We start from the raw sequence: 72089 nt of genomic DNA, 5'->3' as shown, positions 1-72089 counted from the left end.
TAAACCGCCACGGTCATTCTGACCCACAACTGACAAACCTCCAAAAATCCGACATCCACAGCAGGCCGCCACATCAGCGGCCAGTGGTAAACTGGAGATGACCAAACCTCCACCGCCCCGCCAACAGAAACACGCCCATGTCATTCTGACCCACAAATCCACGTGGCGGTCTTTCAACCGCGGTATTCCATTGGCGGTACACACCGCCGCGCTCAAAATACACACACAGCTCCAAAACACAGCCACATTGGACAATTTGAAAAACACACGCCTGATACACATACACACACCACTCCCACACACCCAACCCAATATAAAACACACACCCACATCACCCACAAACCCCTACGACCAAAGATCAGAGACGAAGGAGAGAGAGACACATCACAGAATAGAGAGCTACATCACACAGAGGCACACTACACCATCACACACACCACATAGAAGCACAAAGCACCACACACCAACACACTCATCACCACATACACCACCACACACCTCATCCACACCACCCCATGGCACCCCAATGGCACCCACGCTTTTCGGACCAAGAACTCCGGGTCATGGTGGAGGAAATTATAAGAGTTGAAACCCAGCTATTCGGCTCACAGGTGCAGCACACCACTATAGCCAGGAAGGCGGAGCTATGGCAGCGGATCGTGGACAGGGTCAACGCGGTGGGACAGCATCCCAGAAATCGGGACGACATCTGCAAACGCTGGAACGACCTACGGGGAAAGGTGCGCTCGATGGTCTCGCGACACAACATCGCAGTGCAGAAGACTGGCGGGGGACCCCCACCCACTCCACCCGAATTCACAGCATGGGAGCAAGAGGTACTAAACATCCTGCATCCTGATGGCCTCGCTGGAGTACACGGAGGAATGGACTCTGGTAAGTACAATCTCAACTACTTCACCCCCCCCCAGCATGCTAACCCCCACCACCACCCTCACCCCCAACCCCCCATCACACATCCTCCCTGAGAATGTCTCTCCAGCACAACCCACCCAACAAACAATGGACACCCATCACCTAAGCATGACCACTGCACATACCCCCCCCCCAAAACACCCTCACAACACCTCCCCCAAGGGAATGGCAGCACTGGGGGACAAGGGCACCCATAAATCGCACGCAATGGCACACACAGAAACAATAACCATACTCTCTTACCCCATGCAGGACCCGAACGCCAACACACCGGTCAGGAGGGTCCAGAAATGTCCATCCCACCCCTGGAAGAGGCCCCCAGTGATGACAGCAGCTCTGTCGACCTGGAACCTGATGACCAGCCCGGACCATCGGGGACCTCTGGACAGTGGGTTCCCCACACACAGACACAGGCCACACAAGACCCAACCCCCTCTGGGACCAACAGCACAGCTCCCACCCAGCGGGCCCATGCCTCTGTCTCTAGGACAGGTCAATCAGCAGTGTGTCTGCCACTACAGGGCACCCAGGCTAACCCACCACCCCAACAACAACAGGGACCGGGGGGCTGTGGTAGTGGGCACACCGTCCAGGGGACAGAGGCCCAGGGAAACAGGGGAACTCGGAGGGCTGCTGTGCGACAGGGGGGGGAGGAGAGGTCCAGGGAACCCACTCTCCAAGAGGCCCTCACCACCATCATGGCAGCCTACCACCACTCCCAAGAGACGATGGCGACGGTACTGGCCAGGTTCCAGGAGATCCAGGCACAGCAGGAGGAACGCTACATGGGGTTCAGCAATCAACTCACCAACATCTCTACCGCTATGGGGAGCATAGTCCAGGCCCTGAACCGTATAGAAGACACGTTGCGGGACCATGTGGCACCACACAGGGCCCCTGTCACTAGCCCGGACCAGGAACAGCCTACCACCTCCGCCGGCGCTAGTGGTCAGGAGGCCCCACCACAACGACAGGCCACCGGAACCCCACCTCCCGCTGAAGAACAACCACCCCGCAAGAGGAGCCTGAGATCAAAAAAATAGACAGAGTTGGATGTCAAGACCCCCGCCAGCATGAGACACCCCCTGAAGTCATCCCACTGTCCCACATTGCCACCCTGTCCAACCTTGAACTGCCCCTGCTCCATCCTTCCACAGGCATATGGACAATGCACCTGTGAGACTGAGAACTGGACTCTGCCATGGACATTACTCCACCCCACCCATCACCGTGTTAATATCATGTACCATTATCTAGCACTACAAATAAATCACTCATTGCACTGACATCTATCATGAGTCAGCCTGTATTATTTACAAATGTATAACACATTACAGATCAATTATGTTCGGTTAACTTTGTGTTGAAAACATACCGAGGTTAATAAGCATTAGTCCATGGGCTAACCAACCAGAAGTCACGCAGTGGGTCATACAGCACTGAAAAGGGAAGGGAAAATCAAACATCAGTCTAAAAGAACTGGGGGGAAATAGACAAAGTTGAGATGCAGGAGTCTTCAAGTTAATGTAAAATGGCGTGGGTGATTCTTACCTATGTGCTACTGAAAATACTGTTGGATAACTCTGTCCCTGTTGTCTGTGTCATCCTCTGAGTCTTCCTCCTCTTCACTCTCCGCAGGCTCCACAGCTGCTTCAACACCACCATCTGGACCATCCTCCTGCAGGAAAGGCACCTGACGTCGCAATGCAAGATTGTGAAGCAAACAGCAGGCCACGATGATCTGGCACACCTTCTTTGGTGAGTACATCAGGGATCCCCCTGTCATATGCAGGCACCTAAACCTGGCCTTCAGGAGGCCAAAGGTCCTTTCTATGATCCTCCTAGTCCGCCCATGGGCCTCATTGTACCGTTCCTCAGCCCTGGTCCGGGGATTCCTCACTGGGGTCAATAGCCAAGGCAGGTTGGGGTAACCAGAGTCACCTATTAGCCACACACGTTGTCCCTGTAGCTGTTCCATCACATAAGGGATGCTTCTATTACGCATCACATACGCGTCATGCACTGAACCAGGGAACATGGCATTTACATGGGAGATGTACTGGTCAGCCAAACAGACCACCTGGACGTTCATAGAATGATAACTTTTCCTGTTTCTGTACACCTGCTCATCGTCTTTTGGGGGTACTAAGGCCACATGGGTCCCATCAATGGCACCAATTATGTTGGGGATATGTCCAAGGGCATAAAAATCACCCTTCACAGTGGCCAAATCAACCTCCTCAGGGAATAGAATGTAACTCCGCATGTGTTTCGTCAGGGCAGACAACACTCTAGACAAAACTTTTGAAAACATGGGCTGAGACATTCCAGATGACATGGCCACTGTCGTCTGGAATGAGCCACTTGCAAGAAAATGGAGGACTGACAGAACCTGCACCAGAGGGGGAATTCCTGTGGGTTGGCGGATGGGGGACATCAGGGCTGGCTCCAGCTGGGCACACAGTTCATGGATAGTGGCACGGTCAAGTCGGTATCGTAGTATGATGTGGCGTTCTTCCATTGTCGACAGGTCCACCAGCGGTCGGTACACGCGAGGATTCATCCTTCTCCTCGCAAGTCCCAGCGGACGGTTCCTAGGAAGGACAACATGGAGCACAGAGTCAAGCAACTCACAGGTACGTTCACCACAGCTTGCATAGCACACGGTTATCTATGTATTGAGAGCGTGTATGTGTGGCAAGGCAAGGCCTAGGCCTGTGTGACGCAGTACAAATTATGCCATGTGGGCCCTTGAACTGGCGGCTGCCTGACCTGTGAAGTGGGACAATGGGATGTGAGGTCAATGCGCTGGCGGGGCGCGCCGTGGCGGTAGGCGGTCGAAGACCGCTATACGAAGCCGCATTGGTTAACATTGTAGCCTATGGGTTTCAGGAGCCAATGACGAGGTGCGCCGGCGGTCGCGGTACGCACCGCCGCGGTACGCACCGCCGCGGGCATGACCGCCATTTTCTATCTGCTTAATCACTCGAGACCTGATCATCCACAGGAGAGGACCTATACTGCAAGTGCTGCTGTGACCTCGGTCTGGAAGTGACAATGGCTGCTGCGACTGGGGAAAGGGCCCCTGCCTTCACGTCTGAAGAGTTGGAGAAGCTCGTGGATGGGGTCCTCCCCAGTATGCGTTACTCTACGGTCCTCCAGACCAACAGGTAAGTACACCCTGTGCACATGGAATGGGCGATGCCTGTGTGGAGTGGGGTGGATGTAAGTTGGTGGGGTGGGGGGCGAATGAGGAGTGCAACGCACAACAGATGAGAGCATGTGCCATTTGGCAAAGTTGGTGAGGGGGGGCCAATCACATCTAACATGCAGTTCATTGATGAATGTTTCCTTCCCACCCTGTACATGTCAAATAGGTCAGCGCCCATCAGAAAGTCGACATTTGGCGTGCCATCGCCAAGGAAGTCCGGACCCTGTGGTCCACAACAGACGGGGCACCCACTGCCGCAAGAGGTGGGAGGACATCCGCCGCGGAACCAGGAAGACCGCCGAGTCACTGCTGGGGATGGCCTCCCAACCTAGGAGGGGTGCCAGTCGTACCATGACCCCCCTGATGTCCCGGATCCTGGCTGTGACCTACCCTGATTTGGATGGGCGCTTGAGGACATCCCAGCAGACACAAGGGGGTGAGTATCAGCACATTCTCCTATCTTTCTGCGCAGTGGAGGCGTCTGGGTGGGGGAGGAGGGCTGTGGGTGACATTAGGCCAGGGCGCTTTCTGTAGGCTAGTCCCCTCCCTTAGGCATGGCCCTGTGCTCCCGGCCCCCACCTCTGTAGGGTGACAAGTACAGCTATTGATGGTCCAGCATCACACATGTGCGCGTTTGTCGTCTCTAGACCTGTTGTCCTAGTCAGGAGTACTGAGTAGTGTACCCCGAATGCGCGGCGTAGTGCATGAGGCTCCTCTGTCTGTCCTCTCTGCCAACGGTGTTGACATTGCATGCACTCAACCTGGTCATCGTTTTTCTCCCCCCACCCTTCTTCTTCATCTTCTTGTGCATGTGTGCATTAGCATCATCAGGCGGAGGAGATTTGGCATCGGAGCACGAGGGAGCTGCCAGTCACAAGGCCCCGGTGGCCCCAGGAACAGACACCGATGGCTCCAGTGATCCGGAGGGCGAGGGGAGCACCACAACGGGGACCGGTGGTGAGACCAGCGACACAGACACGTCCTCGGATGGGTGCTCCCTAGCAGTGGCGGCAACATCCGTGACCCCCGCCTCTACAGGTACAGCCGCCACCCAGCGCACCAGCCCCGCCCTCCCAGCAGCCCCTCAGCCTACGCTCCGTGCCCGCTCGCCCAGGAAGGCGGGCGTCTCCTTCGCCCCAGGCACCTCAGCCCCTGCCCCTGTCACCCCTGCTGCCCTCAGTGCGGAGCTCAGTGACCTCCTGAGGACGTTCATTGTTGGGCAGACTACCCTTTTGAATGCCATCCAGGGGGTAGAAAGGGAGGTGCATCGGAGCAATGCCTACCTGGAGGGCATTCATTCGGGTCAGGCTGCCCATCAACGATCGTTCAATGCTCTGGCCTCAGCACTGACGGCAGCCATTGTCCCTGTTTCCAGCCTCCCTCTTCTGACTGCCTCCACCCTGTCTCTGTCTCCTGTTCCTCAGCCTATCCCATCCACACCATCTGACCAGCCTGCACACACCTCAACACCCAAGGGCAGCTCATCCAGACACAAGCACCACAGATCACACAAACACTCACCCAAGCAACACCCAGATGCAGACATGCCAACAGTCACTACCACCTCTGTGTCCCCCTCCTCCTCGTCTCCCTCCTCCCTCCCTGTGACGTCTACACTCACACCTGCATGCACACCAACATCAGCCAGTGCTTCCATCACCACCACACCCTCCAGTACAGTCCGCACGCGTGCAGTCACAACCCCCACTGCCATTTACACGTCCCCTGTGTCCTCTCCCACTGTGTCTGTCACCCCCTCTTCCAAGACACACAAACGCAGGCAGCCACCCACCCAACAGCCATCCACCTTACGACAGCCTACAGCACCAGCACCTTCACCCAATGACAGCACACCTGACTCTCCTACAACCACATCCTCTTCCTCCACTCCCATCACCACTTCTCCTACCCTTTACCTTGGTCCTAAAAAACTTTTCCTCGCTTATCTTGACCTCTTTCCCTCCGAAACATGACGTTAGTTGGGAGGGGCTGGCGGTATGGAAGAAGTTGGTTTTGCACGCCAAAAATTATTTTTGGCAGGTTAGAGTAAAAAAAACACTCTAACCTGCCTAGAGTCATTTTCTGACGCAAAACCATCCATACCACATGACTCCTGTCTTAGAAAAGACAGGAGACATGCCCACCATCCCATTGGCCAGCACAGGGAACCAGGGTCCCCTGGGGATGGCCATTGCACCCAGTGCCATGTAGGGGGCCTATTTCAGGGCCCCAATGGCACTTTAAAAAATAAAATAAGATACTTACCTGTATTTACCTGTACTTACCTGGAATGGGGTCCCCCATCCTCCGCTGTCCCTCTAGTGTGGGTGGGGTGTCCCTGGGGCCTGGGGAGGGCACTTGTGGGCTTATTCCCTGGTGTTCCACAATGGAAATAGGTACACAGGTCCCCTAACGCCTGCCCAGACCCAAGCATTAAAAAATGGTGCAAAGCAAGCTTTTCTCCATTTTTTGACCCCTCTTCTCCCGTGCATGGGAGGATAAATAAGGCGCTAGGGCCTTGGAGTCATTTTTTGCCCAGGAACGCTTACCTTGCATCTCATTGACGCAGGGGAGTTTTCCACAGGCAAAAAATTACTTTAACTCCAATTTATTGGCGCTAGACATGTCTAGAGCCAAAATATAAATATGGAGTTAAGTTTGCGTCAGATTTGCGTAAAACAAATTATGCAAATCAGGTGCAAACATAGTATAAATGTGCCCCTTAATTTCGTCTCTGTCTCTAACCCCTGTGAAACCCAAACCCACCCATCCCAAAAAGGATCCTTGAGGTGCCTGCTCTATATCAACTCGATGCCCCTTCCTGAGGAGGTTACCCCTTGGCACTGTGTTCAGGAGGCAAGTTCTGGGCCAACAACCCACGAGTTGATGCAGTGCATCATGTTTGTTTCCAACTATTATTTAATTGTTAATAACGATTTTAAGAGAGGTATCTAATTTTTTTAATAATTGTTTTTTTCTTTTCCCAAAGTTTGTCCTGACATTATTATTTCTTTACTGGTCATTGATTAGTAACAATGTTAATTATGAAAATGTGAGATACATAAACTTACTTACATTTATGACAGGAAATACAAGCTTTTTAAAATAACGATATTTGTACAGGGCATACATTAGTGATCAACATTTGTAATGGGCATGGTAGTTTTGGTTCAGGCAATCATCATGATAATGAACACTTACACCAAAATTAAACAGTTTTATTTTTTCTTTACATGTTAATACAGCTGAGTTTATTTTAAATTGATCAGTGATAAAAATAAATACACATAAATTACACATTTAAGAAATTTAGAGTGAATTAAAATGTAATGATGATGTACAGAAAATGCACTAGACAATGGGAAATGTGACATCAATAAATATATTATATTTTTCACATTTTGAATAGACATTGATTTTACATTTACTGTACACAAATGTTTTGGCTTGTCTAGTGCACTTTCTACATTTTTTTAATTCATATTATTACATTAATGTATGAGCATATGTGTGCTAGTTTTAGAAAAATGATTATCACACCTGTATGGACACATTTTGTATTTGGTTGTGATGTCACTTTTTGTGTAGGTTTTAATTAGCATGAAGGCAGCTTGCTACAAATTTGTAAATGGAATTATATATACAGGTGTGTTTCTTTAAATTTATAGTACAACCACATTTCAAACATATGCATGCACATTGGTAAAATACTGCATGTAAGTGGGAATTAAAATATGCATGAGTCCAGAGCTAATGTAAACAGACGATTCAAAAGATAAACAGGAAAAAAAAAAAAACTTATTTTCGATTATGGCGATGACGGGGTTGATTTGCTTCATGGTCAAGTAGCTGAAGCAAAGGAGGGACTTTGATGATGGGATTCATGATGAAAAGGGAAGTGACAAAAAGTGACAAAAGGTAAGTTATGAGCTTTTATCCCTTCCAATTCGCTAACTCTGGTATGGATGTTTAACAACCAAAGTTACATTGGCAGGAAGGCACATCATAATTGGCCTGGTGGTAACACTGGCTGCACTACAGTTGCTTTTGCCTATGGCACCATCAACGCGGGATAAAAATCTGACAGAGGCGGTAGTACTCCGACGGACTTTCATTCATTACCCTGCCAGCATTGAAATAGAGCTGCCAGATTGCCTAGTAGGCGGACGGATAATTCTACTGAAAAGCGATTGCATACCAAATCTGCCAAGATCAAAATCAGGGCCTTAGACCACAATATACATGTTGGTAGATGTGTCAGGACTGTCAAAAATCAATATTCTATCTGCCCGCTATTAGAACTGTTTAAACGTCTTAATTTATATGTGGGCTTTATATTGGACAAATCTCTGTCAATCCCTGCTGTTTCCATTGCATGCAGACTCCTCCATTGAGGGAGTAAAAGGTTAAAAATGACTGACTGAGGCATTACATGTCACAACTCTGCACGCCCAAATGGGATGTTGCTTGCCATCAGCATAACCATTGCTGTTAAACCTTCACATCTGACCTGGCAGATTCAAACCTATAAAATGAGGGAAAATTAGCTGACCTACCTTTCCTACTTGACTTTTTGCCATGAATTTAATTTTTCATGGTATCGTTTACCTGCTGCTCGATATGAATGATAAGCCACCACATTGCTGCCATAATAGGAGGTATGTTTTTTATTCTTATTTGCATGTAATTTACCCGTTCAAACTGTCACACAGGGCTTGATTTATGAAAAGTTAGCACCTCCTTTACATCATTTTTTGATGCAAAAGCGGCACAAACTTACAAAATATAACTATATTTTGTAAGTATAGCTATATTTTGTAAGTTTGCACCACTTTTGCATCGAAAAATGATGCGTAGGCCGTGCTAACTTTTCAGAAATCAGGGCCAAAGTCTGTTAATTTTTCATTATCTTGCCATAGCAACATTTTTATTCACTTACTAAACGTTACAAGTGATACATAAGTAAATGTGTTCTGCACTATTTTGATGTTAAGACTTTTTTTATACTTCCTTATTGTATTATTTATCAAACATTTGTCAATATCTGTTGTAAATCTGGTGTAAGCCTCCATTATCATAACAAATATACAATGCATATTTTACCTTTAAATGAGTATTGTTAGGCCAGTAACCATTCACTGGTCTTCACTCGAAAATCTTAACTACTTCTCTCCTGTTTTGCTGTACTTTATTTAGGTTGCCTTTAGAACTCTGTGTACTTTAACACTGCGATCCTTTGATAAAGTGCTTGTGCCCACTACTTAAAGCATAGTAACATTGGCCAACACCTCGGTGGTACATTTGCTTATAAGTCCCTATTAAAGTGGAACTTGCTGTACATAGCGCCTATTCAATGCTTCTAGGGGGGCTACAGCAATCATTGTGTCACCCACTTAAGTAGCCCTTAACAACATGTCTCAGAGTTGCCATTGCAGCCTGTGTGCAGTTCTGAAATGCCAATTTGATCTGGCTAATAAAATATTTTGCCAGGCATATACCAATTTTATCAATACATGTAAGTCACGCTCCTAAGGTGCACACTGAACAGCCAATAGGGCAGGGTGCAGTGTATGTAAAATGTTTGACGTGCACTGTTAAGTTTTACAGGTCTTGGTAGTAAAATAAACATAATTTCCTTTTCACTAGCATGAAGAATATCTTACCCCTAGGAGACCTTTTAAGTGATAACTTTTGAGTGGGAACAGGTAGAGTGTTCAAAATTTGTTTCAAAAGAATTGTAATATAAAATTTAATGATGAAGTCAAATTTCGAGTCACAATTCTGAAAACTTCAAAAGTTAAACAAATAGCTCAGATTGGATTTAATTAATTGTGTTGTCAAATACTTTAATATATTTAAAAAAAAGTGGTGTGGGATATTTCTTGTGCTGTGTTCCAGATTCTGTTGAGTTCCAATCTACAAATCTGAATTAGCACAATAATATTATGCCTCACCTAAACCATTTAGTGACTTTTGTGGTTCACCCTGACAAGCATTGTGGTTGTAGCTTGAGTAGGGTTGCAATTCCTTCAACAAATAACTAAATTTCTCCTAAACTTTTGTAACCTTGAATTGTTGAAACATTAAGGGTCTGAATATGAGTTTGGCAGTCCCATGACCGCCAAGTTGGTGGTCTGACCACCAACAGTCTGGTGGAGCGGACTGCCCCATTATGAGTTTGGCAGTCATACAAACAGAAGACCGCCAGCGGTCCGCTGGCACCCTAGGTAGCACAGACCGCTACAGTCACAAGGAAACACAAACAGGCTGGCAGAGACAGTGTTTCTGCTGGACCCATTGTGAGGTTTCATACCACCAATGTAACCCTGGCGGTCCAACCACCATGTACAAGCTGGCGGAAACAGACAGTATAAAGAGAAACACTCACCTGCAGGCACCTTTACATGTCGGGCCGCAATAGAGCCATTCACAAACATCATGCCTCTGCTGCTACTCTTTGAGAGCCAACAAAATTAGCATTGACGCCGACACCATCAACCATAAGTACATACACCTACCTGAATCATTATCCTTTAAAAACAGCTTGTAGCGCCGGAAAACATTTCACGGGGCAGTATGCCACAGACAGCAGGCACATGTCTCATACAAAACAAACTCACTGACATACATACATCAACACAGACACGCACTACACACACAATATGCACACTCTGGCCAGCACACTCACACTGCACAGCAACACTCGCAAATACACAAAGCCATTCAGCTCAGGAACAGGGACACTGTAGGCTAAACAACATTGTCACATAGCAACAACAACACACCTACAGCACATATACAAATACAGCTCACAGACTCACGTTTCACACTGGCCAGGACCTGCCCACACATAGAGCACACATACGGTTGACCATGACACCCTAATTCAAAGGCTCCTCAAAGCTGTCATATAAGGGACTGCTCTCAACTGGATTACAGCCTACCTTCAAACAAGAACTAATATTATCTATTCTCCCCCCTTCTCGTCCAAACCCTACCTCACAAAGGCAGGGGTCCACCAAGGATCAATCATCTCACCTTTGCCTTTCAACATATACATGATATCATTACCAGAACTGATCAATGATTTCCAACTCACATGCTACAACTATGCAGATGACACTACTTAAATTTGAATGCCCCAAAGACATTGAAACTCACAAATCTTCAGTTGCCTCAGAGCCATTGATCAGTGGAAGACTTGGAGCCATCTCAAACTAAATGCTTTCAAAACAGAAAGACTCACAAGTGGTGTCTGGAAAAATCATGACCCACTGTGAAACCGGCCTGGCGATCTTGGACCACCTCCTCAATTATCAAAGGAAGTTAAAAACCTTGGAATTACCATGGACTCCAAGTTAACAACGAATGCTCAAGTGAACAAATTAACATGAACAAGCTTCATCACCTTGAAGAATCTGCAACACATCTTCCCCGACCTCGGATTTCCCCACAAGGTGCAGGCCACTATCTCTCTTGTACTATCCAAACTGGATTATGCTAATGGCCTCCACCATGGATCATCTCTATCTATCATGGAAAAACAACAATGTATCCAGAACTCCGCTGACAGGCTACTATTACATGTAAAGCCACAAACCCACATCTCCCCTGCCTTGAGAGCACTACAGTGGTTACCTGTAGCCAGAAGATCCACCTTCAAGCTGCTTTGTATTACCCACAAGGCCATACACGGAACAGGACTTTTTATCAGAAACAAAATAACCAAACACATTCAACAAAGAAACCTCCACTCAAGATTGACACCCCGCCTTAGAACACCACCATACAAGAAAAAGACTATAGGTGGTACGTGCTTCTCCGTTCAAACAGTCAAACTATGGAATTCATTACCCCCAAATATAAGATCCATAGATAACTATCTTGTCTTCAGAAGACTACTCAAGAGTTGTCTCTTTCCTTCATAACCACCATATTCAAACAGCAATGGAATGCATATGCCTGTGTTGATAAATAGATATGTATAGTTCTTTAGAAAATACATTTTGCATGTTTGTGTGTGTGTGTACATGTGTTTATGTATATATAGGTGTGTATATACATATATATGTGCATGTTATTCAATGCTTAACATGCTCACTAGGTCATTGCATAGCTCCTAGATAAGTTGTGATATTAGATAGTTATGAATCCCTGCTCTTGTTTTTATATCACACTGATCAAATGTTTTCTTATCATAAGCATTTCAGTATTCCAAAATTGAGGAAAGATAAATAAATGTTAGAAAAGTACACTTAATAATTAACTTCAAATATTACAAATCTTGAAAGTCTGTGTTCATATAGTACTACTTTTCTTTTCTTCATATTATTTTACCCATTATTACATTCCTTGAACATATATTCTCTTACTATGTATTTACATATCTAGTTATTACTCTAGTCCTACTGTACTAGAGAAAAATTCAAATGATAAATAAAATAAATTAACGTAAATACAATAATCAATAAATAAACAAAAGAATAATTAAAATAAAAATATTGATAAAAATATATGTGTGTGTGTGTATATATGTATGCATATATATATATATATATATATATATATAATATATAAAATAATATAAATTTACTCTCTTGTAAGCTTTACTTTGTCTACCCATCACCCTATGTCATGTCTCTATCAATCTATCCTCCATCCCCACTCTGACTCATCCCAAACCCATTCTACTACTTTCATCTCCAAAATAACCCTGCCTAAACTCTTCCCTCCTCTTCCACATCTAGCTCACCCCCATCCTCAGTTTACTACCATGATCTCCCAAACAACCCTACTAAATTCTCCCTCATTTATCTCACATTTGACTCCTGCTACTATGATCTCCCTAACCCTTTTCATAGTCTCTTCCTCCTCCATCTCTCCTTTACTCATCCCAAACCTCACCTTATTACCATAAACTCCCAATTAACACTTCTGGATTCTTCCCTTCTCTATCCCTACATTACTCTAGTCAATTCAACTAACAAACTCACATGTCCTCTGCTCAAATTAACTCCTAATAATAATGTACTCGTATTTCCCTATAATAATCCACCACTAATAACTTTTAAGTTCCGGAGTAGCGTGCTACACGCTAAAAAAGCATTTTGATGCCTTGTCAGGGGTAGTAAGCGCTATATAACTACTATTACAATTACAATATCTATTGATGTGGCTTGGAACATAAACAACACCACCAGTAAACAGTCATGCAATGGACAAACAGATCAGATACATCACAGCACAATGGAAGCGCAATGGCATGCATAAAACACAGAGATACAAATACATAACAACTATACCTACACAATTTGAATGGGGCCATCAGGGACACACAGGGAAGAAGACTGCACAGGGCCATAACACTTTGAACAGGACCCACATATAACATGTCCACAGGAAATGGCCCTACATGGGTCTCAGGGACAAACAATATCAAAACCAATGGTCATGCACATCTAAACAACAGAGAAGGGCAAGTCAACAAAGCACATGCAACTCCACCTGCATGGGACATACCTCTACAGGAACCATGTGCAGAGGACACACACCTAAATGGACACATGCACAGGCAAATGCAAAAAAAGGTAGCACAATTCAAAACACTCCATGTTTGCACCTACAAAACTCACAATGACACACATCACATGCATACATAATCCAGATCAGGGAGAAAAGTCTAACACCATACATGCTCACATTGGGCATCTCAAAAAGAAATACTTACCATATCAAACAGTGCACAATGCCAAGACACGACCATTGCATTTACACACACATACATATACACACAACATATACCCTTCTCTGGGGGACAACAGAACTTTGCATAAACTCACATACTGCTAACAACAGTAACTCGAGCAGCAAGCAGGCTCCAACACACACAACTGCAGGCACAAAACCAAAGTCACTCAGGGACAGTGGAAAGCTAGAAAGGAATTGTAGGTCAAATGTGTACACAAAACAAAACAACTGTTCTGTTTATTGACTAGAACAACTATGATTGTCCAAAAGCCATGTTTGGCCTCCAAACCCAAATATGCTGTAAAACCCACATCTGGGGTTCAGTAAAGTGTGCCCCTAAACAAATCACCTGCCCTTGAAAGGGCCAATGATTGTGGTTTCCTTTGAGAAATGATTACTTGACCCAATGCTTGTTTTAGAACTTCTGTAGGAATCTGGGTCAAATGTCAACTTGTTGCCTGAGCTTTTGGCATCCTCATGACTCAGACTGGGTATGGCCAGGTACAGCAGCCTTATGACTCAGACTTGGTGTGGCCAAGTGACTCAGGCTAGGTATGGCCAGGTGCAGCAGGTAATTAAAGTCAACCCCAGCCTTGAAGTGAGTGCTTGCTATTGGAGGTCTTCAGATGCTGAGTGGAATTCTCTGCTCCTCTGTGCTTTCTCCTGGATCATCTATTCCACAGCCCAGCATCGCGGATGGCGATCCTAGAAAAGAAGAGATCAAGAAGGTTACCATCATAAAAAGTGATAATGCACTGCAAGTACTTAAAAGGCTTCTTACAAATTACCTTTAATAGTTGATTGTCAGATGTTCAGACGGGCAGCGTGCACTAGAAGGGCATATTATCAGTGTCCTTAGTTACTTTAATATACTTGGGGCCGTATTTATACTCCGTTTGTGCCGAATTTGCGTCGTTTTTTTCGACGCAAATTCGACGCTAAACTTACGCCAACTAACGCCATATTTATACTATGGCGTTAGAGGCGAATAGCGCCAAAGTTCCCGGAATGTGCGTAATTTTTTAGCGTGAACCCCTTCCTTGCGTTAATGATATGCAAGGGAGGCGTTCCCGTCTAAAAAATGACTCCCAGGCCTTTACGTGGTATTTATACTCCCGGGCAAAAGAGACGCCCGGGAGTGGGCGTGGCTAAAAACGGCGCATTTGCGCCGCTTTTTAACGCCTGGGTCAGGCATGGCGTTAAGGGACAAGTGGGCTCAAAATGAGCCCAGAGTACCCTCCCCTGCCCCCAGGGACCCCCCCTGCCACCCTTGCCCACCCCAGGAGGACACCCAAGGCTGGAGGGACCCACCCCAGGGACATTCAGGTAAGTATTTTTTTATTTTTTTTAATAATTTTTTTTGGCATAGGGGGGCCTGATTTGTGCCCCCCTACATGCCACTATGCCCAATGACCATGCCCAGGGGACATAAGTCCCCTGGGCATGGCCATTGGGCAAGGGGGCATGACTCCTATCTTTACAATGATAGGAGTCATGTTGATGGGGGATGGGCGTCGAAAATAAATGGCGCAAGTCGGGTTACGACGATTTTTTCGACGTAACCTGACTTGCCCCATTTTAAGACGCCCATGCGCCATTTTCCCCCTACGCCGGCGCTGCCTGGTGTACGTGGTTTTTCTCGCGCACACCAGGCAGCGCCGGTCTGCTTGCGCCGGCTAACGCCATTCAATAAATACGGCGCCCGCATGGCGCTTCAGAATGGCGTTAGCCGGCGCAAAACTTTTTGACGCTAAACTGCGTTAGCGCAGTTTAGCGTCAAAAAGTATAAATATGGGCCTTGATGTCTGCCAAAAAATAACTCTCATTGTTGTTAGCTTGAAATGAAAGTACAGATTTGAACGTGTGTTGAACAATTGGTATTTAACGATGTACTATGAACATGTTTGTTATACTTGAGATTTATGTAGCATTTTTGTGATAACAATCATTGCCTTTGATAAAGAACACTCAGTACTTGGCACACGCTAGTTTCAAAACGCGAATCAAAGGTCTCTTATTTCCATGTTCATTTGTCACTGTGTTGTAACAGTGATAACACCAATTACATACAAAAGTGAGCTTTAGTATATGAACCCTATTCTCTCTGTGTGGTTAACAAACTGAGCAGTGTGTTTCCAATACTAATGCACTGCACTGATTAATCCCTGAATATTTGAGAAATCTAAATACTTAAGAATTGATTTTCATTCTTTATTGCCTGTTATGTCTATGATTGTGCGTGTGACTGTGTTTTGGAAAGTCTCATCGAGATCCAACGAGCAAGACATACACTGAATTTCTAGTACACTTTAGGTAGTTCTACCAGTGGGGCCACATTGAGTTGGAAACAAAGTGGGAATACATGTAAAAATTATAGAAGGCTAAACATTGTGGGGGTCATTCTGACCTCGGCGGTAAAAGGCCCTTACCGCCGGTCAGAAGTCCGCCATTCTACCGCCGCGGCCGCGGTAAACCGCCACGGTCATTCTGACCCACAACTGACAAACCTCAAAAAATCCAACATCCACAGCAGGCCGCCACATCAGCGGCCAGTGGTAAACTGGAGATGACCAAACCTCCACTGCCACGCCAACAGAAACACGCCCATGTCATTCTGACCCACAAATCCACGTGGCGGTCTTTCAACCGCGGTATTCCATTGGCGGTACACACCGCCGCGCTCAAAATACACACACAGCTCCAAAACACAGCCACATTGGACAATTTGAAAAACACACACCTGATACACATACACACACCACTCCCACACACCCAACCCAATATAAAACACACACCCACATCACCCACAAACCCCTACGACCAAAGATCAGAGACGAAGGAGAGAGAGACACATCACAGAATAGAGAGCTACATCACACAGAGGCACACTACACCATCACACACACCACATAGAAGCACAAAGCACCACACACCAACACACTCATCACCACATACACCACCACACACCTCATCCACACCACCCCATGGCACCCCAATGGCACCCACGCTTTTCGGACCAAGAACTCCGGGTCATGGTGGGGGAAATTATAAGAGTTGAAACCCAGCTATTCGGCTCACAGGTGCAGCACACCACTATAGCCAGGAAGGCGGAGCTATGGCAGCGGATCGTGGACAGGGTCAACGTGGTGGGACAGCATCCCAGAAATCGGAACGACATCTGCAAACGCTGGAACGACCTACGGGGAAAGGTGCGCTCGATGGTCTCGCGACACAACATCGCAGTGCAGAAGACTGGCGGGGGACCCCCACCCACTCCACCCGAATTCACAGCATGGGAGCAAGAGGTACTAAACATCCTGCATCCTGATGGCCTCGCTGGAGTACACGGAGGAATGGACTCTGGTAAGTACAATCTCAACTACTTCACCCCCCCCAGCATGCTAACCCCCACCACCACCCTCACCCGCAACCCCCCATCACACATCCTCCCTGAGAATGTCTCTCCAGCACAACCCACCCAACAAACAATGGACACCCATCACCTAAGCATGACCACTGCACATACTCCCCCCCCCCAAAACACCCTCACAACACCTCCCCCAAGGGAATGGCAGCACTGGGGGACAAGGGCACCCATAAATCGCACGCAATGGCACACACAGAAACAATAACCATACTCTCTTACCCCATGCAGGACCCGAACGCCAACACACCGGTCAGGAGGGTCCAGAAATGTCCATCCCACCCCCGGAAGAGGCCCCCAGTGATGACAGCAGCTCTGTCGACCTGGAACCTGATGACCAGCCCGGACCATCGGGGACCTCTGGACAGTGGGTTCCCCACACACAGACACAGGCCACACCAGACCCAACCCCCTCTGGGACCAACAGCACAGCTCCCACCCAACGGGCCCATGCCTCTGTCTCTAGGACAGGTCAATCAGCAGTGTGTCTGCCACTACAGGGCACCCAGGCTAACCCACCACCCCAACAACAACAGGGACCTGGGGGCAGTCGTAGTGGGCACACCGTCCAGGGGACAGAGGCCCAGGGAAACAGGGGAACTCGGAGGGCTGCTGTGCGACAGGGGGGGGAGGAGAGGTCCAGGGAACCCACTCTCCAAGAGGCCCTCACCACCATCATGGCAGCCTACCACCACTCCCAAGAGACGATGGCGACGGTACTGGCCAGGTTCCAGGAGATCCAGGCACAGCAGGAGGAACGCTACATGGGGTTCAGCAATCAACTCACCAACATCTCTACCGCTATGGGGAGCATAGTCCAGGCCCTGAACCGTATAGAAGACACGTTGCGGGACCATGTGGCACCACACAGGGCCCCTGTCACTAGCCCGGACCAGGAACAGCCTACCACCTCCGCCGGCGCTAGTGGTCAGGAGGCCCCACCACAACGACAGGCCACCGGAACCCCACCTCCCGCTGAAGAACAACCACCCCGCAAGAGGAGCCTGAGATCAAAAAAATAGACAGAGTAGGATGTCAAGACCCCCGCCAGCATGAGACAACCCCTGAAGTCATCCCACTGTCCACATTGCCACCCTGTCCAACCTTGAACTGCCCCTGCTCCATCCTTCCACAGGCATATGGACAATGCACCTGTGAGACTGAGAACTGGACTCTGCCATGGACATTACTCCACCCCCACCCATCACTGTGTTAATATCATGTACCATTATATAGCACTACAAATAAATCACTCATTGCACTGACATCTATCATGAGTCAGCCTGTATTATTTACAAATGTATAACACATTACAGATCAATTATGTTCGGTTAACTTTGTGTTGAAAACATACCGAGGTTAATAAGCATTAGTCCATGGGCTAACCAACCAGAAGTCACGCAGTGGGTCATACAGCACTGAAAAGGGAAGGGAAAATCAAACATCAGTCTAAAAGAACTGGGGGGAAATAGACAAAGTTGAGATGCAGGAGTCTTCAAGTTAATGTAAAATGGCGTGGGTGATTCTTACCTGTGTGCTACTGAAAATACTGTTGGATAACTCTGTCCCTGTTGTCTGTGTCATCCTCTGAGTCTTCCTCCTCTTCACTCTCCGCAGGCTCCACAGCTGCTTCAACACCACCATCTGGACCATCCTCCTGCAGGAAAGGCACCTGACGTCGCAATGCAAGATTGTGAAGCATACAGCAGGCCACGATGATCTGGCACACCTTCTTTGGTGAGTACATCAGGGATCCCCCTGTCATATGCAGGCACCTAAACCTGGCCTTCAGGAGGCCAAAGGTCCTTTCTATGATCCTCCTAGTCCGCCCATGGGCCTCATTGTACCGTTCCTCAGCCCTGGTCCGGGGATTCCTCACTGGGGTCAATAGCCAAGGCAGGTTGGGGTAACCAGAGTCACCTATTAGCCACACACGTTGTCCCTGTAGCTGTTCCATCACATAAGGGATGCTGCTATTACGCATCACATACGCGTCATGCACTGAACCAGGGAACATGGCATTTACATGGGAGATGTACTGGTCAGCCAAACAAACCACCTGGACGTTCATAGAATGATAACTTTTCCTGTTTCTGTACACCTGCTCATCGTCCTTTGGGGGTACTAAGGCCACATGGGTCCCATCAATGGCACCAATTATGTTGGGGATATGTCCAAGGGCATAAAAATCACCCTTCACAGTGGCCAAATCAACCTCCTCAGGGAATAGAATGTAACTCCGCATGTGTTTCGTCAGGGCAGACAACACTCTAGACAAAACTTTTGAAAACATGGGCTGAGACATTCCAGATGACATGGCCACTGTCGTCTGGAATGAGCCACTTGCAAGAAAATGGAGGACTGACAGAACCTGCACCAGAGGGGGAATTCCTGTGGGTTGGCGGATGGGGGACATCAGGGCTGGCTCCAGCTGGGCACACAGTTCATGGATAGTGGCACGGTCAAGTCGGTATCGTAGTATGATGTGGCGTTCTTCCATTGTCGACAGGTCCACCAGCGGTCGGTACACGCGAGGATTCATCCTTCTCCTCGCAAGTCCCAGCGGACGGTTCCTAGGAAGGACAACATGGAGCACAGAGTCAAGCAACTCACAGGTACGTTCACCACAGCTTGCATAGCACACGGTTATCTATGTATTGAGAGCGTGTATGTGTGGCAAGCCAAGGCCTAGGCCTGTGTGACGCAGTACAAATTATGCCATGTGGGCCCTTGAAATGGCGGCTGCCTGACCTGTGAAGTGGGACAATGGGATGTGAGGTCAATGCGCTGGCGGGGCGCGCCGTGGCGGTAGGCGGTCGAAGACCGCTTTACGAAGCCGCATTGGTTAACATTGTAGCCTATGGGTTTCAGGAGCCTATGACGAGGTGCGCCGGCGGTCGCGGTACGCACCGCCGCGGTACGCACCGCCGCGGGCGTGACCGCCATTTTCTATCTGCTTAATCACTCGAGACCTGATCATCCACAGGAGAAGACCTATACTGCAAGTGCTGCTGTGACCTCGGTCTGGAAGTGACAATGGCTGCTGCGACTGGGGAAAGGGCCCCTGCCTTCACGTCTGAAGAGTTGGAGAAGCTTGTGGATTGGGTCCTCCCCCAGTATGCGTTACTCTACGGTCCTCCAGACCAACAGGTAAGTACACCGTGTGCACATGGAATGGGCGATGCCTGTGTGGAGTGGGGTGGATGTAAGTTGGTGGAGTGGGGGGTGAATGAGGAGTGCAACGCACAACAGATGAGAGCATGTGCCATTTGGCAAAGTTGGTGAGGGGGGGCCAATCACATCTAACATGCAGTTCATTGATGAATGTTTCCTTCCCACCCTGTACATGTCAAATAGGTCAGCGCCCATCAGAAAGTCGACATTTGGCGTGCCATCGCCAAGGAAGTCCGGACCCTGGGGTCCACAACAGACGGGGCACCCACTGCCGCAAGAGGTGGGAGGACATCTGCCGCGGAACCAGGAAGACCGCTGAGTCACTGCTGGGGATTGCCTCCCAACCTAGGAGGGGTGCCAGTCGTACCATGACCCCCCTGATGTCCCGGATCCTGGCTGTGACCTACCCTGATTTGGATGGGCGCTTGAGGACATCACAGCAGACACAAGGGGGTGAGTATCAGCACATTCTCCTATCTTTCTGCGCAGTGGAGGCGTCTGGGTGGGGGAGGAGGGCTGTGGGTGACATTAGGCCAGGGCGCTTTCTGTAGGCTAGTCCCCTCCCTTAGGCATGGCCCTGTGCTCCCGGCCCCCACCTCTGTAGGGTGACAAGTACAGCTATTGATGGTCCAGCATCACACATGTGTGCGTTTGTCGTCTCTAGACCTGTTGTCCTTGTCAGGAGTACTGAGTAGTGTACCCCGAATGCGCGGCGTAGTGCATGAGGCTCCTCTGTCTGTCCTCTCCGCCAACGGTGTTGACATTGCATGCACTCAACCTGGTCTTTGTTTTTCTCCCCCCACCCTTCTTCTTCATCTTCTTGTGCATGTGTGCATTAGCATCATCAGGCGGAGGAGATTTGGCATCGGAGCACGAGGGAGCTGCCAGTCACAAGGCCCCGGTGGCCCCAGGAACAGACACCGAGGGCTCCAGTGATCCGGAGGGCGAGGGGAGCACCACAACGGGGACCGGTGGTGAGACCAGCGACACAGACACGTCCTCGGATGGGTGCTCCCTAGCGGTGGCGGCAACATCCGTTTCCCCCGCCTCTACAGGTACAGCCGCCACCCAGCGCACCAGCCCCGCCCTCCCAGCAGCCCCTCAGCCTACGCTCCGTGCCCGCTCGCCCAGGAAGGCGGGCGTCTCCATCGCCCCAGGCACCTCAGCCCCTGCCCCTGTCACCCCTGCTGCCCTCAGTGCGGAGCTCAGTGACCTCCTGAGGACGCTCATTGTTGGGCAGACTACCCTTTTGAATGCCATCCAGGGGGTAGAAAGGGAGGTGCATCGGAGCAATGCCTACCTGGAGGGCATTCATTCGGGTCAGGCTGCCCATCAACGATCGTTCAATGCTCTGGCCTCAGCACTGACGGCAGCCATTGTCCCTGTTTCCAGCCTCCCTCTTCTGACTGCCTCCACCCTGTCTCTGACTCCTGTTCCTCAGCCTATCCCATCCACACCATCTGACCAGCCTGCACACACCTCAACACCCAAGGGCAGCTCATCCAGACACAAGCACCACAGATCACACAAACACTCACCCAAGCAACACCCAGATGCAGACATGCCAACAGTCACTACCACCTCTGTGTCCCCCTCCTCCTCGTCTCCCTCCTCCCTCCCTGTGACGTCTACACTCACACCTGCATGCACACCAACATCAGCCAGTGCTTCCATCACCACCACACCCTCCAGTACAGTCCGCACGCGTGCAGTCACCACCCCCACTGCCATTTACACGTCCCCTGTGTCCTCTCCCACTGTGTCTGTCACCCCCTCTTCCAAGACACACAAACGCAGGCAGCCACCCACCCAACAGCCATCCACCTCACGACAGCCTACAGCACCAGCGCCTTCACCCAATGACAGCACACCTGACTCTCCTACAACCACATCCTCTTCCTCCACTCCCATCACCACTTCTCCTACCCTTTACCTTGGTCCTAAAAAACTTTTCCTCGCTAATCTTGACCTCTTTCCCTCCGATGACCCACCCCCTCCATCTGCAAAGAGTCCCAAGAGCACCACAGCCACCACCAGCCCAGCTACGAGTGTCACTGTTGTACATGGGTTCTGGAGTCCACCCTTTGCCAGCAGTGACACTTCAATCAGCAGCAAGGACACATCCAGCCCCCCCCCAGGGAAGAGGACCAGGAAACACAAGGGCCGCCGTGAGAGGACTGACACGGCTGCCCCCAAGGAGCAAAGTTCGCCCACTTCACCTGCCACAACATCTAGGGGAGGCAAGGGCCCGAGAGCCACATCTAAGGAGTGAAAGGGCAGCAGGGCGGAGAAGTCAGGCAGCAGGAGCGCGGAGCAGGTGGGCCCCACATGCCACGTCCCAGCTGTAAGGGAGGACACCCATGGGCCCAGGACTCCGTCACCGAAGGGTCCAGAAACATCACGGTCGGAGGGGGACTGAGCAGGGAGTCAAGCCCAGGTCTGGCTCCCTTGACTTACTGGATGAGCACCGCTGAACAGGGCCCGCCGTGCAGAAGAGCACCGCTGAACAGGGCCCGCCGTGCAGAAGAGCACCGCTGAACAGGGCCCGCCGTGCAGAAGAGCACCGCTGAACAGGGCCCCGCCGTGTAGATAGGCACCGCTGAACAGGGCCCGCCGTGCAGAAGAGCACCGCTGAACAGGGCCCCGCCGTGAGGATAGGCACCGCTGAACAGGGCCCGCCGTGTAGAAGAGCACCGCTGAACAGGGCCCCGCCGTGAAGATAGGCACCGCTGAACAGGGCCCCGCTGTGTAGATAGGGACCGCTGAACAGGGCCCGCCGTGCAGAAGAGCACCGCTGAACAGGGCCCCGCCGTGAAGATAGGCACCGCTGAACAGGGCCCGCCGTGCAGAAGAGCACCGCTGAACAGGGCCCCGCCGTGAAGATAGGCACCGCTGAAAAGGGCCCCGCAGTGTAGATAGGGACCGCTGAACAGGGCCCGCCGTGCAGAAGAGCACCGCTGAACAGGGCCCCGCCGTGAAGATAGGCACCGCTGAACAGGGCCCCGCCGTGTAGATAGGGACCGCTGAACAGGGCCCGCCGTGCAGAAGAGCACCGCTGAACAGGGCCCCGCCGTGAAGATAGGCACCGCTGAACAGGGCCCGCCGTGCAGAAGAGCACCGCTGAACAGGGCCCCGCCGTGAAGATAGGCACCGCTGAACAGGGCCCCGCCGTGTAGATAGGGACCGCTGAACAGGGCCCGCCGTGCAGAAGAGCACCGCCGAACAGGGCCCCGCCGTGAAGATAGGCACCGCTGAACAGGGCCCCGCCGTGCAGAAGAGCACCGCTGAACAGGGCCCCGCCGTGAAGATAGGCACCGCTGAACAGGGCCCCACCGTGTAGATAAGGACCGCTGAACAGGGCCCGCCGTGCAGAAGAGCACCGCCGAACAGGGCCCCGCCGTGAAGATAGGCACCGCTGAACAGGGCCCCACCGTGCAGAAGAGCACCGCTGAACAGGGCCCCGCCGTGAAGATAGGCACCGCTGAATAGGGCCCCGCCGTGTAGATAGGGACCGCTGAACAGGGCCCGCCATGCAGAAGAGCACTGCCGAACAGGGCCCCGCCGTGAAGATAGGCACCGCTGAACAGGGCCCCGCCGTGCAGAAGAGCACCGCTGAATAGGGCCCCGCTGTGAAGATAGGCACCGCTGAACAGGGCCCGCCGTGTAGATAGGGACCGCTGAACAGGGCCCGCCGTGCAGAAGAGCACCGCCGAACAGGGCCCCGCCGTGAAGATAGGCACTGCTGTACAGGGCCCCGCCGTGCAGATGAGCACCGCTGAACAGGGCCCCGCCGTGAAGATAGGCACCGCTGAACAGGGCCCCGCCATGTAGATAGGGACCGCTGAACAGGGCTCGCCATGCAGAAGAGCACCGCCGAACAGGGCCCCGCCGTGAAGATAGGGACCGCTGAACAGGGAGCCGACATCTCAAGCACCGCTCCGCTGGGCCCCGCCGTCTCAAGCACCGCTCCGCTGGGCCCTTCCTGTCAAGCACCGCTCCGCTGGGCCCTTCCTGTCAAGCACCGCTCCGCTGGGCCCTTCCTGTCAAGCACCGCTCTGCTGGGCCCCGCCGTCTCAAGCACCGCTCCGCTGGGCCCTTCCTGTCAAGCACCGCTCCGCTGGGCCCCGCCGTCTCAAGCACCGCTCCGCTGGGCACTTCCTGTCAAGCACCGCTCCGCTGGGCCCTTCCTGTCAACCACCTCTCCGCTGGGCCCTTCCTGTCAAGCACCGCTCCGCTGGGCCCCGCCATCTCAAGCACCGCTCCGCTGGGCCCTTCCTGTCAAGCACCGCTCCGCTGGGCCCCGCCGTCTCAAGCACCGCTCCGCTGGGCCCTTCCTGTCAAGCACCGCTCCGCTGGGCCCTTCCTGTCAAGCACCGCTCAGCTGGGCCCTTCCTGTCAAGCACCGCTCCGCTGGGCCCTTCCTGTCAAGCACCGCTCCGCTGGGCCCCGCCGTCTCAAGCACCGCTCCGCTGGGCCCTTCCTGTCAAGCACCGCTCCGCTGGGCCCTTCCTGTCAAGCACCGCTCCGCTGGGCCCCGCCGTCTCAAGCACCGCTCCGCTGGGCCCTTCCTGTCAAGCACCGCTCCGCTGGGCCCCGCCGTCTCAAGCACCGCTCCGCTGGGCCCTTCCTGTCAAGCACCCCTCCGCTGGGCCCTTCCTGTCAAGCACCGCTCCACTGGGCCCTTCCTGTCAAGCAATGTTAACGGTTCACTGTGCCCACCATGCCTCCTCCAGAACCAGTGGAGACTGTAATCCACCTGATGGACTGTGGCTTTGCACTCCCTAGGATGGCACAGTGGGCAATCCACCCACTGTAGAGACTTGTGAGACTGTGGCTTTGCACTCCCCAGGATGGCACAGTGGGCAATCCACCCACTGTAGAGACTTGTGAGACTGTGGCTTTGCACTCCCCAGGATGGCACAGTGGGCATGGTGGCCCCTTCGTGGATCTGGCGTCGTGGACTCATGTGGCTGTGGTGCCCCCCCTTCCCTTCCCCCTGAGGTGCCTGTAGTTTTGTCATCAGATGCCCCTGCAGTGTTCTCTCCAAAGGACTCAGGTCTCCTGTGTGGGCTTTGCCCTTGTGTTGTTACACTTTGGCCCACGGACACTTCGATTTACTTTTGATGTACGGAACTAATTGCCTCGGTTATCCATTGCAGTGTATATAGTATTATTTTGGTATGAATATTTTGCATAGTTGACCTATATTTGTCAGAGCCTATTTATTACATAAATCTTTCTTCACAATTTAATTATGTCTTTGCATTTTTCAGGGGGGTTTGGGTGGTGTCACTGTGACTTGTTGCTCTGCATTGGTGTGTACATAGTTTGGGGGGGTGGGTGTCACATATGTGTGTGCCCGTAACCTTTCCTCCTCCCCCCTCCCGTATGTCGTAGGTGCAGTACTCACCGTTGTCGTCTGCGCCGGCGTTCGTACTCGTGGTAGATGAGCAGGTAGACGACAGCAGGTAGGATGTTTAATTCGGGTTCCATGCTGTCCTCCGTACTCGTGGAGTGTGTTTCAGTGAGTGTTTTCCCGTTCGTGGTCTGTTTCCGCCGTGTTTTTATCGGCGGTGCTCCCGCCCCGGAAGAGGTGGCGGATTGGTGAGTTATGATAGTGTGGGCGGTACATTGTCTGCCGGCTGCCTGTTGGCGGTGACCGCCGCGCTGTTTGTCTGTACCGCCGTGGCGGTCGGAGTGTTAATGTGGCGGTCTCTGTTGGCGGTTCCCGCCAGGGTCAGAATTCCATTTATTGGACCACCGGCCTGTTGGCGGGTTGGCCGCCGCTTTATCACCGACCGCCAGAGTTAGAATCACCCCCTGTATCTGGTTGGAAGTTCCATACTGTTTTTTGAAGATCCCTAGAGAAAGCCGAGAGCCATCAAAAGTGGGAAAGGGGCACCTGACAGGTAGAGCTAATGAGTGGGAATTGGCAAAGAGTAGTTTTAGTATATCAGTTACATGAAAAGTGTTATTTGACTAAATGTTTAATTCATCATAGGAAATATCTGCTCTTTGTAGACTACCGCTAGCCATCCTGATCCTGCCAGGTGATGTCCGTTTTTCTCTCTCTCTCTCTCGCTCTCTCATCCATCCTGTTTGCCCCAGAACGTTTCCGTGCTGATCATGTATAAGTAAGTGGAAGGCATGCAATGTCAAGTGGAGATGGGAATTGGCAACTTGGGTCAGCATTGTGTCTCAGAGGGACAAACAGGTTAGAGCCGGATAGGCCATGGCTAGTCCATAACAAATGCTTATAATGTCACACTGTTGTGCCCACACTTGACTCCTAACTGCTATATAACCTCCACAAAAAGGGGTGTGAAGGGGGCAGACAGGCACCTCTGGAATTTTCTGTGGGTGGATCGGATTTGGGAGGAGGGGTTTGGGCTGGAGAGGCGTAGTCATCTTCTTGGGAGAGGTGGCCTTCGTTTTGGGTGGGGTGGGGTGGGCTTCTTTGGGTGAGAGGAATGGCTACTTGCAGGGGGGCAAGGGAGGCCTTGGAGGTAGAAGGGGTGGACTGGGAACTGGGTGTGGTCCTTCTGGCTCTGGGATCAGGGGACAGGGCAAAGGTTACAATCAAATAAAAAATGTTTTTGGGATACATGGGGACTGTCATCAGAAGGGGGCGGGATTTGGAGGTCAAAGGAGTTGTAGGCTGTGTAGGTGTGGATGTTGAGGGTGAGTACCTATGGGAGGTATGCTTGTGTGTGGTGGGTGCCTGTTGGGTATGTGAGAGAGGGTGTTTATGTTTCTTGGGCTTAGAGAGGTGGAGGTGCTGGGGAATGCCATTGTCTGTCAGGGTGGTGACTGCAGGTATGGTGGATGTAGTGGATACAGATCTGTCAGTATTTGTGGTGTCTACCTGTGTTATGCTTGTGGTAGATGTCTGAGGGTGTGCTGGGGTGGTGTCTGCAGGTAGGATGGGTGTGGTGGCTGTGTCACTGGTGTTGCAGTGCTGCCTGTAGGTATGCTGGATGTTGTGTGTGTGATGCTGGAGGTGGTGGGGGTGTCAGGAGAAGTTGTGACTGTTGCTGTGTCTCTGGATGGATGATGTTTGTGTGCGTGCCAGTGTGTCTTGTGGTACTTGTGTTCGTGGGCATTTGTCTGTTGAGGTGGACGCATGAGGATCTGTTTGTATGCTTTGGGTAGGTAGGGGAAGGGGGATTTGGATTGGGAAGAGGGAGGTGGAGAGGAGACAGAAGGTGTGGGCTGACTGGTTGCCGTCATAGTGGAGGCCAGAGTCTGGAAAGATCTCTGAAGCCCAGACATTGCACCATGAATGTCTTCCAGAATACATTAGTCTGTTGGAGTTGACCTGCCAATCCCTGGATGGCATTTACGATGGCTGTCTGACCTACAGAGATACATCTCAGGAGGTCAATAGCCGTCTCACTGAGGGCAGCAGGGGTAACAGGGGCTGGGGTGAAAGTGCCTGTGGCAAAGGAGATGTCCATCCTCTATGGTGAGTGGGCACAGCCAACTAGGTGAGGAGCAACAGAGAGGGCAGTGATAGAATGAGGTTGGCAGACAAGGATGGTGCTGTGGGAGTTCCCTATGTGTCGCCCACCACAATGGAGTGGCCACTGGAGGAGGAATCCGATGATCAGGATGTAGATCCCATCTACAGGCCACTGGGTGCGTCTGTGTCAGTGGTATCTTGACCTGAGGTCCCGTGGCCAGATACTTCCCCACTCAACTGTGCCCCATCTCCTTTGCCTTCCTGTGCTGATGCAGCAAAATGAATGGGAAAGAGGCTCATAACATGTACATGGTAACACTTCAATCACAACTCTGATTGACAAACAATACCATCATATCAAGTAGGCTCCATCAAAAACTTCCCCCTAAGTGGCACATTAATGTACCATAATATATGCATGCATGCCATCTGGACTTACCAAAGTTACCCACAGGCTAATCAGGATCCCAGCCAACTACAATTGCAAGTCTGAAGTCTTGCAACCACAACAACCATGCAACAACTAGGTGACCTCTCCATCCTCACAGCTGTGCCACATGCAACAGACCCCAGATAACTTGCATCCAACAATACTATTCCTTTGTAAAGTATATTCCCACATTTCACACCCAAAATTATGCACACATATATTTTGCACTTATATGATTGCCAATGAAATCTAGCTAGCTCAGATACAAAAGTGCAATATCATGAAGTAGTTGACATGGAAATACCCATGGCACAATGGACACATTTCAGATATTTACTGCTCAAAAAGTGACACCTGTCCAAATAGAGTCAAGGAGGTAGCAGCAATGTCACTCAGATAGACTGTTGCCATTGAAAGAAACGCAATTGATGTAATTTGTTCCTTGCATGTTGTAGAGACATAGAACTTGCAAGGACTAACAGAACAAACCCCCCCTGTTGTCCAATGAGAAGCACCATCACTATCCACCTCTTAGACAAGCCAACCCTTAGACATGCTAACCCTGTATGAGGATGAATGTCTAAACCTAAACACATGTGATGTCAACTTCACTGCAAGTCACCCCATGATGCATGACAACATTCAGGGAACAATCCTCAATCATTAAACATGTGTAGTGCACTTTTCCACATGATGCCACATCAAGGGCATAGATAAGCACAGAGTGGTTCCACAATTTGGGCCTACCTGTCATGTCCCTCATTGCTACTGCAGTCCTACATGCCAAATGACATACTATGATGCATGAAGGTATCTGTCAGACAATAAACAATGCTGACACACTCCTGTCTTTGGCACAACATGAAGTGGAACATCATTCTAAACGTTCTATTCCACTAACAGTTTTCCATGCACATATATAAGAGGGGATATGTACATCATCTCATCAACATGGGTAGAACATGCATGAAATTGCAGAATAAGGATGTTTCCTAAAAAGAAAAGGATACATGCTGACATGTAGGCACAAAAAATGTTGGCTACAGTCATGGGACATAATTCTACTCAAGGAACATTCCCCACTTACCAAGGGAAAGTAGTTTGCTACATCTGCATATCATTCACCATGTAAGCCATGTCACATCTATGCTGGGCACACACACATCACAGACTGTAGTGAGGCACCAGCACTCATCATACACTAAAGATAACTTGCTTCTGAGTGGCAGATGTCTACATGTGCATATGCCTAGACACATGGCAGAGAACAGTGATCCATAACCCACTTAGCTTTTGTCTGTGACTTTCAGGGGAAGTGATCTGTGGGTCAGAAATTACACCCGCTACAACAAAAAGTACATGAATGATCACTGCACACAGCTAATTGCGGTCCCTGCTGAGAAAGTTGTTTGAGAATTCCCCCCTCCCCAGTTTTTACCAGATCCCAGCTTCAGAAGGCAAGATATACCAGTTTGATACATATGACCCTCAACACAAACAATCTCCCATCTGCTGTGTGATACATGACTGATCCCTAATTGTCAGGGGGAGCAGTCAGTATCCCACTCAATCACCTGAAAATGGGACAGGCAGGAAATTGTTGTCTACTCACCCTCTTGTGGTGGCTGTGCTATCCCCAAATGCTCATCCCTCTCAGGGTAGGCTACCTCCAGAATGCGGGCCATTAGGGGGGGTCATGGTCCAATGGGTACCCTGCCCACATTGGAAGGACAACCCCAGCTGGATCTCCACGATCTTCTAGGCCCAGCGTCTCAGTTCCTCGCACCTCTTTCTGCAGTGGGCGCTCCGCTGGCTCTGGACCCTCAGGGTCTGCACCTTCTTAGTGATGGCTCTACAAATCCCTTTCATCTGATGGGCATTGACCTTCATGAATGCAAAAGATGAGACAACAAATTAAGTCCACAAGTCCCATCCAAAATGGCTGAGTCACTAACATGTCAGTACATAAAGCTGTAAACATTATTTTTGTGCCCAAACTGCCCAAGTGTGCCACATACCAGCCAGTGAGTACATGGACATGACTCCAAACACTTCCAAATCTGCAGACCAACCCATCACCCTGCTCAGGCCCTCTACTGACTAAGTAGGGCAACTGACTTCCTGTGAGACATACTCTAGCAATCTGTCTGAGATCTGAGGAACTATGGGGCACATCACACCACTGTGGCTTCTGAATGGTAGACTCCTTAGGCATGAATGTATTAAAACACTCACACTCTATGAGAATCATTCCCGAATACAGTTCCTACAGGCTAATGCCAGAGTACAAACTCAACCATTACAAATGGGCAACGATGACGGGACTGGCATGGTGGGTAAGGAAGATGTCAAACCTGTCTATGTGTTGACCTGTGGACTAACAAATGCATACTCATGCCAACTCAGGGGGTGGAATTCTGAGTTCATGTACCCATACCACGGAACATGCTCCTGGACATATGTGTCCATCCTACTGAAATGGCATGCCTTGTCCATTTTCTGCTTTGTGACCAAAATGATTCACATATCATGGTTTCCCAGGATTCATCACACTGTCTGCACTGTGGGGCTATCATTTATGCAATAAGCCTGCACAGGACAATTATGGCCTGTGTGATGATGTCAACAAGTAAGGGACTTGTCAGGGGTCAGAGAAACACATTGGCAGTGATTGACTCTCTACTAAAACCATTTGCATACCCATCAGGGAAAGAACCTCAAAAAGCTGCTGTTGATCACAGATCCTAGATTGGTTCACATAACAGGATATACTGTGATACAGGGAGTGGGCACAATGTCACAGTTGCAAAGTCAAAATGACTCAAAACCAGCCTAGACTTGGGCCCATACTGGGAGATACATTTGACAGGCCCTGGTCTTGTAGGCTGAGCAGAAAGAACCTACATTAAACTCTATTCCCATCACTTCCATGCATGATAGTACATCATGTAGCCAACAGCATTTGGCATGTGGTGTGTATGTGGCAACCTGAAGAGCAGGTATGCCTTCAGAATAACAGTTAAGTACGACCAGATGTGGTTTGAAATCTCAGTAACAACATACACATAGCTCAGTTTACACACACCTGACACATACAACATGCATATACAGTTCATGATGTCATACAAATGTGTGTGGTTGCACATTGACAGCATCCATGTGTCAAGTGATGTATGGGGATGGCTGTGATGTCACCTCACCTAGTTTTGTGCATCCAACCTAAGGTACAAAAAGGTACACTCAAAACAGACACACATACAAAAGTCTAAGGACTCAACATCTGGCACTGAACACAGTTACATGCACATTGACTCTCGCATTGATGCCACACCCACTCCACCTCCATGACCTTACATTGTGACATACATGGTCACAATCTAGCCTGTGGGGTAAGAAAATAAGTGCAGTGAAAAAAGTGGACATGAGGTACTTACCTGCTCCTCTGGTGCACCATAAAGCTATTCAGGGGTAGGACCTCCTCCACTAGCCTCTCCAGCTCCTCTGGGGAGAAGTCAGGGGCCCTATCACCTGCTGGATGTGGCATGATTGCTCCCAGAGGTGGTACACAGCAGCTCAGGTTGTGGAGGTCTTGTAGGCAGCAGTGTCAGGAGTCAAGTGAGGGATTTTTCAGAACATGGCAGTCAAGTCTGGCACATACGTTGCCATCACTGCTGGCATACACAGTCTTTGGCCTGCGACCACCACTGGCAACAACATTAGCCCATGGCTGTGTCTGCTGCAGTAGCAACTGCCTACCATTACCGGTTGCGGGCAGTTCCTAATGTTCAGTGGAGTAGGCCAGTCAGTCTCCATTTTAGAGGCATATAATGCTATATATGGATAAGAAAAAAGCAGCACTACTCTGAAAATGTTTATATCAATGATAAGGGCTTGTGTTGTCCTGTCATGTGGGTCCATCCACTTGGACACCATTTTTGTACATTGCTAGTCACATATGACAACTTGCTTTGAGACACAGCCCGCTCCCTCCAACAAAGGTAATCTAAGTCTTGGGATATCAAGTCACAGTCCAAGTGGCAAATTTCACGTACAAATTCTTGCTGTCTAGATTGATGATGTTTCCACATGTGTGCCAAAAGCAAAGGGGAAACATATTAATTCTGTGTCATTGACAGTGGTGATGGGTACTGTGTATCATATCCTCAACTTATGACATGCCTTGTCACAGTTTGTTATTGACATGCATAATGTTTGTTGCAAGGGACAAATTGAATGATGTCTAAACTCATTACTTGTGCTACATAGGTAACCAGGGAGGGGAAGGATCAGACATCCTCCTGTCTATCTTCCACTGCCAGACCTTCAGGTCATGGAAAAAACACACATTATCCAGATCTGCCGTCTGAATAGGCAAATAATCATGGATCTCTGTCATCAGTTGGAGCCAGATCTGATGCCTGCTATTCTTCATCCAAATAGCATACCACCCATTACGCAAGTCATGGCAGTGTTGCTCTTCCTGGTCATAGAGTCCTTCCATAATAGAGTTGCCCTATCTGCTGGGACTTCCCAGCCTATGTCCAGTCTTTTATTGAAGTATGTACTCTCAGCAGTGTTAAAACACATTGACAGCTACATCCGCTTTCCTCAACGTGAAGATTTTCCCCATGTAAAGGCTGACTTCTATGGTTGGCACTCTTCCCACATTGTATGGGAGCCATTGATGGTATACATGTTGCCTTGGTTCTACTGCATGGCAATGATCAAGTCTATCGGAACAAGAAGAACTTCAATTCCATCAATGTCCAAGTTGTTTGTTTTGCGGATCTCTACATTTTACAGGTCTGTGCCTATTATCCGGGTTCAGTCCATGATGCCTTCATCATGAGTAACAGTGCAATTCCACAGCTGATGTCACGACAGTGCCCACAGAGGGTTAGGATAGTTGGTAAGTCACATATGTCATGTTTGTATGCAATGTCTGCTGCAAAAAGGTAGACGAGAGAGACTCATTGTTGCACATATGTCCCATTGCAATACACAGGACTCTGCATACCCAAGCTGTCCATGGTTGTCGACACTGGTGAGGAAGCCAACTATGCCAAGGGAGGTCGGCTTTAATGATGCCCATGGAAGAACAGAGTGTTGTGAAGTGAGCTTTTGGATTTCTGAAAGCCAGATTTAGGTGACTGGACAAGACAGGTGGAGCCCTCCTCTTCTCACCTGACAAAGTATGTAAGATCATTGTGGCCTGCTGCATGCTCCACAACATTGCCCTGAGGAGAGATATTCCATATATTCCAGATAAAGGGGAGTTAACAGTACCACTGGGTGAGAATCCTGAAATGCTAAGTGAGGGTGACAGTGAATGTATGTGGAACTGCAGGGGTCAGGATGAGTTGAGTAGGGTATTTTTTCCCAATAGACAGGGGGGTTCATGCTTTGCAGTATACAGCCAAGATTTGCATGCTATGTGAGTCTTGGAAAAGCTACTACCTTGATGATCTACTTTGTATGTGTCAGTCTTATTATAATGTGAGTGGATCTACTGAAGTTTGATATGATGTTTGGGTCATATGCATAATTTTGCCACCCTAAACTTCCTGTATAGTATTTTATCCAGATCTCATCACCATGCCATCCTCATGTGGGCATTTCAGAGTTGTGAAATTGGCAGGTAGCTGTTGCTATTCTGACTTATGAAGTGGACACAGATTGTTCCAGGTAATGTTAGTCACAGATATGGGGGGGGGGTATGATTCCTGTGCCAAAGCAGCTTGGACATTGAGTAGATGGAATTCTGAAGGACACAATACAGTTGTTTAATGTGAGTTGGTCCAGTTGTCTCATGTGTGTGATCATGTGGTCTTGAAACATGCCATACAGTGCAATCCAAGCATCCCCCCTTCACATTGTGTTGACAATGATCCTGTATGAACTTTGGGTAGCTGTCAATGTGTTTCCTCATTGCAGACCACAGTGCCTGTGCCATAATATTGAGATAGTCTGTATCATGCTACCAAATGCTTGCTTATTGTAATAGTATGGACCTATGATCAGGAACTGTTGTACTGCCCTTTGTCTGTGCCATGATATATGTTAAGTTGGCAGACATGGTTTTGGTATGTTATAAGACTCCAGCTAGTGACAAAATACACTAATCTGTAGGCCTATTCTCTGGGACAATGACTGACAAAGCCTTTTTTTCCGTGGTCTGTGGGACGATATGCTTGGGATATCTAGCCTGACTCAAGATGGTTCTGACATTCTTGGCTCTGACAGTCCAGACATTTTGACAGCCTATGTGCTGTACTATGCAATAACATGTTTGTTGTGACCAGGCACTTGTGTCATTGTGTTGCTTATTCTCCTCAGCATGATACTACCTGAGACATATCCCTCCTTCCATTACCATCTAATGTCTTCCTCATGTACTCACATGGGTTTACAATTCAACTTTTCAAAATGTTTTAGAAATTATAGTAAGTGTTTTGTGATAGGTGAGTTTATTTACATATGTACAGGAAATAATTGTGAAACTCAACAAAAAAGTAAAGTGAAGGAATCAGTCATGGTAGATGAAATCAAATTAGTAGATGCCACAACATTTGAAGTCCAAAATCCAGTGGCCTACTACCATAGAAAACAGATGCCCTCATCATGACATTGGTGGTAAATCCCGCTTACCACCACATTGACGGCCGCTAACATACCGCCATGATGACGGTTAATTGTTCGGCATATTACGACACACACAAACCAAACCGACAGAATACAACCAAATACACAAATCAGCCAGCCCAAAGGTAGTGCTAAAGTGCCGGTCCCAACAACCATACCACTCCGCCAACAGAACAACGTCCACCAAATCATAACCCACGAATCACCACGGCGGACATTCAACAGCGGTAAACCATTGGCGGTACACACTGCGGCGCTGAGATCGACACCCAAATACTAAACTACACAACATTGGTGAATTCAAACAACACACACACCTGACACTCATACACACACAACACCCACCCACTCACACCACTATAAAACACACTCCCACACTACCCACATTCCTTTATGAATAAAAATCATTGCCACCAGACAGACATCAAGACCACTGCAGCAAATACACACACCCATACATCCCTCAGGCACTCCATTACGCACACCCAATCACACCACCCAACACCCACACACTCACACACATCACACAATACTCATGGCCCCACTTAGGCACCCCCTTTTTAGAGATGAGGAGTTGTGTGTCATGGCGAAGGAAATAGTCATTGTAGAGCCACAGCTGTTTGGAGCACAGGTACAGCCGATATCCATTGCAAGGAAGATGGAGCTATGATGGAGAATCGTGGACAGGGTGAACGCCGTGCGACAGCATCCAAGAACAAGGGACGACATCAGGAAGAGGTGGAATGACCTATGGGGGAAAATACGTTCTGTGGCAGCAAGGCACCAGCTCGTCATACAGAGAACTGGACGTGGACCCCCACCTCCTCCCCCACAGCTCACAGCATGGGAAGAGCAAGTCTTGGCATTACTGGATCCTGAGGGCCTCGCTGGAGTAGCTGAAGGACTGGAAACTGGTAAGTCAATATTTAGCACTTATCACCCCCCATACCTGCATGTCATCTCACGCCCTCACTCCCATCACTCCACTCCATCCCACACACTGCACCAACACAGATGTCTAACCCCAATGCCAAGCCCTGGATGCCATACCAATGCATGGACATCCCTCTCAGCCCTGCATGGACATCATCACCAAAGCATGCACAGCATAGGGGAACTAACAATCCCACAATACATCACCATACACAATCAAAGGTGGCAGGGCAAAAGCAACCGTAGAGGGGAAGATAGGGATGTACAACATATCACAGGCATGAAGCATAATACATTACTTACATCCCCACAGGTGCCCCAGCCAATGTCAGTGGAGAGGTGGTGTCACGACTATCCAGTCCCCCAACTGAAGATGCCCCCAGTAATGACAGTAACTCTGGACTCCAGGATCTGATTCAACAGTCTGGCCCATCAGGGACCACTGGACAGTTGGTCACCCCATTCCACTCACAGTCCACCACAGAGCCTCCCCTAACAGTTACCAACACCACATAACCCCCCTTGTACCCACACCTCTGTCCCCAGGGCATCTGAATCAGCAGTGTGCCCACCTGTACAGGGAACCCAGTCCACAACTCATACCCAAGACAATCAGGGACCTGGGGTCAGTGGCAGTGGGCACCTTGTTCAGGGGCATACAGGCAACAGGGACACTGGTAGGACTGCGTGAACCAGAGGGAGGACAGGCCCAGGGAACCGCCTATCCAGGAGGCACTCACCAATGTCCTGAGTGCCTACCAACAATTCCAGGACACGATGGGCCACATCCTGAACAACATGCAGGAGAACAAGCACCTGCAGGAGTAACACCATCAGGAGATCAGGGAGGACTTGCAGGGCCTCAACACCACCATGATCTCCATAGCAGGGGCCCTGGCAGACATGGCCAACATCATGAGGGAATGGACAGAACAGCAGCGGGCCCCTACCACTAGCCAGTCTATTGACCTGCCCTCCACTTCTTCTGCAGCTAGTGGACGGGAGGCCCTGTCACAGGACTCACAGGCCCTCAGCACCCCTCCCCCTGCAGAAGGTGAACCACACTAAAAAACGTTACCTGGGAACCAGACAGATGCCAGAGACACTTTCCAAGACCAAGACCACCACCAAGAAATGAGACGCTCCTGATTGTCCCCCTTTTTTCACACCCTGTGACCTTGTCTACTTTGAACTGACATTGCTCCCCTTCCTAGGGCCCCTTGGACACTGGACCTGTGCTACAAACTGACTGGAACAATACCCTGGACTTTCCTCCTCCATCACCCAATTCCATTGCACTTTACCCTCAAATATATAGCACTATTCTAAACACCCTTGAACACAATTCGAGTAACACTGTTGTATGTGTCTTCTATGTGCATTTGTGGACCAGTCACATCGAGTGCAAATGATCTGAACCCTGTGATAGCTAACAAATAATGACCTGGAACAGTTTGTATTGATCACATCATGACGATGTTGTCATATCACCAACATCTGGAAAATGAGAAGCCATAGATGACAGTCAGTTGAAATGCAAAGGAAGTGAATGCCATCATGCCACAGGTACACAGATAAATCAATACTCAAAGTAATGGTCAGTTCGACTGTCTCACCTGTTTGTCATTGGAAATATTGTAGTATAACTGATGTTTTGTTGTCCTCAACCTCATCCTCTGCCTCCGCATCCTCACTGTCCTCAAGGTCCACTGCTGCCACAGGGTCATCTCCAGTCCCCTCCTCCTGCAGAAAAGGCACATGTCATCTGAGGGCCAGACTGTGCAACTTGCAGCATGCCACTATATCTGGCAGACCTTTCCGGGTGAGTAGCACAGGGATCCATCTGTCAGATGGAGGCACCTGCACCTGGCCTTCAGGAGGCCGAAGGTCCACTTGATTATTATTCTGATTCGCCCATGTGCCTCATTATAACGATCCTCAGCCCCTGTCCTGGCAGTCCTCTCAGGGGTCAGCAGCCACAATAGTTTTGGGTAGCAAGAGTCACCTGCAATTATTGAGGGGCAACATTTAGCCTTACAGAATCATATGAGGAGAAAACCTGAAGGCATACACTGTCATACAGTGGGTTGGGGATCTGGCTCAGCTATTAGCCACACCCTGTGCCTATGTAGTTGGGCCATCACATTTGGGATGCTGCTATTCCTCAGGACGATGAATGTCATGCACCGACCCAGGATACTTGGCAGTGATGCAGGAGATGTATTGGTCGGCCAGGCAAACCATTTGCACATTCAGTGAGTGGAAACTCTTATGATTCCTGAACACCTGTTCATTCTGGTGTGGGAGACTAACGCAACATGTGTACCGTCAATCGCACCAACTATATCGGGGATATGGCCCATTGCATAGATTCCTGCCTTTACCTTGGCCAAATCTTCCTCTAGGGAAAAGCAATGTAGCTGCACATGTGTTTGACCAGGGTAGACAAGACCCTTGTCAGCACAATAGAAAACATTGGTTGTGACATTCCTGCTGCCAAGCCCACTGTCACTTGGAAATAATCATTTGCCAGGAAATGGAGCACTGATAGCATTTGCACAAGAGGGGGGATCCCAGTGGGATGACGGATAGCTGATGTCAGGTCAGGCTCCAGTTGGACACACAGCTCTGTGATTGTGGCCCTCTCCAGTCTATAGGTAAGTATAATGTGCTTGTCCACCAGTGTAGCCAAGTCCACAAGGGGTCTGTACACGGGAGTTTGTCTTCTCCTCCCATTCATCCACAGCGGTAGGCATCTAAGGGTCACAAGAGTGAGTAGGCTGTCACAATTTGAACAATGGAACTACAACCTCAGTGTACATGTTGCATTTATGTGCTGGGACAGTGGTAATGACAGGTATGTGCAAATCTAGGCAGTGACGCAGTAAAGGTTAATATGATGGTTGTCAATATCCATGACATGGCGCCCGCCTGTCCAGTATGGAGGGACAGGTGGAAGCGAGGTAACTCCACTGACGTTGGTCATCGTGGCGGAAGGCGGTCTTGCACCACTGTGCAATTCCTCATTGGATAATATGGGGCTCCATGGAATACAGTGGCCAATGGGGATCAGCGCCGGCGGTGATGGTGTACATCGCCGCGGGCGTGACCAGCATTTTCTATCTCAATCCTCACTTGTTACCTGACCTTCAACAGGAGAACACCTACACTGTATGTGCTGCTGTGACCTGTGTCTGGAATCTACTTTGGCCTGTGTGACCGGGGAAAGGGCCCCTGCCTTCACTGCGGAGGAGTTGGAGTGATTGGTGAATGGGGTCCTACCTCAGTATGGACTGCTGTATGGGCCTCCATACCAACAGGTGAGTACACCTTGGGCACGATGCATGTGGGAAGGATGCTTGGAGATGTGTTTGCAAGCATCGTGCCATCGGGGGGTGATATAATGTGGTGGTGTACACGCTGTGCGCCGGGCAATGTGTGTGCCAATGATGACGGAAATGGGATTGGTGGGCCATATGTGTGACAGACTGGATTGTATGTGTAATGGTGTCCTCCCGTCTGCATCGCCCCTGCAGGTCAGAGCCCGTCAAAAGAAGGGATTAGGGCATGCCATCGCCAAAGACTTGCGGACCTTGGGGGTCTATGGCAGGCTGAGCACCCACTGTCAGAAATGGTGAGAGGACCTGAGACATGGGGCACAGAACACCGCAGAGGCCCAGCTGGGGATGGCCTCCCAATGAGGAAGGGGTGCCTGTTGTAACCTGACCCCCCTGATGGCCCACATACTAGCTGTGGCCTACCTAGAGCTGAATGGGTGGTTGAGGGCATCACAGCAGCCACAAGGGGGTGAGTATGATGGGGATTACTACAAGAATTCATTGGTGGCATGGGATCCAGGTGTTGGCTGTCATTTAGTGGGTGCCCCTTAATGCCTGGCCAGACATTGCAGTGTGAACCAGCTCAAGGGTAATGGTTGAAAGGGAAAAGAACGTAACCTAGCTGGGTTGCATCCCATTTCAGACAGGGCTGAGATAGCCACTCAGCGAGTTGCCCGTGCCCTTCCCCCAGGGGGTTGGGCATCTCCTTCGCTCTAGGCACCTCAGGCCATGCCCCAGTAAGCCCGGCTGCCCTGAGAGAGGAGGCTATTGGCCTCCTGAGATCCATCTCTGCAGGGCAGTCAACCATTGTGAATGCCATCCAGGTGCAATGCATCCCTGGAGGGCATACATGGTGGATTGTCGGCCCAACAGATATCGATTCAGGCTCTGGCCTCCTCTCTGATGGCCGCCATTGCCCCGGTTCCTATTGTTCCCCCTCCAACTACCACTTCCCAGTCCCAGTCTCCTCAACCCTAACCCATCCCATGCATATATGCAGACAAGCATGCACACAAGACAACACACAAGAGTAGCGCCATCAAACACAGGCACTACACTTCAACACACAAGCACTCACACAAACACCAGACATTTGCAGACACAACCATATCCACTGCCTCCACTGCCTCCCCCTCCTCCTCCTCCTCCATCTCCCTTACAGTGACATCCACACTCACACCTGCATGCACTGCTTCAACAGCCACCACCAGCATCACCACACCAATACTGGTCACCCACCTGAGAGACTGGGCCTTGCACTCCCTAGCACAGAGAAATGGGCATGGAGCCCCCTCCAGAACCAGTGGGAAATTTCCCGATTTCGGCTGAGGTGTCCCCCACTCCCCATTCCCCTGAGGTGCCTGCCCACTTACAAATGATGCCCTTGCAGAGTTCTGTGCAGTTGATGTCAGGAGACAAGTTGGGCCTTGGAATGTGCCCTGTGGCTATGTGGGCCCTTTGTACTTTGGACTGGGCATTGGCCCTCTGTAGACATTAGTACATATCATGTTCATGTGATGGCTTTTTCCTTGCTAATACATTTTCAGTACTTCCGAAATCTGGTCCATGTTTTATTATGCCGTGTGTGTGATTGGTTTACATGTGCAGCTGGTTGTGTGTATGGTGTGTGTGTGTCTGGTGTGTGTTGTGCCCGTGTGTGTCACTCTCGTTTTCCTCTCTCCCTCTCTTGTGTGCTAGGCGGCTGTACTCACCGTCAGCGTATTCGTCGGCTTTGGTGTTCCAGCTGGAGCATGGCATAGAAGAGCATCTGGAAGACTTGCAGTTCCGGTTCCATGGTGGCGGCGGCGGCGGCGGCGGAGTCCTCTGTGTACTTGTTGGTGAGTCTTTTGTTTTCTGTGTTCTGCTTCCGCCAGGCTTTTGATGGCGTTGGCACCACCCCAGAAATCCAGACGGTTTCCTGTGTTGTAATATGGCGGTAGGTACTTTGTCTTCCACCTGGTTGTTGAAGGCTACCGCTGTGGTGCATGGTATTAACGCCCTGGCAGATGGTGTGGTACATTGGCTGTTTATGGGAGTTCTCACCACCATGGTCATAATTTGGCCGTAATTACTGCCGGCCTGTTGGCTGTATTTCCGCCACGTTATCACTCACCGCCAATGTCACAATGAGGGCCAGAATGTGTTTAAAGAACAGTCAACAGAGAGAATCTGTGGCACACAAAGGAGTTCCTTCAGGAAGAGGTCACTTGCTGAAAGTGGTTGATGTCTTGTCATCCGCACCTCCTGGAGTCTTGGATTGCAATTGGGAATCTGCTGCTACAGAGGTAGGGGTGTCTGAAGCGGGTCCTTCCTCTGACAGGGCCTCCCTTTCAGTAGTTGCCACAGATACTGAAGTGACTGGTGTTGCTTGACCAAAGGAAGGAGTGTAGTGTTGCTCCCAGTCCCTGCTCAGGGAACTACTGATCTACCTGAACAACCATTTTAGGGAGGCCAGGATGGTGTTGGTGGCCTCCCACTTTTCCAGAGACTCACGATGGAAGTCCCTCTGCAGCTGCTTCATCTCCAAGAGTTCTATGTAGTTGACATTCTATTGTCTAAAATGTTAATTACAAAATGTCATATGTACAAACTGTTAAAATGACTAATATATTAAATGTGTACCTTATATATGTGTTAAACAGAAAACACAACATGTTGGATAATAAAATATATTCATTAATAAGTGAGATACTTCTCTCAACAATAATTTTTTCAGATTTCTTTCAAACACAAATACCAATATTGGCAGCCACATTTGTGGGAGTAGCATCCAGATGCATGTCATTCCTCCTAGGTCCATAATTCCTCCTCTTAAAGGAGTTTGTTTCTATCCACAGCGTAAGTCAGGCACCTCAAACAATTATTGAGCACAGGGTGGATAACTTTTTAAGGGGTTTTGGAGGAGAAGTGATGGTTTGGAAAGGTGGAGTAATGCTAGAAGAATAAGTGTAGTAGTTGTTCTGGAGGTGGAGGGTGCTGGGATATTTCTTGTTGTTGTTGAAGTGTGTGTGCATTGTGAGGTTGCATGTGTGCCTGAGAAGGCTGGATCATGTGTGGTTGTTGATTGGGATGTGTGTTTGGGTGGGTGGGTGGCTGATGGTATGGAAAGGATTTGGGTGAAGTTGTAGTTTTGGTTGATGTTGTGACTGTATGTAGTTTTCTGTGGAATGGGTTGAGTGATGGTGTTTGTTTTGGTGGAAGTAGGTTTCTGTGAAGTTATGGGTTTGTGTGACGGTGTGCGTTTTGGTGAGACTGTGTTATTCTAAGGGTGTGGTTGTGGTGAGGGTGAGGTTGCGGTTGAGTTTATGGTTGTGGTGAGGGTTGGGGTTGAAGTTGAGGATAAGTGTGTGGTTGAGTGGGTGGTAGTAATTGAGGGAGTGGTTAGGGTTGAGGGTGTGGTTGCGGTTGCGGTTAAGGGTTTGGATGTGAGAATTAGTCTGCATTTTGTTATTAATGGTGGATGCATGCTGATTGTCACAAGGCCTCCTCAGGGCGATCGGAACAGAAATGCTTTGCATTTCTCTTCCGATCACGTGTGGGAGGCCGAGAGAGGCTTCAAAGGGAAGGAAAGTTATTTCCTTCGCTTTGAAGTCTCAAACAGGGTTTTGCAAGCAATCCGGCTGTCAAAACGCCCACTAGACACCAGGGATGTTTGTTTTTATAATGAAATTGTCATAAGGGAGCGACCCCTTGGGCAAGGGTCGCTCCCAGGGGGGGGGCATTTTTTTTTAAAGGCCTTTTCTGCCCCCAGGGGGGGCAGAAACCACTAGGCACCAGGGATCATTTTTTGCTTTTTTGTTTGTTTTTGTTTTGTTTCATATTTTTGAGGTGGGGAGCGACCCCTTAGGCAAGGGTCGCTCCCATAGGGGGCAAATTATATGTAGGCCATTTCTGCCCCCCTTAGGGGCAGATTGGCCTATTTTTATGAGGCCAATCTGCCCCCAAGGGGGGCAGAAACCACTAGGCACTGGGGATTTTTTTTTGTTGCTGTCTTACAGATGGGGTTCGACCCCTTAGGCAAGGGTCGCTCCCCTGTAGGGGCAAATTGTATTTAGGCCATTTCTGCCCCATTTGGGGCAGATCGGACGATTTTAGGTCAATCTGCCCCTAACGGGGGCAGAAACAAATAGGCCCCGGGATTTTTTTTTTGCTCCAATGTCACGCAATGGGAGCGACCCAGTAGGCAAGGGTCGCTCACCAGGGGGGCTTGGGGGGGCAAATTTATTTTAGGCCATTTCTGCCCCCCCGGGGGCAGATCGGCCTATTGTTATTAGGCCGATCTGCCCCCAGGGGGGGCAGAAACCTCTAGGTGCCAGGGCTAATTTTTTTTTGTGTTTTGTTTTTGTGTTTGTTTTTTTAGAGATGAGGAACGACCCATTAGGCAAGGGTCACTCCCCTGGGGGGCAAATTGTACTTAGACCATTTCTGCCCCCCTTCGGGGCAGATCGGCTGATTTTAGGTCAATCTGCCCACAAGGGGGGCAGAAACAACTAGGCACCGCGATTTGTTTTTGCGCCAATGTCACGCAAGGGGAGCGACCCCGTAGGCAAGGGTCGCTCCCCGGGGGAGTTGGCAGGGCAAATTTATTTTAGGCCATTTATGCCCTCCCTGGGGCCAGCTGATCTAGAGGCCAAAACCCATAGGTAGGCACTTTGCAAAAAACACCTCTGTTTTCTCTAAAAAAATGTGATGTGTCCACGTTGTGTTTTGGGCCACTTTTTTTCTTGGGCGCTAGGCCTACCCACACAAGTGAGGTACCATTTTTATCGGGAGACTTGGGGGAACGCTGGGTAGATGGAAATTTGTGGCTCCTCTGAGATTCCAGAACATTCTGCCACCGAAATGAGAGGAAAAAGTGTTTTTTTGGTCGCATTTTGAGGTTTGCAAAGGATTCTGGGTAACAGAACCTGGTCAGAGCCCCACGTCACCCCATCTTGGATTCCCCTAGGTGTCTAGTTTTCAAAAATGCACTGGTTTGCTTGGTTTCCCCAGGTGCCGGCTGAGCTAGAGGCCAAAATCCACAGGTAGGCACTTTGTAAAAAAATAAATAAAAAAAAACTCTGTTTTCTGTGAAAAAATTTGATGTGTCAACGTTGTGTTTTGGGCCATTTCCTTATGTGGGCGCTAGGCCTACCCACACAAGTGAGGTACCATTTTTATCGGGAGACTTGGGGGAACGCTAGGTGGAAGGAAATTTGTGGTTCCTCTCAGATTCCAGAACTTTCTGTCACCGAAAGGAGAGGAAAAAGTGTTTTTTTGGTCAAATTTTGAGGTTTGCAAAGGATTCAGGGTAACAGAACCTGGTCAGATCTCCACAAGTCACCCCATCTTGGATTCCCCTATGTGTCTAGTTTTAAAAAATGCACTGGTTTGCTAGGTTTCCCAGGTGCCGACAGAGCTAGAGGCCAAAATCCACAGGTAGGCACTTTGCAAAAAACACCTCTGTTTTCTGTGAAAAAATGTGATGTGTCCACGTTGTGTTTTGGGCCATTTCCTTATGTGGGTTCTAGGCCTACCCACACAAGTGAGGTACCATTTTTATCGGGAGACTTGGGGGAACGCTAGGTGGAAGGAAATTTGTGGTTCCTCTCAGATTCCAGAACTTTCTGTCACCGAAATGAGAGGAAAAAGTGTTTTTTTGGTCACATTTTGAGGTTTGCAAAGGATTCTGGGTAACAGAACCTGGTCAGATTCCCACAAGTCACCCCATCTTGTATTCTCCTAGGTGTCTAGTTTTCAAAAATGCACCGCTTTGCTAGGTTTCCCCAAGTGCCGACTGAGCTAGAGGCCAAAATCCACAGGTAGGCACTTTGCAAAAAACACTTCTGTTTTCTGTGAAAAAATGAGATGTGTCCACATTGTGTTTTGAGCCATTTCCTTTTGTGGACGCTAGGCCTACCCACACAAGTGAGGTACCATTTTTATCGGGAGACTTGGGAGAACACAGAATGGCAAAACAAGTGTTATTGCCCCTTGTCTTTCTCTACAGTTTTTCCTTCCAAATGTAAGGCAGTGTGTAAAAAAGACGTCTATTTGAGAAATGCCCTGTAATTCACATGCTAGTATGGGCACCCCGGAATTCAAAGATGTGCAAATAACCACTGCTTCTCAACACCTTATCTTGTGGCCATTTTGGAAATATAAAGGTTTTCTTGATACCTATTTTTCACTTTTTATATTTCAGCAAATGAATTGCTGTATACCTGGTATAAAACAAAAAACCATTGCAAGGTGCAGCTCATTTATTGGCTCTGGGTACCTAGCATTCTTGATGAACCTACAATCCCTATATATCCCCGCAACCAGAAGTGTCCAGCTGACGTAACGGTATATTGCTTTCAAAAATCTGACATCGCAGGAAAAAGTTACAGAGTAAAACGTGGAGAAAAATGGCTGTTTTTTTCACCTCAATTTCAATATTTTTTTATTTCAGCTGTTATTTTCTGTAGGAAACACTTGTAGGATCTACACAAATTAGCCCTTGCTGTATTCAGAATGTTGTTTACTTTTCAGAAATGTTTAGCTTTCTGGGATCCAGCATTGGTTTCTCACCCATTTTGGTCACTAACTGGAAGGAGGCTGAAAGCACAAAAAATAGTAAAAATGGGGTATGTACCAGTAAAATGTCAAAATTGTATTGAAAAATTGGGTTTTTCAATTCAAGTCTGCCTGTTTCTGAAAGCTGGGAAGATGGTGATCTTGCCACCGCAAACCCTTTTTGGTCCATGTTCAGGAAAAAACCACGAGCTGCCTTCTGCAGCCCTTTTTTCCCAATTTTTTAAAAAAAACAAAATGTTCACTATATTTTGGCTAATTTCTTGGTCTCCTTCAGGGGAACCCACAAAGTCTGGGTACCTCTAGAATCCCTAGGATGTTGGAAAAGAAGGATGCAAATTTGGCGTGGGTAGCTTATGTGAACAAAAAGTTATGAGGGCCTAAGCGCGAACTGCCCCAAATAGCCAAAAAAAGGCTCAGCACAGGAAGGGGAAAAGGCCTGGCAGCGAAGGGGTTAAATATATATATATATTTTTTACCTAGTGGCGGTTGCCACTAGGTAGTTATAGTTACAACCTAGTTTCTATATAAAAAGTGTTTTTTACTTGCCTATACCTTTGGCGCCACTTGAAAAATCTTCCCAAAACTTTCTAAAAACATTTGCCAGTCATGTCAGCTGTTGTCTGGAAAATTTTGGGGTGATCCGTCAAGAGGGAGGCCAAGAAAAAGAGGGGGTCCCAAAAGACGTTTTACCCATTCATTTTTTAAAGGGATTTTGAACATCAACACTGAAACTACTGGATGGAAGTACACCAAATTTGGCAGAATGATAGGTCATGGTCCAGAAAGCGCACTTGTTTTGTTTTCGTGTAATTCCGTTCAGTAGTTTTAGAGAAATTAAAGAAAATCCAACTTTGTATGTATAGATACGCGAAGGATTTGCGACCCCTTCTTACCTCATGCTGAAATCTGATTGGCTGATAATATTTCAACAAAAGAAGCCGTTGAAGTTTTGAGAAAAGGGGCCAGGGTACCAACACCCTGACCTCTTAGCTCTGGTGGTGGGGTCACAAAGAAACCTCCCAGGGTTAAAAAGCATTTTTGATTTAGATTTTACCAACAAAGTTGTGGTGGATCTACGGATCCTCCATAAAAATTTTTTCAAAAAATGAAGCGCAGTCTCCTCTGCTTCATTATTATACAGCCCCCTGGTGGGCCAAGTCCCAGGGGCTTTTTTTTTTAATGCGCGGTTGGCCTCCTCCTGCTGCCCTGGGGAATGCCACCTCACCAAGGCTTATGATTCATATGCGGGGCAGCTTTCCCCCTGCTGCCCTGCGGACCACCACCTACCAAGGGCTGTGATTAAATACTCAGGGGTCGTGGCCCCCTGCTGCCCCTGGGACCACCACCTCCCTAGTGTGTAACAGTAATAAAATGCGGGGCGCCGCCTAGCCCCCTCCTGCTGCCCGGGAACCACCACCTCCCCGGGGCGATCAATGTGATTTATTCTGGGGGCATGTGGCCCCCTGCACCCCGGGAAACACCACCCCCTGGGGCTAAATGTAATTGATCTGCAGGGTGCCGCTGCGCTGGGGATCACCACCTCTGAGAGTACATATTAAAAAAAATAACAAGGGTCCCTTTGGGACCCCCAAACCCTGGGGACCATCACCTCTCCAGGGCGGTGTGCAAGTTGGAGGGGGGCCATGTGGCCCCCTCGTGGAGCCACTGATGGCCCTGGGGACCACCAATATCTAGGCTCAGCTCCTGCACACCCCGGGACACAACTGTTTGTTGTGGCTTGCACCCAAGTCACAGAAAACACTTCAGCTTTTGACAGCAGGCCTGTCAAACAGGTCCTGCTGTCAGAAACTGAAGCTTTCATCCATGTCCCCTGCACATGTGCAGGGGGCATGGATGAAATGCTTAAGCAAGCACAGAGCTGCTGTCAAAGTAGCTCCATGCTTGCTGAAGCAATGTCACCACGAGGGAAGCCTTAAGGCTTTCCCCACAGTGCCAGATAGCCCTTGAGGGCATTTTTGTAGAATAAAAAAAATAAAAAATGAAATAAATAATTATGGAGGCACTGCAGGTGAGCCCTTGTGGGCTACCTACAGCCCCAGAGAGACCAAAAGGGCTAAAAAAAAATAAAAAAAATAAAATAAAAAGCAATAGTTCAGTTTGAAGGTCGCAGACCTTCACAATAAGCACTCAGGGTTCGAGTTGAGCCAGACTTGCCACCCTATTCTTAAAATAAAGCACAAATAATTTTAATTTGTACAAATGACAGATACATTTTTTATTTTAAATTGTACAGAAATATCTCATTCTAAGTAGATAATTAATCAAAACCCAAAAAAATCTCCCTCTCTCCCTCTCGCTCTTTTTCTATGTCTTTCTCTTTCAATCTTTTGTCTCCCACTCACAGATGCACTCAGACCCTTATGCATCCATTCACAGACCCAGTTCAGACACTCATGCACGCACTCACAGACCCATTCAGTCCCTCATGCACACACACACACAGCCCCAGTCAGACCCTCAAGCACCCACTCACAGACCCACTCATAGACCCACTGACAGCCTCATGCACCCACTCACCCACCTGCACACACCTGCACACACACTGACACACCCACTAAAACACTGATGTACGCAGTCTCACACCCAGCCAGCTACTCTCACACATATTCTGACACCCAGAGAGGCTGCAGCCAACTTCTGCTGTGCACAGCCAAGGAGCTGTGCACAGCATGGGGTTGGGTGGTTAGGGGGGTTGGGTTCAGGGTCTTGCTGCAGGCCAGGTCTTGCAGGCATCCTCTGCTACACACAGGTGAAGGGCGTGCATGGTGCAAGATTGGGTGCTTATAGGGAGTTGGCCTTGTGGCCATCCGCCTCTGCACGCGGCAAAAGGCAGTGCACAACAGTGGTTAGAAACGTATAGTAATGAGAATTACTATACGTTAAACAAAACATCGAAATTCAATGAAAATACCAAAGGCTACAGGGATGTTGTAGGTAGGACATAGAATTAAAAAAACAACTGAGATTCACTTAAAAAAACAAAGGTTACAAGGCCGTTATAGTAAGGCTCACATTTTAAACGTATAAAACCATAGAAATTCTACAGTTATAGTTAGGGTTACTCAAGTAACTCTAACTCGTGCCCTAAGGTAACTATAACTCATGCCCTTGACATGCACTGCTAATTACCCCACATATTAATCAATCAATCAATCAATCATAGTATTTATAAAGCGCGCTATGTACCCGTCAGGGTTTCGAGGCGCTGAGGGGGGGTGGGGGGGGGGAGCGCTGCTGGTTTAGCGGTCGAAGAGCCAGGTCTTGAGGAGCCTTCTGAATGCGAGGAGGTCCTGGGTCTGGCGAAGAGATGTGGGGAGAGAGTTCCAGGTCTTGGCGGCGAGGAAGGAGAAGGATCTGCCGCCGGATGTCTTGCGCTGGATTCGGGGTACGATGGCGAGGGCGAGGTTGGCGTATCGGAGTTGACGTGTAGAAGTTGAGTCTGGTGTTGAGGTAGGAGGGTCCGGTGTTGTGAAGTGCCTTGTGAGCGTGGGTCAGGAGTTTGAAGGTGATCCTCTTGTCTACCGGGAGCCAGTGGAGTTCCTTTAGGTGAGGGGAGATGTGACTTCGGCGGGGTATGTTGAGGATCAGTCGGGCGGAGGCATTTTGGATACGTTGGAGGCGTTTGATGTCTTTGGTTGGGATGCCTGTGTAAAGTGCATTGCCGTAGTCAAGTCTGCTGCTGACGAGGGCCTGGGTCACCGTCTTTCTGGTTTCTGTTGGAATCCACTTGAAGATTCTGCGGAGCATTCGAAGGGTGTTGAAACAGGAGGAGGAGACGGCGCTGACCTGTTTGGACATGGTGAGGGCGGAGTCCAGGATGAAGCCGAGGTTTCTTGCGTGGCTGGCAGGGGTGGGTGGGGGTCTGAGGACGGAGGGCCACCATGAGTCGTTCCAGGCCGAGGGAGTGCGTCCGAGGATGAGGACTTCCGTCTTGTCGGAGTTGAGTTTCAGGCGACTGTTGTTCATCCAATCGGCGATGGATTTTAGTCCCTCGTGGAGGTTTGTTTTGGCGGTGAGCGGGTCTTTGGTCAGGGAGAGGACGAGCTGGGTATCGTCGGCGTAGGAGATGATGCTGAGATGATGTTGGCGGGCCAGTTGAGCGAGGGGGGCCATGTAGACGTTGAACAACGTGGGGCTGAGGGAGGATCCTTGGGGGACGCCGCAGATGAGGTTGGTGGCTTTGGAGCGGAAAGGGGAGAGACGGACTCTCTGCGTTCTGTCGGAGAGGAAGGATGAGATCCAGTGGAGGGCTTTATCTTGGATGCCGGCTTCCTGGAGGCGGGTCAGTAGGGTGCGGTGGCAGACGGTGTCAAAAGCGGCTGATAGGTCGAGGAGGATGAGGGCTGAGGTTTCGCCGTTGTACATTTGATGTCTGATGTCATCTGTGGCGGCGAGGAGGGCGGTCTCAGTGCTGTGGTTTCGTCTGAATCCGGATTGTGAGGGGTCCAGGATGGAATTGTCTTCGAGGAAGTGGGTGAGCTGAGTGTTGACGATCTTCTCGATGACTTTCGCTGGAAAAGGGAGGAGAGAGATCGGACGGAAGTTTTTGAGGTCGTTGGGGTCAGCCTTGGGTTTTTTGAGGAGGGGTTGGATTTCTGCGTGTTTCCAGCTGTCCGGGAAGGTGGCAGAAGTGAAGGAGAGGTTGATGATCTTACGGAGTTCGGGGGCGATGGTGGCGTTGGCTGAGTTGAAAACATGATGGGGTCAGTGGTCCGTGGGGGAGCCTGAGTGGATGGTGTTCATGGTTGCTATGGTTTCTGCCTCGTCCACGTGGGTCCAGGCAGTGAGGCAGCAGTCGCGGGAGGAGACGTCGGGGGTGGGGTCTGACGGTGGACCGGTGATGAAGCTGTCGTGGATGGTGGTGATTTTCTGGTGGAAGAAGGTGGAGAGGTCGTCGCAGAGTTTCTGGGAGGGCGGGATGTCGTTGGAGTTGGCTTTCGGATTGGAGAGTTCCTTCACGATGCCGAAGAGTTCTTTGCAGTCGTGGGCGTTGTTGTTGATGCGTTCGGTGAAGTGGGCGCGCTTGGCGGTGCGGATCCGTTGGTGGTGTTCGCGGTTGGCGTTTTTGAGGGCGGCGAGGTTGTCGGGTGTGCGTTCTTGGATCCATTTCTTTTTGAGTTTCTGGCAGTTGCTTTTGGAGGTGGTGAGATCGTCTGTGAACCAGGCTGGTTTTTTCTTTCCTTGGATGGTGGTGGGTTTCTTGAGAGGGGCAAGGGTGTTGGCGCAGTCGAGGATCCATTGATGGAGGTTGATGGCGGCTGTGCTCGGGTCGATTGCGTCGGGTGGAAGGTTGTTGATGAGGGTGCTGGTCAGTTGTTCTTGGGTGACTTTGCCCCAGCGGCGGTGGGGAGGTAGCTGGATGCGGTGTTGCTCTGTGGTTTTCTTATAGGTGAAATGGACACAGTGATGGTCAGTCCAGTGGAGTTCGGAGGTGTGGCTGAAGGAAATGTGGTTGCTAGAGGTGAAGAGGGGGTCAAGGGTGTGACCGGCGATGTGGGTAGGTGTGTTGACTAGCTGGCGGAGACCGAGGTTGAGGAGGTTGGAGGTCAGTGACGCGGTGTTGACGTCGTTGGCATTTTCCAGATGGTAGTTCAGATCTCCCAGGAGGATGTAATCCGGGGAAGCGAGGGCGTGGGTGCTTGCAAGGTCGGCGATGGTGTCGTTGAAGGGGGCTCTTGGTCCTGGAGGGCGGTTAATGAGGGTTCCTCTGAGGGTCGTGTTGGGGTCCGTGTGGATCTGGAAGTGGAGGTGTTCGGCTGTCCTGAGGGTGTCGTCCGAGTGGGTGTGGATTTTGAGGGTAGCTTTGTGAGCGATGGCTATTCCGCCGCCGATTCCGTTGGTTCGATCTCTTCTGGTGATTTTGTAGCCGTCCGGTATGGCGATGGCGATGTCCGGAGACGAGGAGTCGTTCCACCAGGTTTCGGTCAGGAAAGCCACGTCAGGAGCAGTGGTGTCGAGCAAATCCCAGAGCTCGATGGCGTGTTTTCGTGCGGAGCGGGTGTTGATGAGGATGCAGTTCAGGTGGTTGGGGTTGGATGTTTTCGTAGTTGGATTGGTCGTTCTGATGCAGGAGAAGTTGCAGGTACGGCAGGAAAAAGGTCCTTTAGTGTGCTTCGGGGATGCCCGGTAGCATTCAGTGGAGGGGCCGGGGTTGAAGGCGCGGAGTTCGTTGATCGAGTAGCGGATGCGGGGGGCGCGAGGGCCAGGGGGTGTGGCGCTGGGCGCGGTCCAGGCGCGGACGGGCGCAGACGGACTTGCCTCTGGCGCACCTCCGGCGCGCCAGCGGCGCGGACGCGCAGCGGCAGCCATTAAGAAGGGAGGGGGGAGGGAGGAGCAGCTGGGAGGCGGGAGGGAGCGGCAAATGGGGGCGCGAGGGGGGCGGGGCCGCAGGGAGGCAGCGGCAGGGAACGGGGAGCGCACAAGGGGCAAAACACTGAAAACGAGCAAAATACAAGCAGTTACAATAAGAAAAGCACACAATCAGAAAAACAAAATGGCACAATATACGATCGGGGAGACAGCAATCAGGGGGGCACAAAGGGGGCAGAAGCGCCGGCGGCGAGGCGCTGAAAAAAAGCTAAAAAAACGAAAAACACTTACGGGACGGCGGAAAGCGGCACACGGGTCAAGTGAAGCTAGTCAGAGCCCACTAGACCCCAGGGATGAGGCGCAGGAGGATGCCTGCGGGTGGAGGAGGGCCTCGAACACGCAAACAGCAGCGTGGTCAGGGGACAGAGGCAGGAGGCAGCAGGTTGGTGCAGCTGTCGTGGGGGGCGAGCTCAGGACCTGAAACAGGTCAGAGGTCGCTCACCCGCGACGCGCAGCGCCAGCCATTAAGAAGGGAGGGGGGAGGGAGGAGCAGCTGGGAGGCGGGAGGGAGCGGCAAATGGGGGCGCGAGGGGGGCGGGCCGCAGGGAGGCAGCGGCAGGGAACGGGGAGCGCACAAGGGGCAAAACACTGAAAACTAGCAAAATACAAGCAGTTACAATAAGAAAAGCACACAATCAGAAAAACAAAATGGCACAATATACGATCGGGGAGACAGCAATCAGGGGGGCACAAAGGGGGCAGAAGCGCCAGCGGCGAGGCGCTGAAAAAAAGCGAAAAAAACGAAAAACACTTACGGGACGGCGGAAAGCGGCACACGGGTCAAGTGAAGCTAGTCAGAGCCCACTAGACCCCAGGGATGAGGCGCAGGAGGATGCCTGCGGGTGGAGGAGGGCCTCGAACACGCAAACAGCAGCGTGGTCAGGGGACAGAGGCAGGAGGCAGCAGGTTGGTGCTGCGGTCGTGGGGAGCGAGCTCAGGACCTGAAACAGGTCAGAAGTCGCTCACTTGCGACGCGCAGCGCCAGCCATTAAGAAGGGAGGGGGGAGGGAGGAGCAGCTGGGAGGCGGGAGGCGGGAGGGAGCGGCAAATGGGGGCGCGAGGGGGGCGGGCCGCAGGGAGGCAGCGGCAGGGAACGGGGAGCGCACAAGGGGCAAAACACTGAAAACGAGCAAAATACAAGCAGTTACAATAAGAAAAGCACACAATCAGAAAAACAAAATGGCACAATATACGATCGGGGAGACAGCAATCAGGGGGGCACAAAGAGGGCAGAAGCGCCGGCGGCGAGGCGTTGAAAAAAAGCGAAACAAACGAAAAACACTTACGGGACGGCGGAAAGCGGCACACGGGTCAAGTGAAGCTAGTCAGAGCCCACTAGACCCCAGGGATCAGGCGCAGGAGGATGCCTGCGGGTGGAGGAGGGCCTCGAACACGCAAACAGCAGCGTGGTCAGGGGACAGAGGCAGGAGGCAGCAGGTTGGTGCTGCGGTCGTGGGGGGCGAGCTCAGGACCTGAAACAGGTCAGAGGTCGCTCACTCGCGATGCGCAGCACCAGCCATTAAGAAGGGAGGGGGGAGGGAGGAGCAGCTGGGAGGCGGGAGGCGGGAGGGAGCGGCAAATGGAGGCGCGAGGGGGGCGGGGCCACAGGGAGGCAGCGGCAGGGAATGGGGAGCACACAAGGGGCAAAACACTGAAAACGAGCAAAATACAAGCAGTTACAATAAGAAAAGCACACAATCAGAAAAACAAAATGGCACAATATACGATCGGGCAGACAGCAATCAGGGGGGCACAAAGGGGGCAGAAGCGCCGGCGGCGAGGCGCTGAAAAAAAGCGAAAAAAACGAAAAACACTTACGGGACGGCGGAAAGCGGCACACGGGTCAAGTGAAGCTATTCAGAGCCCACTAGACCCCAGGGATGAGGCGCAGGAGGATGCCTGCGGGTGGAGGAGGGCCTCGAACACGAAAACAGCAGCGTGGTCAGGGGACAGAGGCAGGAGGCAGCAGGTTGGTGCTGCGGTCGTGGGGGGCGAGCTCAGGACCTGAAACAGGTCAGAGGTCGCTCACTCGCGACGCGCAGCGCCAGCCATTAAGAAGGGAGGGGGAGGGAGGAGCAGCTGGGAGGCGGGAGGCGGGAGGGAGCGGCAAATGGGGGCGCGAGGGGGGCGGGGCCGCAGGGAGGCAGCGGCAGGGAACGGGGAGCGCACAAGGGGCAAAACACTGAAAACGAGCAAAATACAAGCAGTTACAATAAGAAAAGCACACAATCAGAAAAACAAAATGGCACAATATACGATCGGGGAGACAGCAATCAGGGGGGCACAAAGGGGGCAGAAGCGCCGGCGGCGAGGCGCTGAAAAAAAGCGAAAAAAACGAAAAACACTTACGGGACGGCGGAAAGCGGCACACGGGTCAAGTGAAGCTAGTCAGAGCCCACTAGACCCCAGGGATGAGGCGCAGGAGGATGCCTGCGGGTGGAGGAGGGCCTCGAACACGCAAACAGCAGCGTGGTCAGGGGACAGAGGCAGGAGGCAGCAGGTTGGTGCTGTGGTCGTGGGGGGCGAGCTCAGGACCTGAAACAGGTCAGAGGTCGCTCACTTGCGACGCGCAGCGCCAGCCATTAAGAAGGGAGGTGGGAGGGAGGAGCAGCTGGGAGGCGGGAGGTGGGAGGGAGCGGCAAATGGGGGCGCGAGGGGGGCGGGCCGCAGGGAGGCAGCGGCAGGGAACGGGGAGCGCACAAGGGGCAAAACACTGAAAACGAGCAAAATACAAGCAGTTACAATAAGAAAAGCACACAATCAGAAAAACAAAATGGCACAATATACGATCGGGGAGACAGCAATCAGGGGGGCACAAAGGGGGCAGAAGCGCCGGCGGCGAGACGCTGAAAAAAAGCGAAAAAAAACGAAAAACACTTACGGGACGGCGGAAAGCGGCACACGGGTCAAGTGAAGCTAGTCAGAGCCCACTAGACCCCAGGGATGAGGCGCAGGAGGATGCCTGCGGGTGGAGGAGGGCCTCGAACACGCAAACAGCAGCGTGGTCAGGGGACAGAGGCAGGAGGCAGCAGCACTCATGACATCTTTAATAATATCCATGCAATGTTTGCTGTAAGCTATTTCTCCAAAAAAACTGTGCAAGGCGGAGGCACGAGTTATAATATATCATATATGAAGTGCAGACTATGCCTCAAATAATAGAACAACAAAACAAAACAATAAAATCATTAGCAAGTCTGTACTAAATTCACAAAAAAAGCCAGCAAAATGAGAAAATGTATTTATAATCCAGGCCTCCACAGTTCCAAAAAAGTGGAAATATCATCCCCTAAAAAACTTGCCCCCGTATTTATACTTGCTTTGCGCTGAATTTGCATCTTTTTTTTTACGCAACTTCGTCGCAAACCTAACTCCAAATTTATACTTTGGAGCTAGACCCATCTAGCTCCAAAGTTTTGGAATTAACATCATTTTTTGCTTGTGGGAAACTACCTTGCGTCAATGAGATGCAAGGTAGGTGTTCCAGTGCAAAAATGACGATATGGTCTTAGCGCCATATTTATCCCCCTTGCTAAAATGATGCAAAGGGGGAAGAGGGCCTTAAATTATGGTGCTAAGCTTCCTTAGCGCCATTATTGAACGCCTGAGTCGGGCAGTCGTTAGGGGACATGTGGGCCTATTTCCATGGTCAGAGACCATGGAGTGGACCCACTGGTGCCCTTCCATATCCCCAGGGACACCCCCACCCACACCAGAGGGATGCCAGAGGAAGGGGGACCCCATCCCAGGTAAGTAAGGTAAGTACAGGTAAGTATTATTTATTTGTTTAAGTGCCACAGGGGGGCCTAACATAGGCCCCCTACATGGCCATTGGCGTGGTGGGCATGACTCCTGTCTTTACTAAGACAAGAGTAATGTCCATGGTGGTTTTACGTTAAAAAATGATGCTAGTGTGGTTAGAGACATTTTATTCTGCCCATACTATCGTCATCCTTTGAAGCACAACCTCCAGTTCCCCCTATGCCTCCCCCACCCGGCTAGCGTGCTTTGTTTGACGCAAGCCAGGCCTTACCGCCGGCTACGGTCATTCCATAAATATGATGCCCAGGCGGTGTTGTGGAATGGCGCTAGCCTGTGGTATGCTTTTTCAGGCAAGACTGCATTAGCGCAGTTTTGCATGAAAAAGTATGAATATGCCTCATAATTCCATGCGGGGCATTGTTGCTTGAAATATTCGTTGATTCTCCATGTTAAAGAACTGCCACTGCAAAGAGTGTATTCAATCAGATCTCAATGGGTTAATTTATTTTGTGCTACAATTTTTCGAGAAACTGGATTTTCATTACGCAACATAATTAAAACTTTCCCCAGGTCTAGCCTTTGTGAAAGGGAAGGTATGCACATTGTTAAGCATGAGAGTTTTGTTCAAGATGAGTTCAACCTATATAGACCTGATGGTGTTCATCTTTCTCTATTAGAGAACCAATACTACCTGCCAGAGCTAAGGAGGTATTTAGCAAATAAATTGACAGTTATCAAATGGGGTTAAACAAGTTTGCTTGGATCAAAGGGGTATGTAAGGTGGCTATTTGAGCAATTGTCTCTTAATTATAAACATAGATATTGAGAAAAACACATATGCAGGTTTTGTCCATTGGTGGAAAAACACATGGCAGATGACGTAGCATTTTGGGGCATCGCAGAGTAGACTCCTACAGCTACAAAATGTTAAAATAGAAGGCTAAGAACAATTGTTAAGGAAAAGGAGGGGTGCATGGAAGGCAACAGGTAGAGCATGTTTTGGATTGTTAGTGGATTGTTTAGGCATGTTTTGAAGTTGAAGAAGTGATGTTTTGTTTGTAAGAGCTTGGAAATAGGAGGAAGGGCAGTTTAAGAGAAACGAGGCAATTGAAATTCGCAGACAGATTTACTGAAAATGCACTTCATGCAGCAAGGCATGTTTCTGCACTGAATTGTATGAATAGGACAGAGGTGTCAGAGCCATATTTCCAAATATATGGTGCATGTGTGCTGTATTTTGCAGGATGTGCACAAAAGAGTGCAGCACACATGCAATGAGAAAGGAATGAAGAAAATTAAAGATATTTCTCCTCTTTTGGACAGCCACAGGTGAGGGCACTACATTGTCTCAAACCTATGTAAATATGGCTTTTCCTCAAAGTACGTGAGTGGATGCATGGGAAAGCCTATATTCCACCAATGAAATGCATCCTCAATGAAAAGTAGTGCAAGGCAGTGCAATGCCCTCCATTGTGTTGCTTTTTCAATAAATCCATTCAAGGCCACACAAATTGGGATTTTCCTGGCTTAGTAAATTCCATAATCCATTTTACATTGTTGCTGCACCAAAAAAGTGGCACAACCACAACACAAAACAGTAGTAAATCTGGGCCTTGATGTTTTTTTGATGCAAGGTTACCAGTTTCAATTTATAAAGTTTGTCAGGCACTAGCGGTCCATTTCTCTCTGGTGCTTGTCCTTGCTTTTCCACTCACCTCATTGGGGATCCAGCAAGAGTGAAGACTCTATGACATCTCCCCCTATGGCTTCTAGTATGTCTCCCTTTGTGGCTTTCAGGTGAGTGGCGAGTTCCAAGAGTAGGCTAGCTAGGGAATGGCTTTTTAAGGGAGTGATCGAGGTTTTGCTCCAAATTATGGAAGGTCAAAGTCTAGTCCTCTTCTTCTTGCCATGTTATAAACCTAGAAGTGAGTTGAAATACTCTTGTTCCCTCCAATTCTCCCTTGATGAAGAGTTGTGTATAGTGAACATTTTTTAAAGTTGATGCAACATAAAAGGAAAGTACTTATTTAGGCATATATGATGTTTTTTGTGGTGTTGATAGAGTTAACTGGTGTTTGTTACTATTATAAATGTGGTCAGTCATTTTTGGGGAGTTTCAGATTTTAGGCTACATTTCTCACATTGTTGTGTAATACATGGCTGATACACTGATCCACAAGTGCTGGACCATGGCATTGTGGATGCTTGCAGATACAACAGATTAAAAGAGAGGCAGTATGGGAGGGGTCATCAATATGGAAGCATGAGAGATCCTTAAGGAGAAGGAGAGGTACATGGAAACAAATAGGTGGAGCATGGTTGGATGGTTGGTGGATTGTTGAGGCATGTGCTGGAGCTGAAGAAGTACTCTTTTTGGTAGTGGGGTAGAGTGAATTAAGGAATGTGGGACAGTAGGAAGTTTTAATGTATCAGTGAGATGGGGTTACCAATTTGAATTTGTAATATTAGTCATAAACAAGCTTCATGCTTGTCCTACTAAAGTGGCCTTTTCCTCTCTGATAGTTGTCCTGATTCGTCCTGTGCAGTCACACCCGATGATTCCTGAACAATCCATACTGGCATAATGTGAACAGAGAAACTTCAAAATGAAGATCGGAGCCACACAGACAATATTCTTATAGACAATTAAGAAAAGGCTGACAAACTCTGTTGCTTCTTCTCTGGTCTGTACCCTCGGGCCTTGTCTCTTTACACTGCAAGAAACCTTCCAAGAGAAGGTAAAACTCTTTAGGGTCACAGATTTGCAGATGGAGAGCTTGGAATAGCCACTCTCTCTAAATGAAGGAAAGCAGGCCATCCCATCCCCGAAATTCAACAAACTGTAGGTTCTGACAGGTTTCATATCACAATTTTATAAAATGGTAGCCCCTAAACACATCTCTCTATTTAGTATTTAATCACTGTGCAGCTACAGTGTCTACCACTCTCACTATGTGAGAGGCTACTATTGTGTGTGTCCTACTAACCAATAGCCTTGCTTGACAGAGATGCAAGTCTATATACGAAAGTCTTGACTATACACCTTAATATGATAACGCCCTCTCTGGTTCACCCCAAACAGAGCAAATGTTTCCAGGGACACTAGATGCATTATAACATACAGACAGACATGCACCTGGTTGAGAAAGCCTCCTTAAAGAAACTCCCCTTTATTCTTCTGTCCTTGGATACAGTAAAGGCCTTTGACCATGAGAATTGGACCTTCATGTACCTTAAAGTACAGAAAATGGGTCTAGTTCAAACATTTTTATAGAATGGTCTTTTTCAACTATGAAAATCCAACTGCAAAGGCCACTTTGAATGGACTCACGTCAATATAATTTCAAATTCATAGGGACAGCAGAGAGGGGTGCCAATTATCCAGGAACATAGCATGGTCAGTAAGAATAGAAAGAGTTTGAACATCAGATTTCCTAGCAATAACACTGGCATGTCTTGTGAAAATACATTATCTGAGAGGCAGGAAGGAGAGAGGCTTAAGGGGCAGTGTGTATTGTTAGGAGTACTTAAACAGTAAGCAGCAACATTTTTAAGACATTCAAACAGAGAGAAAAGAGTGAGAGTGTGTGTGTTTGTCTGTGTGTGTGTAAATACCCAGATGAAATCTTACACTTGGATAAGTGGAGAAGTGCGGCACAATGGTTAAAACGGCAGACCCTGAAGCAGAGATCTGGCTCAAGACCAGGGTTCAAGTCCCGCTTCAGCGGATCTTGGGCTCAATTCCCTTGGACCAGATAATTCTTGCCTCAGTGCCTAATCTAATTAATGGGTGCAACTCTGGGCAATAGCTTGCTTAATCTCCACAACACCCCCAACAGCGCTTGGATGCCTGGTATAACCCTGGGGGTGCCCAGGAGTGGGCACCTCACAGGGAAAAGCCAGGAGGGGTTCCATAGCGGTATGAGTACAGCACCTTGAGACCCTAACGGGTGAGTAGTGCGCTATACAAGTGCAAAGTTTACAGTTTTTACACTTCAAAAATATACTCAACTAAAAGCATTCCTACCCAACTACTTACTGCAGAATACATTTTCTTGGGGGTGTAGCACCCCAAACACCCCCTTGAAGCGACTGCCACTACCCCCTCCTATTTGATGAGTTTATTGAGTCTCAGGCCTATCTGATCCAATAGACTAATTCCGTGATCTCCATGTATACTGACAAAGTGCTCCTATCATTGGGCTACCAATGATCTTCCCTACCTGCAGTTTCAAACATACTAAAATCTTTCAAGTGGGTTTCTGGATATAAAATCAATCATGAGAAGTCTGAGGCACTGAACTTGACTCTCAGAGATGAAGAGGCAGCAACACTGAATTCTCTGTTTCCTCTTCCTATTGAGTACCTTGGGGTCAGGATTCCAAACTCCCCCGAGGAATTAATCACCAATTACCTCCCTCCCCATTGGCAGCTAGAAAGACCTGGTGTCCCAGGGTTACCTGATGCTCTTATGAATCTGCAAAATCAAAGCAATAAAGATGAACAGGTTTACACTTCTTCTTTATGTTTGAGGCACTCATGATATTGTTGGATAGAGCTTATCTTAAACAAATCCAACAACAACTGCTACACTTTATTTTTAGAGGGAAGGCACCAAAGATACCTTAGAAATTGCTGATCCAAATAATGGAGGTGGGGCACCCACCATTCCTCATTATTGAGCAACTTCTCAATTGAGAGTGGTGGTGGAAAGTCCATGTCGGATTCTGGAAAGCATTGGCGCCAGATGGATCATGCTATAATCAAAAGAGCTCCGTGGGATCTAGTCTGGGTAGATAAACAACACAGCCTCAGTAATTCATATCATAGTACACCAGTAACTACTGCACAGAAAATGTGGGACACATACATTGCATTGTGGAGTTTGATGTTTTATAACTGGAGAAAAGGTGTTTGCAAGATGAATCAACATGTACGAGAACTCAGCTACCAAACCCTTCTTGCAATTTGACCTTCCAGAGACCGAATGGCTTCAATATTCCATGATATGGCACTAAATCACACACCTATCCATTTGCTCAGGAGACACTAAGAATAAGACCAAACTAGGCACACATTTTCAAAAATTGATGGGCAATAAGAGTACAATTTCTAGCTTATACAGATCGCTAATAGCAAATATTGCATCGCCTATGTAGAAAGACAAAGAGCTGAGAACAGATCCTAGAAAGCAGTTCTGACCCAAATAATAGAAAAGACCAGGGTGGGACATACACTCATCTTCCACACTGAGTCTGGGCAGGGAGAATTATCTCAAAGTATGGTATGGCCGACGCTACACCCTCATTAGACTATACTGCATGTATCACAATGAGTCCCTTAAATGCTGATGGGGTTGTGGTGCACTGGGAGAAGGGCAACACATTATCTATCTATCTATCTATCTATCTATCTATCTATCTATCTATCTATCTATCTATTTATCTATCTATATATCATGATCTACATACAACAGATGATGAAATATGTCACAACAGGGCCAGTTAGAAAATATGGCTCACAAGTAAGAGAATATACACTAAATAGTACATAAAATAGAGGCCGTAGTATGAAATAATAGAGCACGTTGCAGGGTATAAATGCATAAGAAGAGGAGCTAGTGGTTTGTGTATCCAGATGATGGCTTGTGTATCCATCTAGTGGCTTGTATATCCCATTCAAAGGCAGAGTAGAATAATATGCAAGTTAGTTATTGAAAATACTACAGAAAGCAGAATTTCAAGATCAATGCATTTGTTGTTGCTACAAGTCCCTTGCAGTACAATGTCAGATTAAAACAACTGAGACCGGAATCACAAAGGTAAAGTTAGATTTTTGGCCTAAATTTAGACCAAAAGTCAAACTTTACTACCATTCGGGATTCACAAAAGTATGTTACGAGTAGTATATTTATGTCAGCATTTGGGGTGGAATCTCCGCATTCAAGGCGGAATCTCAGCACTCAGGGCAGAGATCTGCCCGAGTGTGGAGATTCCACTCCGGGTGCAAAGATTTCACTCTGGGTGTAGAGATTCACTTTGTGAATCAGGCCCCTGGTCTTAAGGTCATTTTTCAAATGTCACATTGGAAAATAATGTGCTGCTGTCCAGAGGGGTGAAGTTCCAAACTTCGTGGGCAATCTGGAAGAAAGACTTTTTTAGTGACTTCATCTTTTCAAAAGAAAGGATTTCATAAAGGTCGGTGTCTGCACTATGCTGTTGAATTTGGGTGCCTCTGATGTCGTGTGTACGGGGTTACATAGAGTGGGGAACCAGAATACAGTGCCTCTTGGGTAATATAGGTAAGAGTATACTATTGTTGGCTTGATGGACATACAACTCAACGTAAGTAAGATTGAATAGTTATGATAAAATTTTCTTTTGTCTGTGCCCAGCCTGGCTGCTGTATATATTGCTACTTTAAGATTAACTTGATCTGGTGTGGGAATTCTTACTTTTGCTGAGCTCTTGAAGTCTAACCTAGAAAGGTCAGATTGCACGAAGGCTTTGATCACATCTTTAAAGCCAGTTTCTCTTGTAATGTGCTAAAATTTAATTGAATAAATATAATTTGTGGTTGAAATTCTGGAAACATGTCATGCATCCATGAGGTCTAATCATATCTGCCACTCCACCTTCAGAGGATATCTTCATGAAATGACAATATATAATCCAAGAATGGTGATCCCTTAGGTTTCTTATGAGTCTTTCTATTTGACAAAAAAGAGATCGCTCTAAACGCTGGTCATATGCGAAATTTATGGGGTAATAGACACTTTCCCTATAAGGTCTTAAATTTCGGTGGTCACTAAAACTTTAACTGTTGAAAACAGTTTTTGCATAAATAATTTTACTGCAGATGTTAACGTGATAATATCAATGATGTAATAGATGATGACATGACTGATGTAATATCTGAGGTAATTAGCAGTGCATAGCGAAGGCGCAAGTAATAGTTACATTAGGGCATGAGTTATAGTTACTTTGAATATCTCCATATATAACAGCTGAATTTCTATAATGTCCCTGTAACCTTTGCTTTTTTATGAATTCCTAAGTGTTTTTTAAATTATATTTCCTAACTACAACATCCCTTAAACCTCTGATTTATTTCTGTCAAAATATATATATATATATATATATATAAGTATATATATATATATATACATACACACACACACATATATATATATATATATTTTATATATAGATAAAAGAAATATGTACATTTTAGAATGCTAAGTGCGTTCATTAGGTTTAATCTTTGACCGTATGATGCTGGCCAAATTTGTTTATATATATATATATATATATATAATATCAAATACAAGTGTTTTCTCCAAAGTCGGAAACAACTCCCATTCACTTCATGTCTTTCAATTCAAAAGAGTTTAATCGGAACAAAACACCCAACGCGTTTCGGGAGTCACAGCTCCCTTGCTCAAGAGTAATGTTTTAGTCCATCCTTCAGTTTCTATATACTACACCCAACCACTATCAGTGACAAAGGACAAGGAAATTACATATTTAAATGGCGGCCATCTTAAAATATGCTTTTCATCATTCAACAAAAAATACAACCTCACTTATTTTAATCCTTTGTGACAGGACTCATAAGTAACTGCAAATAGCCCTTTTATAAATTAAATTTACAACCATTCTTAATTAATATATAAACAGAATACATTTTAAGAAATTGTTTATAAAAAACCTTTCTTATATTTTAATATCTCCACTATATTGTAAATGTCTATAATATTCAATCATCTTAACATGCTTTTCACTATTCAACAGAAAATACTACCTCACTTATTTTAATCCTTTGTGACAGGACTCATAAGTAACTGCAAATAGCCCTTTTATAAATTAAATTTACAACCATTCTTAATTAATATATAATCAGAATACTTTTTAAGAAATTGTTTATAAAAAACCTTTCTCATATTTTAATATCTCCACTATATTGTAAATGCCTATAATATTCAATCATCTTTCCGTAGATGCAGTTATTTGATGCATTTCAATTCAAACAATTATTGGAACATTCACATTCTGTTCATTATTCTATTCTATTCAATTCAAATTATATTATTTAACTTCCCTCATTATTACTAGTAACAAATCCCCTGTGGGTAACTCCTCAGTCCCATTTTAGCAAACATTTCTTACACGAATACATAATGGGGGTCATTTTGACTTTGGCAGTCTTTTTCCAAGACCGCGAGGGACCGCCATGCGGAAGACCGCCAGTGTTGGCGGTTTGCCGCTCTGCATATTATGACCGTTGGCAGCTCTCCGTCCTTTTACGGACAGAGAGCCGCCAACAGCCATACTGGCGGGCGGCGGGGAAGTGGAGGTTGCTCCACCTCCACCGCCACGCCAACAGAACACCGCCAGACGAATCACGTCCTGTGATTCGGCATGGCAGTGTTCTGTTGATGGTGTGGTGTCGGCGGAGCAGCCCCCATGGCTCCCGTCCCCTCCCGGAGGATCGTCGGACCAGGTAAGTCGATCGTCCGTGAGGGGAGGGGGGCAGGGGGGTGTTGTGTGTTGTGTGCGTGCATGGGGGTGTGCATGTGTGTATGTAGAGGGGGTGTGTGAGTGCGTGTATGCTTGCGGGGGTGTTGTGTGTTTGGGAATGAGTGCGTGTATATCTGTAGGTATGTCTGTATGGATGTGTGCGTGTATGTTTGAATGTGGATGTGCGTGTCTGACTGTGTGTGTGGATGTTTGCATGTATGTCGGTGTGTGTGCGTGTATGTGTGTTGCTGGTGCCTGTGTGCGTGTCGTGTGTGTATGAGTGATGTTATGTTGGGGGTCGGGGTGGGGAGGGGGGTCCTGCCACCTTTGGGCGGTGGCAGGAGTGGTGGGGGGATAGGGGAGGGAGTCGGGTGGGGGTGGGGGAGACCCCTATCAGTGCCAGGGAAGGATTTCCCTGGCACTGATAGTGCTTACCGCCATGGATTTCATGGCCGTTACAAACCCCATGAAATCCATGGTTGTCAGCCGGGTCCAAATACCACCGGCGGTATAGTGACGGCCGCTGGGCTGGAGACCCTGGTCTCCAGTCCGGCGGGCGGAACAGAGAACCGGTGGATGACCATGGCGGTAACTGCCATGGTCATAATACAAAAAATAAAGACCGCCAGCCTGTTGGCGGTCTTACCGCCGCTTCTCCGCCTTCCGCCAGGGTCATAATGACCCCCTAAATTCTTCAATCAACCTATCTTCCGATAGTTGTTATCGATATAGTAGCTCCTTTGCTTAAAGTGGCTGTCATATTTTTCCATATCTACAAAACACAAAATCACAAAATTAATAAAATAAAATACAACACCTTACATTAAAACCACGTAATTACCAAAATCCCAATTAAAAGTTTGTAAACTCGTTTGCTGAAATTACTCCCTCATTACTACTTCTTCATGCAGACTTTTCAGACAACAATATTATTCATAGCATCTAACTTATTGTTCATAACCTCTAACTCATCAGATATACCGCCAATTCTTCATCCTTATTTAATCCATCAGGTTCCATCGTATTGCAATCAATAATTAAACACGATTCCAATTTCCTTAGTTCTGAGACTCTATTGCCACCTCGTTTGTTCATCATGATTCTATCCAATGCCATAAACTGTAACTTCTTCACATTGTTTTCATGATGTTCTTTGAAATGCCTGGCTACAGGATATGACTTATCTTCATTTTTGATTGCTCTCATATGTTCAAGTACTCTTTGTTTAGCCATATGTATGGTGTTCCCTATATAAAATGTATTACAGGGGCATTTCAAGGTATAAACACAATAATCTGAATTGCAAGTTACATGTCTCCTAATCATAAATGATCTTCTTGTTCCCGGAAAATGAATTACTTTACAGTTGTTACTAAATCTACACGCTTTACATTTCCCACATGTGAAAAAGCCCTGAATAGGTGTCAACTTTTCTACCAATGGTACCAAACATTGACCTAAGGTGTCTTTTAAAGATCTGTTCCTCCTAAAGGTGAAGGTGGGATAATCACTAATCATTTTTGCTAAGTAATCATCCGTTTTTAATACTGGTGAGAATTTGTTAAACATCCTTTCTATTTCTTGTGTCTTACTATGATATCTTGTAACAAATCTCATTTCTCTATCATCCAGTTTTTCTCCTTCAGGTCTAGTTAATAGCAGATCATTCCTTTTCACCTGTCTCACTTTTGTCAAAGCCTTTTCTATAGTACTACAAGAGTATCCTCTCTCTCTAAATCTCTTTAGCATAAGATTCACTTCTTTTTGCAGTTTCTTCGAGCCCTTAGTAATTCACCATAGGGAATGCTTTGAATCAGATTTCTTGGGTGATTGCTTCTAGCATGAAGTAAGGTATTACCAGCAGTGTCCTTCCTAAAAAGCTCACATTCAAGTTTTTTATCTATCACACTTACTTTCACATCCAAGAATATTAATTCCGAACAGTGAATTTCCTTGCTGAATTTAAAATTCAGAGAGTTATCATTGAGTGTTTTCACAAACTCATTCGCAGTTTCTGTACTGCCTTTCCAAATGCAAAAGATGTCATCTATATATCTCACCCAAAGGACGGTCTGTTCATCAAAGCCTCTAATCTCTCTGACCACATGTTCCTCCCACCAACCCAGGTACAAACCCACAGAGCTGGGAGTAAAACAAGTGCCCATCACAGTCCACTGGCATTGGCGGTACACAGTGTTCTCAAAGATAAAAAAGTTTTTTGTTAAACACATGTAGACCATTTCTAAAAGCATTTCTGTAAATAAAAGATATCACAAAGATCTTGCTCTTAAAAAATGCCTCACTGCTCTAATTCCCTTATCATGAGGCATACATGTATACAGACTTGTAACATCAAGGCTCATTAGAAGATATTCCGCTTCCCATGTGATTCCATCAATTATTCTAAAAAAATCTCTAGTATATTTAATATATGAAGGCAACGCTTCAACAAAAATACATAAAAAGAAGTCCACATATTTTGAAATATTTTCAAAAAGACTCAGTATTGATGAAACAATAGGTCTCCCAGGGGGATCATTCTTATTTTTATGTACTTTAGGTAAAAAGTAAATTGCTGCCATCTTAGGATATTCTACATTCATAAATAGGTATTATTCCCATTCTTTAAGTCCCTGATGTTTCCAATCATCCAATTTTTTCAAAAACCTTCATCTTCACTTCCTTCATTTCCTCTCTGCTAGCAATAACATAATTGTTCTTATCATATAACTGTCTTAATCCTTCTCTGATATAGTTCTCTTTCGATGGAATCACTACATTGCCACCTTTATCAGATTTCTTAATAATAATGTTCCTGTCCTTACGTAATGTTTCAATCGCTTTCCTATGTTCTGACCATAAATTGTCATATTAAATGTCCTAGCGTATCTTAACCTTTTCATTTCTTTAATTATCCCTTTCTCAAAAACATTAATCGCCTCACAATTGACTGGTGGAAGAAACGTTGACTTTGGTTTAAGTTTACTGGGACAGCTATCATCCACATCGATCCCTTACTTGAAGTAAATTCAAGAAAGGATCAGGATTGGCTTCTATGTTGTCATCTAATTCACATACAGTTTGCAACAGTTCTATATCTGATATCTCTAAGTTTGAGGGCATACATTTTGTCTTCACATTTTTATTACTCACTGTAGTTCCAACCCATGTTTTTAATTTCAACTTCCTAGTAAATTGAAATACGTCTATTCGACTTTGAGCATAATCAAATTGTGTTACAGGACAAAAAGATAATCCCAATGATAATACTTCTTTCTCAGAATCAGATATATGTCTGTCTGAAAGATTAATTACTGTCATCTTCTCCATTATTTTGTTGTCAATTGACCTCATGTTTGCATTCCCATCAAGCTTACTTTTGACTCTCCTAATCCTCTTTTTCTCCTCTTCCTCTACCTCTTCCTCGATGAAATTCTCTTCCTCTCCCTGTTTGCCCCATTGATCTTCCTTGGGCTATCAGGTCAAATTCCTTTAAATATTGTCTTTTACTCTTCCACTTTCCAATTGGGTAGACATATCACTTCCACTGTCATCACTTTCTTTTATTTCTTTTCTTTCCACCATTTGTGCTGTTTCACTACCTTCCATTGATTTTACTTAATTTTCATTAGAGAAATTGACAACTCTAGATCTTTCTCTAAACTTATTTCTTACAGTGTCATATTTTCTCCCAAACATTAAAATCTGTCCTTTCTCATAGTCCCTTAAATCTCTCAAGAACGTTTGTTGTTTTTTAGTCTTCAGAATTTCCTCAGCTTTCCGGGACTTCTAATTTAATTGTTCCATTTCTTTGTCAAATTCCAACTTAGGCATCCTTTCCTTTAACTCCTTACTGATTTCTTCTATCTCTTTATTCAATTTTTCCTGATCTATCCGTGCACATTTTACCAAAATTCTTAACATATTAGTACTTAATTGATGAATATGGTCCATCCATTCTACTATCATTTCAGGATCCGGATTTTCAATTGTGGGGATAGTAAAAATTCTTAAACCCCTGGGGATTTCTCCATAATCAATATACTTTGTAATGTTACTGCTTCCCACCATTTGGATTGCTCTTTTTTCAAAATTTTCAACAGCACACCCCACAGTATTTTAAGGCTTTTTCCTGACCTTCCAGGGTTTTTCTCTATGATCTCATTATTAACAATTCCATTTTCACCTATTTTATCAAAAAGCTGTTCTGCTGCTGCACAACATAGTAGTTCTTTAGCTGTTGCCATATTATCTCTATGATATCTTCCTTATGACATCTGCACTTGGACACAATACTGTCTCAGTACTCAGTTGCTCCCATTCAATTATTCATCTTCGATAGATAATACTTCATTCACTGCGGAACAACACTTTCTTGATATACACACACCCTCTGCTTACCTGTTTCAAAACAGCTGTGGTCTCATCCGTCCTCTGACCGGTGTGCCTATATATATATAAACTCTTCAAATCCAGCCAGCACAGTGGGCCACTGACGCAGTGGTCCATACCAGGGTACTGGTTACCCTGTAAATCACAAACCAAAGTCCTCTTATGGAAACAAGAAGCAAGGTACGAACACCAGGGTCCAGGAAATAGATGCAATTTAATTTACAATAGCTTCTCCAACGCGTTTCGGACAGTGCCTTGATCACGGTTAGCGGTCAATGATTTTACAAACTTATTAAAGGTTTCTTCACTAAACATCAATACAGGACTAACACAATACATGATTAAAATACCAGGTGCCATCTTGGAATATCTGTCATGTATACCAATATCTTGGTCATTAACTAATCTATTCCTCGTGTGGAGGTCCTTGTTTACATTTTTCACAACTGTGATTCTATATTCTTAACTTTTCCAAATCAAATATTTTAATAGCGAGAAAAACTGTTTAAAAATAGTTATCTTCAAAACAACGCTACTTTCAATATGGCTTCCATCATGAGCGATCCACAATTTTACATACTTTTCAAAAGTTACCTAACTAAACATCAAAATAGGACTAACCGCATACATATATTAAATAACATGTGCCATATTGAAATATCTCTTATATACTTCAACACCTATATTACTCAGTCCTCTGTACTTCATGTCTAAGCCATTATTAACATTGTTCACAGTTATGTTTTGTATATCCTTACATTTTCGAAATATGATATTTATCTGGCAAGGAAAACAATTTCCAATGTAGCAAACTTAAAAATGATGCTACTATCGACATGGATGGTGGTTGTTCCGATCATCTCAATACATAATTGGATAATGACCCAAAATTTCACTGCCACATATTTTTTGCTTTCAACATCCAAGATAAATTCGATATTATGGCAACGCCAATAAAATGTTCCGATCTTAAAGAACACCGCTAGGAAGTATAATGAAATGGATGGACAACTAATATCAATTGGTTCAATCTCTGGAGCAGACATCACTGGTATTAATATTTTCTCATTAACATTAAGGGGGTCATTATAACCCCGGCGTTCGGTGATAATGTGGCTGTAGTACTGCCAACAGGCTGGTGGTACATACTGCCACATTATGACATTGACGGGTTAGCTGCAGCCAAACCGCCAATGTACAATTCAGACCGCCATGGCAGTAGCAGCTGGCTGGTCAGAGATAGCAATCTCCAGCCCAGCGGTCGCTATTGTACAGCCAGCAGCATCTTGACCCTGTCTACCGCCATGGTTTTCATGGCGTTTGCAATGCCATGAAAACTATGGCAGTAGGCCATACCAGTGACAGGGAATTCGTTCCCTGTCACTGGTAGGCCTCACCCACCCCCAAACACTACCCATATGCACCCGACACCCATCCAGCCAAGCCCCCCACTTGCAGACAGGCACCACGCATACAAACGCTCACTCACACAGGCATACACACATTCATTCAGCATGCATCCATTCATTCTCACACACATACGTACACACATTCACACTGATATGCAGACACACATTCACATTTCCATTCATACACACATTCTCACACATGCATACACACACACAAACAACACTACACATACATTCACATTCATGCACACACTCACACATTCATGCACAAACCCCCCACACACACAAACACCACCCACCACCGCCAGACACCCAACTTACCTGCATCCAGGGGGTCTTCCGGCAGCAGAATGGACGGGCGTTGCTACCGCTAGCAGAGCCTGCCAGCAGAACACCGCCAGGCCGTATCATGTTTCATAATACGGCTGTCGGTGGTCTACTGACGTGGCGCTGCTGGTGGTAGCAGCGCCACCTTAACACCATCCGCCAGTATGGCCACGGCCGGATTTCCACCGTTCTTGTTACGGAAATTGTGGTCATTATTTGGCAGATGGATGTTCGCCGTGCGACAGTCTTTTGGTGGCCGTCACTGCAGCAGTAGGTGGCATTTACCACCAATCTTAAAATGATGGCCCAAGTGACTTAGTCCATCTACTCTATCCCGGCAGCAGCAATCCTGTGAAACATTAAAATAAGATTTCTGTGGTATTCCTAATACAAATACACCTGGCTAAATTTATATCTTGCCCATGTGAGCAACATACTACAAACACTATTTTGTTTAAAGTCAATTACATACCTCAGATGTGCTGCCTAACAACTCCCCCCATATAATACCAAATAGATGTCCATCAAGTACCCTACCCAACAAGCGTTGAATGATCACAAGATGTATTCTTATTCCCAAAAGATGGCACCTGATTGAAACAAAACAAACATAATGCACTATTATTAAAAACATACCTTTATATCCTTACATAAATATAAAGGAAAAGAAGAAAGAAGGAGAAAAACAAGAGACGTAAGCATTATATCTTAAACCTATCACCGATGTGCATATCCCTTTTTCTCATTGAGGGCTCAGCCGAACCCAAAATTAGTGAATATATATCTCATAATTATACAATAACTTATGCCCTACACAATTCAACCCCATTTTCACCATTTGATTTCAGTTTCATCATAATTACTCCATTGTCAATACTTTAATTATATTACTTGTTACTATAAGTGTACCACCAGTTCCTCACTGGAGTGGAGACCTTGGGGGGATCAAAATATCAAAATCTATTATACATCTTGATTCCAAAATATGTAATTCATGTTCTCTATCTCCACCTGTGATATGCTGATCCACACTGTCTATTATCATTTCCATTATTTACCTCTGCAAAATGTCTAGCCACCGGATATGGTTTGTTGTTATTTATTTATTTATTTTTTTCAAATCAAGCTTTATTCGGTCAATTAACCATCAAAGCATCACATACATTAAAGGAAAAATTTCATCTCATTTTATAATCTGTACAATAATTAAATAATTTTATAAAAAAACACATAAATAAATACATACATGTGATATCAAAGTATTCATCTAAAATCCTGCCTGGGCACGCTTCATGGGTCCTTGATTAAAATGGTGATCACGTATATGCCATGCTGCCACTAAAAACTTGCTGACTGCTAAAATTAATTAATTTGATCTATGGCTTTTTAAAACCCTTATTGCTATACTGCAATTTTTCAGCCCCATTTCCCAACAGGT

The sequence above is a fragment of the Pleurodeles waltl genome, chromosome 4_1 (assembly GCF_031143425.1).
Source record: "Pleurodeles waltl isolate 20211129_DDA chromosome 4_1, aPleWal1.hap1.20221129, whole genome shotgun sequence".
Classification (NCBI taxonomy): Eukaryota; Metazoa; Chordata; class Amphibia; order Caudata; family Salamandridae; genus Pleurodeles; species Pleurodeles waltl.
Note: the sequence above shows the minus strand (reverse complement) of the source record.